The sequence below is a fragment of the Orbicella faveolata genome, unplaced genomic scaffold (genome assembly GCF_042242905.1).
Source record: "Orbicella faveolata isolate gen_17 unplaced genomic scaffold, um_ofav_v1 contig_4, whole genome shotgun sequence".
Taxonomy (NCBI): domain Eukaryota; kingdom Metazoa; phylum Cnidaria; class Anthozoa; order Scleractinia; family Merulinidae; genus Orbicella; species Orbicella faveolata.
Window position 1 is genome coordinate 6,837,423 of NW_028301569.1, and position 69,625 is coordinate 6,907,047.

The 69,625-nt window shown below is 38.9% G+C and overlaps 8 protein-coding genes, 1 long non-coding RNA gene and 3 pseudogenes across 11 annotated transcripts; 3 read left to right on the forward strand and 9 right to left on the reverse strand.

The window, feature by feature from the left end:
- Positions 1–547: 547 nt before the first annotated feature.
- On the reverse strand, positions 548–4,907 carry LOC149101272 (uncharacterized). The gene is made up of 2 exons (XM_089276239.1): positions 4,043–4,907; positions 548–3,937 (listed from the first exon to the last, which is right to left on the reverse strand). The coding sequence occupies exon 2, from the start codon at positions 3,899–3,901 to the stop codon at positions 2,120–2,122; it is 1,782 nt and encodes a 593-aa protein (XP_089132365.1). The 5' UTR covers positions 3,902–3,937; positions 4,043–4,907; the 3' UTR covers positions 548–2,119.
- A 269-nt stretch (positions 4,908–5,176) lies between these two features.
- LOC149101273 (uncharacterized) lies at positions 5,177–8,834 on the reverse strand. Its single transcript, XM_089275804.1, has 2 exons — positions 8,644–8,834; positions 5,177–8,538 (listed from the first exon to the last, which is right to left on the reverse strand). The coding sequence occupies exon 2, from the start codon at positions 8,500–8,502 to the stop codon at positions 6,727–6,729; it is 1,776 nt and encodes a 591-aa protein (XP_089131930.1). The 5' UTR covers positions 8,503–8,538; positions 8,644–8,834; the 3' UTR covers positions 5,177–6,726.
- Positions 8,835–8,913: 79 nt separating this feature from the next.
- Positions 8,914–16,568, forward strand: LOC110045534 (pre-mRNA-splicing factor 18-like). Its single transcript, XM_089275805.1, has 15 exons — positions 8,914–9,178; positions 10,139–10,207; positions 10,375–10,395; positions 12,023–12,124; positions 12,230–12,309; positions 12,602–12,635; positions 12,969–13,043; positions 13,292–13,369; positions 13,632–13,700; positions 14,273–14,338; positions 14,457–14,531; positions 15,007–15,078; positions 15,206–15,323; positions 15,640–15,677; positions 15,990–16,568. Exons 1-15 carry the CDS (start codon positions 9,113–9,115, stop codon positions 16,071–16,073), a joined length of 1,047 nt encoding a protein of 348 aa, XP_089131931.1. The 5' UTR covers positions 8,914–9,112; the 3' UTR covers positions 16,074–16,568.
- On the reverse strand, positions 16,275–21,267 carry LOC110045530 (uncharacterized). 2 transcript variants are annotated; one of them, XM_020751133.2, is made up of 3 exons: positions 21,047–21,267; positions 18,132–18,743; positions 16,275–17,739 (listed from the first exon to the last, which is right to left on the reverse strand). In XM_020751133.2, exons 1-3 carry the CDS (start codon positions 21,140–21,142, stop codon positions 17,128–17,130), a joined length of 1,320 nt encoding a protein of 439 aa, XP_020606792.2. In that variant the 5' UTR covers positions 21,143–21,267; the 3' UTR covers positions 16,275–17,127. The 2 variants fall into 2 exon arrangements, with proteins under 2 accessions (XP_020606792.2, XP_020606791.2); XM_020751132.2 differs by lacking the exon at positions 21,047–21,267 and adding an exon at positions 19,871–21,039.
- Positions 21,268–21,908: 641 nt separating this feature from the next.
- Positions 21,909–39,689, forward strand: LOC110045535 (THO complex subunit 7 homolog). Its single transcript, XM_020751137.2, has 8 exons — positions 21,909–21,968; positions 22,045–22,165; positions 25,542–25,669; positions 26,185–26,271; positions 27,374–27,431; positions 28,193–28,259; positions 38,364–38,433; positions 39,553–39,689. The coding sequence occupies exons 1-8, from the start codon at positions 21,956–21,958 to the stop codon at positions 39,615–39,617; spliced, it is 609 nt and encodes a 202-aa protein (XP_020606796.1). The 5' UTR covers positions 21,909–21,955; the 3' UTR covers positions 39,618–39,689.
- LOC149101274 (uncharacterized) lies at positions 23,422–24,513 on the reverse strand (annotated as a pseudogene).
- LOC110045531 (uncharacterized) lies at positions 28,031–29,711 on the reverse strand. Its single transcript, XM_020751134.2, has one exon. The coding sequence runs from the start codon at positions 29,709–29,711 to the stop codon at positions 28,524–28,526; it is 1,188 nt and encodes a 395-aa protein (XP_020606793.2). The 3' UTR covers positions 28,031–28,523.
- On the reverse strand, positions 29,995–31,218 carry LOC149101275 (uncharacterized; annotated as a pseudogene).
- LOC149101276 (uncharacterized) lies at positions 31,776–34,090 on the reverse strand (annotated as a pseudogene).
- LOC110045533 (uncharacterized) lies at positions 34,587–36,793 on the reverse strand. The gene has a single exon (XM_020751135.2). The coding sequence runs from the start codon at positions 36,599–36,601 to the stop codon at positions 35,414–35,416; it is 1,188 nt and encodes a 395-aa protein (XP_020606794.2). The 5' UTR covers positions 36,602–36,793; the 3' UTR covers positions 34,587–35,413.
- Positions 39,690–45,949: 6,260 nt separating the features above from the next.
- Positions 45,950–55,137, reverse strand: LOC110045476 (uncharacterized). Its single transcript, XR_016203025.1, has 8 exons — positions 54,857–55,137; positions 54,579–54,640; positions 54,025–54,088; positions 51,491–51,555; positions 50,552–50,730; positions 49,649–49,732; positions 48,411–48,505; positions 45,950–46,736 (listed from the first exon to the last, which is right to left on the reverse strand). It is a non-coding gene; the product is annotated as an uncharacterized LOC110045476 (long non-coding RNA).
- Positions 55,138–58,940: 3,803 nt separating this feature from the next.
- On the forward strand, positions 58,941–68,805 carry LOC110045518 (putative skeletal organic matrix protein 3). Of its 2 annotated transcripts, none has more exons than XM_089275945.1 (9): positions 58,941–60,212; positions 62,798–63,006; positions 63,373–63,502; positions 63,603–63,718; positions 64,792–64,964; positions 65,292–65,323; positions 66,276–66,313; positions 66,907–66,973; positions 67,209–68,805. In XM_089275945.1, exons 1-9 carry the CDS (start codon positions 59,927–59,929, stop codon positions 67,412–67,414), a joined length of 1,257 nt encoding a protein of 418 aa, XP_089132071.1. In that variant the 5' UTR covers positions 58,941–59,926; the 3' UTR covers positions 67,415–68,805. The 2 variants fall into 2 exon arrangements, with proteins under 2 accessions (XP_089132071.1, XP_089132072.1); XM_089275946.1 differs by having other exon boundaries at positions 59,247–60,212; positions 66,300–66,313.
- The last annotated feature ends 820 nt before the right edge of the window (positions 68,806–69,625 follow it).

Below are 69,625 nucleotides of genomic sequence, written 5' to 3' on the forward strand. Positions count from 1 at the left end.
AAATTAGCGCCAATGTTTTTTTCCAGAGCCTGTCACGCAATGAACTCGACCCGAGAAGAGAAACAAACAAAGGACCATAAATTAAACAGATCATTTTGATGGGACTAAAGCTACAAAAATGTTATTTTATCAGGCTATCGGATATGTTACGTTAATGTTCACAGGAAACACCCCCTTGATGCTATGAAAAGAAAGTACCATTAGTCTTATGTGCCACGCCCTTATGATTAAGTGCAAAACGATCTGTCAATAGTTTCCCAAACCAATCCGTTTGATTAAACACAAGAAGATAATTGTAATGCAAAGGGATTAGGGGTGGCGGGAGGGGGGGGGGGGGGGGAGGAGAGTGATGCAGGAGAATTAAATGGAGTTGAAAATGCAATTACTTCATATTCATACATTTACACCTCCTCCCCCCCCAAAAAAATCCTCCACCCACCCCCGCCTTGGTTCCTTCAACAGCCCATGTGTGTGTCAAATTATATATCTAAGAGTTACCATTCTAGTTTTCGCATTTCAGTTAAAGCAAACACTTACAAGCTACAAATTTAATGAAAGCTCTCTTTAATGCATACCTGAATAGCCACTATCATAAACTATTTCAAAATACGAATTTGAAGCGTAGTATTAAAATTTCTTTATGAATGTCTATCGTAAATGCATTTTATGAGAATTTACTAGAATCAAGGCTACAAATTTCCTGCACACAAAAGGTGTGGGGGTGGAAAAGGCAGCCTGGCCTCACCCAAAACCTGCTATTAGTTTAACTACAGTTGAACAAAGAATGAAAGACGTAATGTATAAAGCTTTCTGTAGAGCCGTACACACACTCAAGAAAAAAATGCTATACTTGATGTTGTGCTTAAGACATCTTGCAAATTTATATTTAATTACACTGGCTGCTTATGATTTGCATTCAGCCCCTTCAAAATATAAATACAAGCCTGCGCAAGTTTGAAATCTAGCAATTAAATTTGTGGCTGACAACCACACAAGATTGCTGATAAACATACTGGTCACTGTTAATTCCATTAAGCTTATGCAATTGATCCTGAAAATTTCCACAGGTTATAGGAATTCACTCTCTCAGTTATGCACTCCCTTGCAACAGCAGCAGGTAGATTTTAACTTACCGGTAATCCCCCCAGGGGGGGGGGGGATCCCATATAAAAAGGACAAAGGTGCTCATTGGAAATTGTGAAATGAACCCCTAAGAGATACTAAGATCCTGTTTTGTGGCCGTGGCTTGAAATTTTTCACCCCCAAAGAGGTACCAGTTCTAATCCAAAACATTATCTCCTGTCATATGTCTTCTGCTCAATACCCTAAAAGTACCCCAAAAGCTCCAACTGTGGACCTTTTGAGGCTGAAACGTACGATGAGCACCTCCATCCATTTTATGGGAGTCCCGCCGCCCCCCCCCCCCCCCCTGAGTAATTCCCTTACTGAAAACTAACAAATATTTTGCTATGCAACAATTTTCCTAATTTACTGTTTCAGGTCTCTTTGAGTAAAGGTTTTAAGCCCCAAAAGAGCATCAATTAGAGTCGTCACTGCCTCGCCCCAACCTTTGCATCCCACATAATTTAATTCATGAAATGCAAAAATGTTGCTCTTAAAGTTTTCAAGACTTAAAGTGAAAACTTAATTAAGTGAGATTTGGAGAACTTGGAAATTTTCAAGAATCCAAACCCTTATTGGAAGTTCGCAACAGGTGGGCAAAATGAAGATATACCAATTCTTGAGCACGTGACAGAAGGAAAATGACAGCCACCACCAGCTCAGGTTATTGAAACTCTCCCAAACTCGCTGCTTTAAAATCAGGTTATTTAAATCACACAACATTTTGTTATAGTAAAATGTAATAAAAGTATTTTGAAAGCACCAGCTTAAATGACTACCTACATTGCAGTCTTTAGTTTTGGTTAAAGAATGCAATTTAAGGCTGTTAAAAGCTTTGCTTTTTATTCATTATTATTATTATTATTATTATTGTTGTTGTTGTTGTTGTTATTACTATCATTATTTTGCCACAGAACATTTTAAAATTTTACCACAATTCATCCTAACTGCAGCCCCTCTATATATATATTTTCATTTTATCATAGCAGTCATGCTGTTACTGTTGATCGTGATGTTGCCATTGATTGCAGCTGCGGGAAATCAAAGGCTCTCTCTCCTCATAAGTTTCCTCCCTGGGTTCTGCATCAATGTGATAATAATTGCGTTCTGTGGAAGATTCTGAACAGTGTTGAGAATTTTGAGAATTTTGTGTTTGCCTGTGCCTCCAGTTATACTGGAACTGAGCCAGCCTTCTGTTCATGATGAAAAAGTGAAGGAACATGTGTAGGCTGAAACCAAGGTGGATAGGTCCGGCTGCCTGAAGAAATGTTGACATGGCATTGCTGATGTTTGCGTGATCCAGGAGTTCCTCCACTGGACCATTGTATTCATCCACAACAAATGAAATGACCAGTGATGACAATGCCATCATGGTTGTGCACACATAAAACTGCTTTGCACTTAGTCTGCTTCTCTCCTGGTCACAGCCAAAGTGCGGACCCATTTTGACAAAGAAGTAGAGCTGAAAGATGACCGTGATAGCATAGCTAAAGGTCTTCAGAGCTGTCCAAACAAGGTATTCAGATAATTCAGTGTTGCTGGATGCTGCAAATTTAAAGGCCCACAGACAACAATATGAAGCTTTCATAAACCAGAAGACAAAACCAATTGTACCCATGAAGCAAACCATGATATCAATTGCTTTGGATTCTGTTTCACGCCAGTTCTTTCTGTTAAACTCACGGTCACTGTCACAGGCGCTACCATTAACAGAAAGTAACAGGAAGCCAAACACTACCACAACGACACAGGCGACAATTGGGAAAATATTTGACCAGTTACCCACATATCCAAGGTACTGGAGCCCTGCAATGAGCTGAGTCGACATCAACAAGGAGCCAATTGCATAACCATAACCTGCAGAATGTGAAATCTCCACATTCACAACTGCACTGTAACAATCTTGCATCAGTGCCTCGTTAGCTTCAGGGTCTACCAAATCATGGACGTGTCGATCTGTGTGTACTTCCATCAATTCTAGAGAGTGCTCCAGAAACAGAAGACCACACATAAGTCTGTAGTCGATGAGAAGGGCGTTGTACGCAGCCTTCACGATGGAAAATCCATTGCCAAAGAGATGGTCTACAAAGTCATTATCCGATTGTGATGTTGCTATCCAATCGATCCAGAAAGCAAAATTGAAGACGGAAATTATCTTCAGGAGCCAAGAGCATCCCATACGCATATCACGTTTGGCAACTTTGTGACGCAAACTAAAGTGGTATACTTTGGCCTGGATGACCTTTTGCACCAGCGCTATGTACATAAAAGGGGCATATGCTGCGAATGGTCCATGTTTCGCTGCACACACAGCGAACAGCAGTTCCAAGAGACATAACGGAGCAGTCACAACCCATATGATTAATCCTACACTGCCATGCTTATGACCAACTGGAAGTCGTTCATGGCTGTAGTCGCCTGATCCATCGGGAGAAGCGTTCTCGAATAACACAGCGCTTCCTGCAAGAAGCACCACCATTCCAACGAAGATCAGCAAAAAGAAAAGATACACTGTATAAACTGATTTCTCTGTATAGGAACTTAGCGTCGTAATAACAGTGAGCAAGGCTCCAAGGAAGAAGATGACAATACCGATCCGTGTTTCGACAATGTGGCGGCACAGACGCCATTTGTAATAAACAGTCAACGTGATGGAAGACAAGATGAAGAGAAAAGATGTCAAGGATACAAGAATTACGGCTGTAATGAAGGAAACATCGAGGCAGACTTCACTGGTGCCGTTTTCTGAGCGTGAACCATTACCAAGCGATGCTTGCATTATGATCTCGTGATCTCTCTCACTCCACAACTGGATCTGCAAAATTTGATCAGTAAAAAAGAGCTCTGAGAGTTTATAATAGGGTCTTATAAACAAAATCTATTGTAGGAGAAAAACAGAATGAAACGACATCCAAAATACCTTTCAGATGACTTCTGCTAAACGATGCTTTGAGGTACGTGGTCAGAAAACAAGTGCTGTGTCTGATCATGTACACAGCGTGATACATGATATTGAGTTTTCACGGCTTCAATTTCCGGCGGAGCTCACGAGAGAGACACGCGCTCGGATTTACGCAAGATTGTACAGCAAATCCAAAAGATAAACATGTAAATCACATTGTAAAATAAAAGAAACATTGTTTATACGAGACTTAAACCCAACACTTAATGGCAATGCTAGCAGTGAAAAGCTGTCACTTTATTAGCTATCACCTTTTGTTTTCGTTATTGTTTAGTTAGTTACCAGTACCTCGCTTTGTATTTTTAAGTTTTAAATCTTTCGGTTTTTTGTAACCGCCACTTCTGAAGATGCGTGCTGTAGCATGCGAAACTTCAAGAAAATTTTAGATTGTTGTTCCAAACCATGCGTAGTTCATGTGTTATGTTTGTTGCTGCTGTTTGCATTTTATTTCTTGTTAAATTGAAATGGCCAAAGAACAAGAGTGTTTATGAAGAAACAGATCGTCGTATTTTAGTAGCAGATTGGATAGTGAAGTCAGAAGACAGAAAAGTCAAATTAGCGCCAATGTTTTTTTTTTCAAAGCCTGTCACGCAATGAACTCAACCCGAGAAGAGAAACAAACAAAGGACCATAAATTAAACAGATCATTTTGATGGGACTAAAACTACAAAAATGTTATTTTATCAGGCTATCAGAATGTTACGTTAATGTTCACGGGAAACACCCCCTTAATGCTATGAAGAGAAAGTACCAGTAGTCTTATGTGCCATGCCCCTATGATTAAGTGCAAAGCGATCTGTCAATAGTATCCCAAACCAACCTGTTTGATTAAACACAAGAAGATAATTGTAATGCAAAGGGATTGGGGGGGGGGGGGGGGAGGGAGGGGGGTGATGCAGGGGAATTAAATGGAGTTGAAAATGCAATTACTTCATATTCATACATTTACACCTCCCCCCCCCCCCCCAAATCCTCCACCCACCCCCATGTTGGTTCCTTCAACAGCCCATGTGTGTGTCAAATTATGTATCTAAGGGTTATACCATTCTAGTTTTCGCATTTCAGTTAAAGCAAACACTTACAAGCTACAAATTTAATGAAAGCTCTCTTTAATGTATACCTGAATAGCCACTATCATAAACTATTTCAAAATATGAAGCGCAGTATTAAAATTTCTTTATGAATGTCTATCGTAAATGCATTGTATGAGAATTTACTAGAATCAAGACTGCAAATTTCATCCACACAAAAGGTGTGGGGGTGGAAAAGGCAGCCTGGCCCCACCCAAAACCTGCTACTAGTTTAACTACAGTTGAACAAAGAATGAAAGACATAATGTATAGAGCTTTCTGTAGAGCCGTACACACACTCAAGAAAAAAAGGCTACTCTTGATGTTGTGCTTTAAGACATCTTGCAAATTTATATTCAATGACACTGGCTGTTTATGATTTGCATTCAGCCCCTTCAAAATATAAATACAAGCCTGCTCAAATTTGAAATCTAGTTATTAAATTTGTGGCTGACAACCACACAAGATCGCTGATAAACATACTGGTCACTGTTAATTCCATTAAGCTTATGCAATTGATCCTGAAAATTTCCACAGGTTATAGGAATTCACTCTCTCAGTTATGCACTCCCTTGCAACAGCAGCAGGTAGATTTTAACTTACTGGTAATCCCCCCCCCAGGGGGGGGAATCCCATATAAAAAGGACAGAGGTGCTCATTGGAAATTGTGAAATGAATCCCTAAGAGATACTAAGATCCTGTTTTGTGGGCATGGCTTGAAATTTTTCACCCCCAAAGAGGTACCAGTTCTAATCCAAAACATTATCTCCTGTCATATGTTCTCTGCTCAATACCCTAAAAGTACCCCAAAAGCTCCAACTGTGGACCTTTTGAGGCTAAAACGTACGATGAACATCTCCATCCGTTTAATGGGAGTCCCCCTGGAGTAATTCCCTTAGAAAACTAACAAAATTATTTTGCTATGCAACAATTTTCCTAATTTACTGCTTCAGGTCTCTTTGAGTAAAGGTTTTAAACCCCAAAAGAGCATCAATTAGAGTTGTCACTGCCTTGCCCCAACCCCTACACCCCACATAATTTAATTCATGAAATGCAAAAATGTTGCTCTTAAAGTTTTCAAGACTTAAAGTAAAAACTTCATTAAGTGAGATTAGGAGAACTTGGAGGTTTTCAAGAATCCAAACCCTTGTTGGAAGTTCACTATAGGTGAGCAAAATGAAGATAAGCCAATTCTTGAGCACTCGCCAAAAGGAAAATGACAGCCACCACCAGCTCAGGTTATTGAAACTCTCCCAAACTCACTGATTTAAAATCAGGTTATTTAAATCATACAACATTTTGTTATAGTAAAATGAAATAAAAGTATTTTGAAAGCACAAGCTTTTGACTACCTAAATCGCAGTCTTCAACTACAGTTTTGGTTAAAGAATGCATTTGTAGGCTGTGGCAGCTTTGTTTTTTATTTATTGTTGTTATTATTATTATTATTATTATTATTGTTATTATTATTATATTTATTGTTTTGCCAGAGAACATCTTAAAATTTGACATTGATTCACCCTGACTGCAGCCCCTCGATATATATATTTACACTTCATAGCAGTCATGCTGTCACTGTTGATAATGATGTTGCCATTGATTGCAACTGCGAGAAATCAAAGGCTCTCTCTCACCATTTGTTTCATCCCTGGGTTCTGCATTGATGTGATAATAATTGCGTTCTGTGGAAGATTCTGAACAGTGTTGAGAATTTTGAGAATTTTGTGTTTGCCTGTGCCTCCAGTTATACTGGAACTGAGCCAGCCTTCTGTTCATGATGAAAAAGTGAAGGAACATGTGTAGGCTGAAACCAAGGTGGATAGGTCCGGCTGCCTGAAGAAATGTTGACATGGGATTGCTGATGTTTGCGCGATCCAGGAGTTCCTCCACTTGACCGTTGTATTCATCCACAACAAATGAAATGACCAGCGATAGCAATGCCATCATGATTGTGCACACATAAAACTGCTTTGCACTTAGTCTGCTTCTCTCCTGGTCACAGCCAAAGTGCGGACCCATTTTGACAAAGAAGTAGAGCTGAAAGATGACCATGATAGCGTAGCTGAAGTCCTTCAGGGTTGTCCAAACAAGGTATTCAGATAATTCAGTGTTGCTGGATGCTGCAAATTTAAAGGCCCACAGACAACAATATGAAGCTTTCATAAACCAGAAGACAAAACCAATTGTACCCATGAAGCAAACCATGATATCAATTGCTTTGGATTCTGTTTCACGCCAGTTCTTTCTGTTAAACTCACGGTCACTGTCACAGGCGCTACCATTAACAGAAAGTAACAGGAAGCCAAACACTACCACGACGACACAGGCCACAATTGGGAAAATATTTGACCATTTACCCACATATCCAAGGTACTGGAGCCCTGCAATGAGCTGGGTCGACATCAACAGGGAGCCAATTGCATAACCATAACCTGCAGAATGTGAAATCTCCACATTCACAACTGCATTGTAACAATCTTGCATCAGTGCCTCGTTAGCTTCAGGGTCTACCAAATCATGTCGATCTGTGTGTACTTCCATCAATTCTAGAGAGTGCTCCAAAAACAGAAGACCACACATAAGTCTGTAGTCGATGAGAAGGGCGTTGTACGCAGCCTTCACGATGGAAAATCCATTGCCAAAGAGATGGTCTACAAAGTTATTATCCGATTGTGATGTTGCTATCCAATCGATCCAGAAAGCAAAATTGAAGACGGAAATTATCTTCAGGAGCCAAGAGCATCCCATACGCATATCACGTTTGGCAACTTTGTGACGCAAACTAAAGTGGTATACTTTGGCCTGGATGACCTTTTGCACCAACGCTATGTACATAAAAGGGGCATATGCAGGGAATGGTCCATGTTTCGCTGCACACACAGCGAACAGCAGTTCCAAGATACATAATGGAGCAGTCACAACCCATATGATTATTCCTATACTGCCATGCTTATGACCAACTGGAAGTCGTTCATGGCTGTAGTCGCCTGATCCATCGGGAGAAGCGTTCTCGAATAACACAGCGCTTCCTGCAAGAAGCACCACCATTCCAACGAAGATCAGCAAAAAGAAAAGATACACTGTATAAACTGATTTCTCTGTATAGGAACTTAGCGTCGTAATAACAGTGAGCAAGGCTCCAAGGAAGAAGATGACAATACCGATCCGTGTTTCGACAATGTGGCGGCACAGACGCCATTTGTAATAAACAGTCAACGTGATGCAAGCCAAGATGAAGAGGGAAGATGTCAGGGATACAAGAATTACGGCTGTAACGAAGGAAACATCGAGGCAGACTTCACTGGTGCCGTTTTCTGAGCGTGAACAATTACCAGGCGATGCTTGCATTATGATCTCGTGATCTCTCTCACTCCACAACTGGATCTGCAAAATTTCATCAGTAAAAAAGAGCTCTGAGAGTTTATAACGGGGTCTTATAAACAAGGTCTATTGTAGGAAAAAAACAGAATGAAACGACGTCCAAAATACCTTTCAGATGACTTCTGCTAAACGATGCTTTGAGGTACGTGGTCAGAAAACAAGTGCTGTGTCTGATTATGTACACAGCATGATACATGATATTGAGTTTCACGGCTTCAATTTCCGGCGGAGCTCACGAGAGAGACACGTGCTCGGATTTACGTAAGATTGTACACCAAATCCAAAAGATAAACATTAAAAAAAGTAAAAAAAATAATTAAGATGTTCAATACTAAAATTGATCCCGCTCGTTGCTCTTCCGGCATCTTCTTCAAATCCAGGATTTAATGTTTTTGGAGAAATTTCATTTATATTAAAACCCCAGGAGACCTTTGCTGTGTCCAGGCCACGTGTGTCCGTCACGCAACCGAGTCGTTTCCAGGATCCTTTTGAGTGACACGAAAGAGAGACTGTTTGAGGACATTATACGTTAGTTACATGACATAGTAGTTTGGAAAAGTTGGAGTTGCCGAGTTCAATGGACTTTCTTCTTGCTGAAATCGAGAGGAAAAAGAAACAGATCGATCAAAATGAAGTTACATCAGTGAGTTTGTAGTCTTAAGTCTTAAAGGACTGCACATGACGAAATTTTTGCCTTCAAAACAATTGATAATACTTCGTGCAAACTAACTGTACTTGTGGTGGAGGAGGTGTTGTTATGTTTTTAACGCATAAAGCACAATGATTCGCAATTCGAGAAAAATACGCTGTAAATGACTTAGGCTTCACAGTAATTCTTATTAAGTCCTGCTTTTTGTTTTCCTATAGTCGTTTTTGCTGCCCTTGGTAACCGTATTGACGTAAAATCATAATAACATTTAAGTCCAGTGAAGCCCAAAGGGGGGACCCCATAGGCAGATGTGGGGCATTTGACTTTTCGGAAGAATATTTAGTCAAGCCTGAAAAATGGGTTCAAATCAGATTAAAATTCCCTATTATGGACAAGGCAACAATACTGTTGTGCATTGTCATGCCACTCTTGGTTCATTGTAAGAGAGGCTTTGTTTTCTTACAACAAGTTGAACTAATCTTATGTGAAGAACCCACTCAATACCCACAAACTGAGGTGTTCCGTCAATTTATATTGGAAATTAGTCACTAGAAGTGGCTGTTTTATTTGTTCAAAACTAGTGCTTACCATCATAACAGCAGTTTTTGCTTAAGATGGCTACTGCAGGATAGCCTGCGGAACAGGCGTAATTTTTGCATAGTTTAGGCGAACAGAGGCGAAAGTGAAGCTTCGCACTCCCCTCGCTTTTGCCTCTAGTTGCCTAAAATACGCAAAAAATTACGGCTGTTCTGCAGGCTAACCACAGGAATGTGTTTAGGTTTCTCAGGTGTCTGTCTGGCACAAAATCAAAATTGGGGTTGGTAAGAGAGGTCAAATAACACATCGCTACTTTCAGAGGGTGGCTACTCTTGGGGGTTAACATTTTCAGAGTTCCATAATATTTATGAGTTTTATCAGATGTGTTCATTTTAATCCTTGCATCATTTGCAACAGAATAAAAAATACTTCAGACGAGGTGACCTAGCAGCCAAACAAGCTGAGGAGTATAAAAAGAAACAAGAGGTAAATTTTTTTTTTTTTTGCAATCTCAAACTATCAATTCTCATCATTGTTTGCCTTACATTTTTCTAATGTTGTTCTGAGAATTTAGTTATTCATCAAGAAAATATCTTTGAGGGTAGTCACTCAGTTATTTGTTTTTGTTTGGTTTCTTTTGATCATATATGTAGGAAAAACTGAAGGAAAAAGAGGTATGCTTGCTTACTGACTAAACTACGTGTAAAAGCTAATGCATTATTTGGCCAGGTTTCATTAAGATGATATGAAGGAACCACTTATGTTACATGGTGGCATGAATTTTATTTTTAAGTGGTTACAACAATATTTATGAATGAGGAGCAAGAAGGCTTTTAGCCAAATGGGTGTCCAGGGGTCCTGTAGATGGCCACTTTTTGAGGAAAATTGTTTGATTTTTCATTTGAGCAGGTCCTATAGCACATTTTGGATTCCCACTTTTCAATTCCTGGCTAAAAGCCTGGCAGTGATTGTGTAAAATATTTATATACAGTAAAATGCATATCTTCAAGCCACCGTGTAATTTTCTTGTTTTTATACTGACGAACTGACAGTTTATACAAACGGTGGTGAAAAGTGACAAATGATGTCATTGATATCCCACTAGCGAGAATATGGAGAATATATAACCACTCAGGTTGTGGACATACTTTCATATGAATTTTACGAACGATGTAGAGGTGGATCTAGGTGTAGGGTGTAGGGGTGTATACCCCCCCCCCCCCCGAGATGGCATGTGGCTTTCTAATATAACTGGTATTCTGAAAAAACAACAACAACAACAACTCAGTCACGCCATTCCTTAGTGGTACACCCCCTCCTAAGAAAAATCCTGGGTCCACCCCAGCCTGTGATGTATATTCCAGTGAAACACTCATGTCTCATTAGAGCACTCTTTGTTTATGTTTGATCAACACGTAGACACAGATTCATAGACACTGATTGAAAGAATTGATAGCAACTGCAATTACCGTGTATTAGTTATTTGTAACCTTCAACAGATGGAACATGGATACAGCTAGTTTGAGAAAGGTTATGTCCTACAAAGCATAAAAGTATAGACAAAACTCTGGAAAAGTATGAGGGGGAGCATTAGTTTACCTAGTTTGGTCAAAGTTCACAGTTTTTAAGAGGATAGAAGGAAAAATCATGAATGTGCATTTCTAATTTCTCCTTCCTTCACTATGAAACATCAAAGAGTTTGATTAAGCAATGCTGAACTACCACTACCCATAACATGATAACTACTGTAGTACCGTTTGGCAATAATTACCCATACCCTCGTAAAGTCTGGAAATGTTAGAAACTTGTTTGCTTTTCCAGTGAATAAGCTCTAAAAAAATCAACCTTGAAGTGACAGCGACATATGACTTCATGCAGAAAAACGACAGTGACATTTTGCTGAGTTAGGCAACATTGATACACGAAAGGATGAAACATGGTGACACAGCTACCCCTATTGGACGGCCTTATAATTTGGAACACGCATTCTGCAACTTGTGATTTGGTTTCCATGTTAAACAAAGATCTCAAACAGCGAGATGTCAGCCAAACAGCACTGACTGTAAAGTAATGTGTTCCTTGATAAACTTTCAAACTTTGAATGAAAGAATCGAAACTGTTGTGCATGACTGAACTCAAAATACCTATCATATTTTATGTGGGACACTATTATGTAAAACAACTGCACATTCCCATCCCTGTGGCCTTTTTCTGGACAGTGTGTGACTGTGTAAAATTATTAATTGATTAATCTCACTTCTGAATTAGAACATATTTATATCATCTTGTTTTGATCCTTAGGAGAAAGCAGGAAAAAGAACTGCAGATGATGACATATTTTTTGCATTTAAAAGAAAGAAGGATGAGGGTGAAGCTAAGTCAGCAATGATACCAAGAGAAGAGGTTTTTATTATTTTTTTTTGTAATTCCATCCAGTCCTCGCTTATGGTACATGTATTTTTGAATAAATGACAATTAACAGACTTCAATCTTGTTTCTGATTCAAAGGTCATTCGAAGACTAAGGGAAAGAGGAGAACCAATCCGATTGTTTGGTGAAAGTGACGACGAGGCTTGTCAAAGACTAAGGTTAACAGAAGGTGTAGTTTTTGTAGCCGGTAAAGAGAAGGCCCACCTCACCTCCCCTCCAAAAAAAAAAAAATTCAGTACTGGTCACCCCCATCTCAAGGAACCAGAAATATAAACTGAATGTTAAGAGAGTTGTTATTTTCAGTGGACAACGGTGAAGCTCTATCAGGTCTTTGTGTTGTGAGACTTGCATCAGGTTCATTTCTTATAGATCTTTTCTTCTCTTTAAGTTCTTGCCGTGTTTACTTCAAATTTGTAATATGCCCTGATGTAATGCTGTTGTTATCTACAGGAGAATTGAGATGCTTGCTCCAGAAATTAACAAGGTACATTGCAATGTGTGTCCATAACTCAAGAGCATTGAGAACATGAAAGAAACAAAGAAAATGCCTGCCAAGTTAAAAGTATAGAAAATAGTTTTTAGTAAAAAGAAAAAAAAAATTGAATGGCCTACTGAAGGCAGGATTTTCCCAATGGTGAGAGAATAATATACAGTCAAGAGTTTATTTTTCTTCTTGAGGAAGTATTTTTTGATTTCATTATGATAAAACAGGCGGCACATTTGAGCACAATAATTAGTAGGGTTCATGGGAAACTTCGGCCCTTTTGGTATCTGTAAATTGAAGCCTAAGCAATGTTAGTAATCTGTTGTGTATCAGGGTCTGAGGAATGACTTCAAAGCAGCCATGGAAAAGATTGATCAAGAATACTTAGCAGAGTTAATCAAACAACAGGTATGTCCCAAATGAATGTCCATAGTCTGTAATTATTAAACTCAAGAAGCCATTAGAGGGTGGGGTTTGAGTTTCCCACATCCCAATAATTTTTGACCTAGATATCCCTCAATACTGGACGAGACAAAAAATTGATTACTGTGTATCTGTTTTGAACTTTTAGATCAGTGTGTTTCAAGTATAATTTTTCAATATAGTTAACTTAAAATTTCATTTTTGTCAACGTACATCCAAATGACTTTACATAGGGTGGTGAACAACAAGGTTCAGAAAGCGAAGAGTCATCACAAATTGAAGATGATGGAACGACACTGGAGGATATCAAGGTAAAAAGATTCTGAGGGTTCTGATTGATTAGAAAAGCATGTGCCATTTTCTTGACCAATCAAAACTGAATTAAACCAAATTCAGTTATGACTGACCCACACATAGTTTTCCTTCATGTTTCACCCATTATGTGAGTTGTGCTTTCTGATTGGTTAGTGCAATGACTTTCATTTTTTATTTACAACTCTCAGTTGAAAACCATTTCAATCCACTCTGTGAACTTGTAACCAGGTTCTGACTACTAATACTTTGTACTTATAGGATTTGGCCAAAAATATGGGTCAGGGAGATGAAAACCTGGACCAAGATGTTATCTTGAAGTTTATACAGGTAATTACTTGTAGTACTTCCAGTCAGAGCTTTTTACAGATTATATCACTGTTCAATCAAGCATTTTTAATCGTTGGTATTATAATTAAAAGTGTTTGTCATGAGGTCTTTCAAACTGAATTAGATCTTGAGTTAACTTGAGATGACCAGTATTAACTTACTGGTGGTCATTGTCACAAACTTTTGCAGGCAGCTTTATATTAATTTGTTGAAGTTGGTGGCTGTTTACACCATCTTTTTATAGTGAACCAGAGGAATAGCTCAGCAGGAGCTACAGTAGCCAGCTGAGATGATAAAGTAGATGGTGATTTTCCATGGCAGCCAGCTATGAGCAGTTCAAAGGATATATGTATCTCACTCATCCCCCCTCTCACCACTCCCCCTCACCACCCCCTCCCACTCTTCCCTTTGGAAGATCATTTATAAATTGGAAATTCCAGGCGGCTTAGGGGTCTCAAATTCCAAAATCTTTAAGGAAAGTTAAGACTTTTGGTATGGATATTTTCTTGAATAACAGATTGGGTAGCAGATTAGCAACAATCTAATTTCTGCTTATTTTTGTTTATCCTTAGTTTCTTCTTGGTCTTTGGGCAAAGGATTACAAAACCAGATCTGATGACAGTAAAAGAAGTTTAGAGGTAAATACAGGGCAAAAGTGTTAATCTATTAACTGTAAATACATGACTGTGTATTAAAAATTGCTTGTTGCTCTTTTTCACGTTACAGTTTATGATTATCTATATTTCATCTGAATAGGCAAAATTGGCAGGTGCCACTCAAAGGCAGACAGAATCATACCTGAAGCCGTTATTAAGAAAACTGAAACTTAAGGTAATTAAAAGATGGTAAAGTACAATATATTTGTTTCTATAACGTTGCCAAATGTTCTTGCTGTCAATCATAGAGCTGGTACTTGTGAATGTTGTTGGCTTCTAATTGCTTAACTCTAGTAAAAACACTGTCTACCTCTTGAAATAACTCAGACAGGCTAGTCAGCTGGGAAGATAACAACTTGAAACAAACTATCTGCACACACAGTCAGTATGATTTAATGGGCCATTTCCAAGTTTCAAATGAGTCATCCTGCAAATTTCCCTAATGAAAATGAGGTTGGCTTAATGTACATGAAAATGAATGAACATGTGAAACACATTTTCATGTTGATGGTTTCATATGAAGACTTGTTTTGACTCAGAGGCTAGAAAAAATGGATTAGAAGGTGATATCTTTAATTTGCAGACATGATTTACCCTTACATAATTATTATAGCAATGTTAATTTTCAAATAGTAATTCTTTGTCAACAGAAAACACCTCGGGATATTCTTGGTGCCTTGACTACCATCATTATGAGTCTTCTAGAAAGAGAGTATGTTAAGGTGCGAGGTTACATGCTTTTAATATGTAGTTCAAAATTATTATGGGGACTTTATGACTGAAACAACATTGTTTTTTAACATTTAAATGTTTTCAGTTTTGATGCAGCCTTTATTTATTGTTCTCCAGGCAAATGATTCATATCTTCAGATGGCAATAGGAAATGCTCCTTGGCCAATTGGAGTGACCATGGTGGGGATTCACGCTCGAACAGGAAGAGAGAAGATCTTTGCACAGAATGTTGCTCGTATCCTTTTTGAAAGTCACTGGTTTGACTTTTGACTTTTCAAAACAAGTGTCCAAGAGACAATTTTGATTTATAAAGAAAACTTTCAGGGCGCAACTAGTTTTCACAGGCGAGAGGAACATTTTGAACTGAACTTTCTTAAATATAAGAGAATCTTTTCTCTAGATGGTCAAACCAGGCAGGCATAATTATCCTCAAACCAGAATCACCCCCACAGTACACATAAACAACAACAGCAACAAATCACTGCTACACTTACAATGCTTTGTGCTTGAAGCTGCTGCAATTGAATAAAATTCTTTAACTTCCGTGTCAGACGTTCTCAATGATGAAACTCAAAGAAAATATATCCAGGTATTAATAGCTCTTATTATTATAACAGTAAAAATAATTTAATACAGCTTGAAAGAATTTATTACCATTCAGAAGCCACACAAAGAACTGACAATTTAGAAGTTTAAATAATTTGAGTGATATCAAAATATTTAATATTTAGTTAATTTACTGAGTCCATGTCCATGTTCCTCTGAACCATGCCGTAGGGGAAAAGAAAAGGAAAAGCCCCAAACACAACAAGGAAATACAAAATAACCAGTCTATCAGGAAGGACTTCCTTAACATACATGTACACTAGTGCTGTTATTAACCATTTCTGTTCTGTTTTAGGGACTGAAGCGACTGATGACTTTTTGCCAAAAGAAGTTTCCAGCTGACCCGTCAAAGTCTGTAGAATACAATGCTGTTAAGTGATTGTTAGAAACCTGAGAAGTACATGGTACATGTAATACATGGAATCTATGAGGCATGAACATCAACACCAACAACTCTAATGTGGAGAGAGAAGCCCTTGCTTGTGAAGTGTTTGGTTTGCAACAGAACTTCTTTGTGTGGACTGAAACAGTAAAATTGTCTAAGTGTTGCATGGTGCCACTTGATGCAAACAACTGTCCATTGAAGTCTCCACAAAAACATGTACCTTTATTGCAAGATATCAAATATTTATGCACAAGATGTGAAACCAGTACATGAAGAAACCAGTATTTTCAAACCACATTTCTAACATTTACTTCTGCAACAATAATATTAGAAACAGCTGGAAGATATGTCAGTTTTTCATAATATTAATTTCCACAGGTTCCAAATAAATAATGTTGAAGGGAATATAAATTCGCGTCAACTTCAAATAACACCCATTGTACAAATATCACTTTTACTGCAGAATAAAAATGACATAGTTTTATAACATTTATAGGGCGTAAGGGTATCCATTCTGATTCAGTTGACAGAACAAGTATTCCAAGTCATAATATCTTCTCACATTCTGGCAATTGTGTTAAGAAACTAGATGTGTCCATGGTAACAAGGAAACAACTGTTAAGGCTCTAGTATAACTCTGGGATCATGTGTACCTAAGGCCTCCATGGATGAGTGTCGATCGATACCCTTGTTTGACCCTCAGTCGACACTCCATTGACATCTCAATCAACACTCAATTGACATCTTCATCGATACTCAGTCAACACTCAATCAACTGTCATTCGAGAGTCAATAAATTTTCACACACACACCATCGGGTGTCGTTTGATAAATATGAGTTGGTTGCCAACTATCAACCAACTGTTAATTGAGTGTCGATCGAGTGTCCATTGAGTATTCATTGTGATGTCGATAGAGTGTTGGAGTGTCGATTGAGTGTCAATCAAGGGCATCGACTGACACTTGACTGCAAATGCTTTTAGTACACATGATCCAAACTCTGAAACTTCTATGGCTTTCCGCCACTTGCCTGTCAACTGAGTTTGTCTCATCTATAAGTAAATTTTAACTTTGTAACCACCATCATATGATCGGAAGGAAACATCTCTTCTGCAATTCTTCCATTTACAGTTTCCAAAGTGTCTCCAAGGGACGACATGGTAATGAAATAAAGAGCGATCATTAGAGAGATCACAGATAATCCCAACATTCTGTTTGAACACAAAAATAGCACCCTACTGTTCAATCGTCTTGTCCTACTAAAACACTTTTTTAGAAGTACTTTGAGAAGTATGTACAAGATAAACACCACCGAAGTCGCATATAAAACACCAATCAATACAAAGCTGTTGTAATGTTCAGCATCGCATTCCTGGCAAAATGGTAATTCACAGTTATTTTGATCTCCTCCTTTGACGCAAACACCACATCGACAAGATCCATGAGGGCCGCAGTCTTGGTGGCATGTGTACTTGAAATGTGGACCATATGCAGTCTCTTTTGCCATCTGAAATGTCATCTTGAGTCGTTGCCATTTATTTTGCAAACTGTACTTTTGTTGATAGGTTTTTCCGTCTCCGTGAATCTCAGCTGATATGACCTGAAGACCAGTTGATGAAACAAGTATTCTGTCTGGTCGACTCACTGGTCCTGGTTCTGGCTGCAAAGAAAATAAGTTTAGTTTAAAAAATGTCTTAAAAATTCCAATATAGGCTACTGTATATATACACCCATAGGCCCTTGATGGAAATGCTATTGACTATTGTTACGTTATCCTGTCACATAATTCAGTCTTTAAGCTATTTGTCTCAGGTTTTCTTGCAACTTTTGTTACAGACGATTCTACAGGTGGCTGTGTCATGCACAATTCAACAGTTTAAATTGTGAGTGATAACAGAGAGTTAACTCAATTCTACTATGTTCTCCAACTTTTGCTACAACTTTTATCAACAATTTAACCCATGGTGTGGGCAATTCTACACTAATTTGGACAAAAAATGTAATGTTTTGTCCAAATGTTGTGCAGTGCTTTGTAACACAAGTTCCACGTACCATGTTACTGAAAGTATATCCTCTATGATCTCCATTTGCTGTTACCCAGGCATCCACAAAGCTGTAGCCTTGGTTAGAACCTTGAGGATTAAAATAAGGTGGAGTATCACATGACCCCTGCTTGTCAAAAGATCCTTTTAAGATGCCATCCACTGGCCAAGGAAAATCATTGTACACATTGAAATCTCCCACGAGCACCGAACGTTCACTTCCTATGGATGCAATATAATTGATGACATCAATGGCATTTTGACATTGTTGAGTTTTGTCGTAAGAAAAGTGAACCACTGTGATGTCCAGTTCATCTCCGTCAATGTCAACTTGAGCATGAAGGACAACTCGTTTGTTTCGATCGACACTCCCTTTACCAACAGTAAGGTTCACAATGTGACTCATTATTATGGGATGTTTACTGAGCAGTCCCAGACCTTCCATTTCCCACCCTGGTGGCACTTGTTGACCTAGTGGAGGTGTAACCATGGCAACTGGGTGATAAACAAGGTGTTTATATTGTGGAATTAACTCTTGCAGCTCTGTTAGCTGGTTTCTTTGGTCCTTTGCATCGGTTCGCACCTCTTGGAAACCGATCACATCTGGATTGACTTGATTTATCTGAAATATATCAAGACAATACAGTATCAGACATGTTTTGAAGATGATCTTATGAAGAATTCTCTGATCCCCCTTTACATGAGACTCTGGAACACTCTTTGCCAAATTAAAATGTTACATGTGATAGTTACAGGATCTATACTTTGAAAGATCTTCCCACCCCTAGGGAAATTACCCAGTATGTTCACCTGAGGTATAGACACATTTTATTCTAATTCTTGACTATGGGAGGGGCGGTAAAGTAGCCTCATCTTGCTCACTTGGACAGCCAATCACAGCACAAGATTTGCTTCATCTTGCCTGTACGCAGAGCTAGCCATACATTAAGATGACACCCTAGTCTCTAGGTGTTCTCCGCTCAGGGGAGAGTTGGGGGTCTATCATGAACAGTGATGTCACTGAAGAGCACTCAGCCATTCTTTACGTGACTTTGTGCATAGTGAGGCAAGAGAGACCACCTACATGTAGGGACTAAGTTGACAAGATGAGTTAATGACAGTTCCATTCAGTAGCGTTGGGTAAAACTATCAATTTACTACTGGGACTTGTTTTAAGCTTTTACCGAAGAACAATCAGGCAGTGTTTTAAAACAGGCCATCCACTCCTGACCAGTAGATAACTCTTCAGTGACAAAAACATTTATTTACAACAATAACAAAAAAATTCAAAATAAAATTACGAGCTTATTCCGAGTGTTCTCTCACTCAAAATAACTTCAAATACTAATTAAGAATTTCATTTTAAATTCTTTTATCGGCTGTTGTCAGCTTCCCATTACAGACTGCTTGCATGACTTAGCACGAAATTTACAAACTATTTACCGTTCAGAACTCGACCAGATTAAAACATCGGAAGATAAAATTCTAAAAGTAAATTCAAGACAACTTAAAATTCCTTTGCAGCAGGTCCCAAATATTTCATATTTTTTTCCAGTGGAGCGATTACCAAACGGTACTTAAATTAGATCTACTTTATACACAAATTTTGCAACATAACTTAGAAAATCAACGTTCTAAGTCGAACAAATGTATAACACAAACAGCTCAGCAGGACGTGAAGGAATATTAAAAACTCTAAATTATTCACATCAACGAAAAATTTTACAGAAAGCTTCAAGACTGAATTACCATTTCTGCGATGAACTGTTTTCTTGTTTCCCACTGAAACATTACATTCCATATGTTGTAGTCGGCGACTGTTACAATTCTGTGTCCAGACACTTGGCGATCGTTGGAGAAAACGCCGGTAAAAAAGATTAAAAACATGTAAATTCGGGCAGCCATGATCCCATACTGAGAGGATTACAGCTTTGAAAAGAGTAATCGTTCGTGTATGCCTACATATAACGTCTCTGTTGTCATTGCGTCCGGTTGTCAAGTGGAATCTGGGTAACAAATTGCCGAAAAATGCCTGCGATGTTTGAGGCCAGCGACTTCAATTAGGCGTCGTAACGTTTGACACGAAGTGCAAAGACAACGCTTTATCACACTTGTCAGAAAATAGAAAAAATTGATATCAAGCGACAGATATTGCTACTGTTCAAACTTGGGTTTATTTTCGTACAAAGAAAATTCAAGACATGACTATGATGTGACCGATATGATATAAAAAACTGGCTTGAAATTGATCAGAATTGTGTCATCTCTATGTCATCTCTCAGAATTATGCACTAAATGAGATGCGGTGTTTAATACATTTTCAAAGGAGACTTCAGCATACCTACCAACCCCCAGAGTACAAAAACCTGGAGACGGCTAGAAATCTTTGCATTGTAAGAATATAATTTTCGACAATGTCTGAATACTCTCCGACAATCACCCGAAGGCCTTCCGAACGTTCCCGACGTCTCGAAAATAACGAAATTAATAAAAAAAAATTAACAAGAGCCACAGCAGGTAGTTCCCGGGAGATTTGGTGCTCCAACCGGGAGACCGGGAGATTTGATGAAAAACTTGGAGACTCCTGGGAAAACTGGGAGAGTTGGGAGGTCTGCTTCAGTGGGGGAATCCAGATCCTCTTCTGAGAAAGGTACTTTATAAAGAACCCCTCCATTTGTAGTTCTTTCCTAAGAGTCTGTATACAAATATGTTGTTACAGCTAGAAAACATCCATACGGTTTGATAACCCTCCCACAGAAAGTAGATTGAACCTCCAACCCACCCTTCTAAAAATTCCAGTTTAGCTTCATAATTTCCTTTTAAAATTTTGGCTTTTGAAACCCCTCCCCTTTGGAATATCTGTTAACTTTCCTTAGGGTGGCTGGTGGGTAGGGATGTTTTCTGGAACTGCATCATGTAACATACAAGATCAGTGTTTCCATCCTGCAGCATGACCATCCTCCATTTGAGGCTCCAGAAAACCACGGAAGACTTTTCCATCATAACTCCATCTTGCTCCATAACCCTCGGCACATCTTACCTCAATAACCTTCAGGTCATGCGGCAACATATGAATATTAATCCATGAGGCGTCACCCAGTATACGCATTACAACTGCATTAGCATGTTCATTCTTCGCCTGCTCACTGCCAGCACAGGCACCCCACCATTCACTGGTCAGATCCCTGTGGCAATGCTTTGACAAAGCTCGAGCCCCGACAGTTAAGTTTGCAGTCGGTTTGTGTTTCTCATTGAATGATTCTAGAAGAGTTGCAATGGAAGGTGGAAGAATATCAACACTCCCTTGGGTGCGACGGATATTCAACAAATCAAGCAGTCCTCTGGGACCAAGAATTCTAATAATTGACATTAATTGGAGAGATTTTTCCGTATCAGTAATCTCTCTCCAGGTCTTCTTGAGAGCTGCCAAGATCGGAGAAACTTTTTCAGCAATTTCTTTTCTTTTTGCAACAAAATCTCCTTCGGTAAGTAAGCCACAAGCTTCACTTTTAACTGGAAAATCATCATTTTCCATCCATTCATATAACTTTTTGGAAATTTCCATATAAAGGGGGTACCTGGGATATTTTCCTGTCTCTGTAGACAAGAAAGATGAAGAATTTTCGGAGAGCAGCAAGATCTTGCAATGTTCTACTGGCAGCATGTCAGATTCATGAGCAAGTTCCTCTTCTAAAATATTCCTCAAGACTACGTTTAGGGAGGTCATTGAAGCCATTGATGACGTGAATGTCTGGGGACTCATCGCTGTCGCATATATAAAGTGAAATCAGAAAATCGGACCCAGTTCTTTTGTGTCATTCATTTAGTTTCAAAATGGCGACTGATGGTAAGTGAATTGGAACTTAACAACTTTGTATTTTACGCTATCGAGAATAGATTGATTGTGTGTTTTCTGTTTTAAGATGAGATAATACGAAAGAGGTTGTTGATTGACGGTGAAGGCGCAGGCGATGATCGCAGAATAACAGCCCTTCTTAGGACCTTTTTGAAATGGTGTAATGCCACGAGCGCTGAGGAAGATAGGTAAGCTTGAGCGTTTCTCAAAGGGTAACCCGAAAACACTGACCCCCGGTCCGCGACCCCCACCACGGACCGGATCCGCGGACTACCTATGGACGGGTCGACGGACTACCCCTACGGACCCCATCTACAGACCCCCAAAATGGAATGAAAATATTAAATAAATATTTCAGTTGCGGGATGTTACTCGTGTTGGCGAAATCACAATTTACTCAGCGGAACTACAGATATAAACAAGCTTAAACAACCTAAAAACACATCTTCCATAGCCAGATTGAGCCACGAATGAAAGGTAAGAACTTTCCTTCTTTTTGCTTTCGGCATCTCCTTACGCTGGAAACAGCTTTTATGCATTTTTTTTGGGGGGGGGGGGAGGGGGGGGGGTGTTAAAATCCCAAGTCCATTTGTACAGTGTAACACTGGAAATTTCCCCGACATGAGTAATCTATTAGACAACCCATAAGCAAAATCTTTATCTATTATTTTTACTCTATTTTGGGGTGGTCCATAGAGGGGGTCTGTAGGGTAGTCCACGGACCCGGTCCATAGTGGGGGTCCGCGGACTGGGGTCAGTTTTTTTCAGGTTACCCTTTCTCAAATGATGAAAAATATATATTTCTATCCATCTTTATTCGCTGAATTCGTAACACGAATCGGCAAAACTATAGAATACAGGGCAACTTTTAACCTTTATCCAAACGAGCTGGCTCATTAGCTCCTTTGCCCCAGGCATACATGTAGTCAGTTGAACCCAGTTGAAATGAATTTCATTCGAACTCAATCCATGGATTGAGTTTGATTGAGTTTGGTAATCGAACTTACACAAGAAAAATTCGACAATCGAACTCAATCAAACGTTTGATTTCTGAACTCTTGATTTTTGTCAAATTGGTTTCGAGGCTTGGGTTAAGTATACTTTGGTATAACACTTGCTTTTCATGCTTTTGAGACCACACAACATGATCTTTGTTAGTAGTTCGTATAGTTTGATCGTCCGGGTGAGGGTAGTTCTGAAAAGAACTGTTGTTGGTGACTGACATTTCGACAACCTGAGTGGAAGTCATCTTCAGAGTCAAGTGAATAATGTTTGTCAGTCGATAATGTTGTAAGTCTGGTCAGTTGAACGTGATTGGTCAGTTTAGCCATGATTGTATTGGCCGACAGACTCGTGTTAAGTTTGTCATCAGTCATTGGTCAGTTTTGATCCATCTATTGTTAGTCAAATTGGTTGGTTTTTGGTCCGTCCATTGTTAGTCAAATTAAGTTGGTCTGTTAGAAGTCTGTTTGTCGGTTTCGTTTCCATCATGGATAAGTCATTTGTAAGGTGCTGGTAGTTGTTGACATCTGTTAAGAGGCGTTTGTTCTAGGTTAGTGTACCAGCTTTCCATAGTCAGTCGTTGAAAATAGTTTGTTCTGTAGGTTAAGCACTGAGCAGAGTCCCAGTCAATGTTGTGGTTGGTCAGTTGATGATGTACAGCAATGCGATTTTTGGCATCACCATTTTTCGTGGCTCATTGTGTTCAGTCAGTCTTGTATTAAGGTTTCTGCCAGTCTCACCAATGTAGGAAGCTTGGCAGTCAGAGCATTTGATCTTGTAAACTGCTCCCTGTCTGTTGTTATGTTCATCCCTGTCTTTAAAGTTGGTCGGTAAGTGTCGTAACATGGTTGAAAGTTGGTGGGCTACACGGATGTTGTAGGGCTGTAGGATCTGTGAGATGGGCTCAGAAGTGCCCTTAATGTAAGGTATAGTCACTGTAGTAACAGGTGCTGGGTTCCTGTTCACTGCATCAGCTTCAGTAGGTTGGTAAACGTTTCATCTAATAAAGTCAGTATTGTAGTTGTTTTTGTGAAAAACACGTTCAAGGTATCTGTTTTCATCATGTAAGCTGTCCAGTGTGTCACAAACTAGTTGGTCTCGTCAAAGTCTTAATAGTCGTGGCTTTGGGTGAAGTCGGGTTGTAGGATGATTCGTCAAGTAATCTGTCGGTAGGCGTTGGTTTTCTGTACACTGTCGTTTGCAGTTCATTGTTGTCTAGAAAAGGGAGTTTTCCATTTTCTTCTATCTCTTTAGTAAACTGGATGTCATCATTCTGTTCGTTAAGGTGGTTGTGAAAATCATCAATTTCGTCTCTGTGAACAGCGGTAAAGGTGTTGTCAACGTAGCGTAACCAAAGCGGTATCGTTTGTTGGCAAGTTGCAAGGGCGTGTTCCTCTGCATGTTGCATTACAATTTCTGCAACAACAACAGAAACAGGCGACCCCATGGCTGTTCCATGCAACTGTTTGTAGTGTTTACCGTTATACTGAAAGTAAGTCGACGTAAGGCAAAGGTTCAGTAAGTCCATGATGTCTTCTGTTGGTAACAGTAGTTTAACAGTAGATTGTTGTATAGCAGTCTCGGTACACTGTAATGCTAATTGAAGTGGAATACTGGTGAACAGAGATTTCGCATCAAAAGACACAAGTCTTTGTTCATGCGAATTATTTACCGAACACAATCGAACACAGTCTATTGGAATGTGTTCAACTGAGTTTGGTTGCTGAACTCTAATGGACTGAGTTTGATTGGGTTTGATTGTTTGATTTGTCTAATTGAATTTGATTGGTTGGGAAATTGAACTTACACAAAGTTCAGTGTCCGATTTGGTTCAATTGCTGAACTAAATCAAACTCAGTCCACAGATTGATATTGAATAGTTATGCTAGGCAGACCACATGACATGATCTTTGTTCAAGCAAATTTATTCACTGAACAAAATCAAATGCAGTCCACTGTTTTGTGTTTGAATGTATCTGGTTGACAATCTCAGTCAAACCCAGTCTAATAGATTGAGTTTGATCAGGGGTTTCATTGACATTTTTAGCAGGAGGGTAACTGGTTTACATGTAGGCAAATTGTTTTGAACTGAACTTCTTTATAAGAAGAACTTTCTTCCAGATAGTCATACCAGGAGGGAAAAGTAATTCTCACACAGCCAGTCAATTTTCCTGGTGCCCAGCCATTAATGGAACCCCTGGTTCAATTGGGTTTGATTTGTTTGAATCCAATTCCCCACAAAGTTCTAAGGGGTTCAATTTTCTTTGATTGCTGAAACATAAAATGGCAAAATGACAAAACGGCACCATAGTCAGCCTAATTTGCTCTCAGGTTAGCCAAATTATCATGATTGAATTAACAGTGAAAAGCTTTTAATAATATTGTAAGGGTTAACTGTTACTCACATTGTGTTACACATTGACTCTTATCTGTAATGCCATTTTGTCTGCCATTTCATGTTTTAAACATGCCTATTACTCTCTTTACCCAAGCCACATTTTTTGTACTAGTCTCAATGATTTTCAGACACTGTGTTAAGTTTTCTTTTGTAAATTTTTTCAGTGATGCCACATATCAGAAAATGCTAGTGCAGCTTGCTCAGTGTGAATTTGCGATTGGAAAAACCCAGACTGTTTTTGAGATGAATGAACTAGAAACACAAAACTATGAGAAGATTTACAGTGAAATTGGTAAGTGCAAGTAAGATGAAATTGTCACGGAAGACACATTTTAGGAAGTTGGCTCATCAAGATTGAGTCTTGTCAAATTTATTAGATCACGTATGAAGCCCTGTAAAAATAAATTCTGACATGTAACACAACATTGAAACAGTGACATGGACACAGATAAAATGACAGTAAAAAACATAACTTGCATTGAAATCATAACAGAATGTGAGGACTGTCTGAAACAACAACACAAAATCTTTGAAATTCAGACAAGGGACATGCATAATCGTCCCTCTCAAAATCAAGAGACAAACAAGTGACTGTCGAAGTAATGTCAAACACTGCTTGTGTTTCAAAAGGAATTAGAAGGCAAATTGGAAGGAGAATCTAGCAATAATTTATCAAGTCACTTAGGGCTTTTTTTCCAGGCACCCCTTCAATTGGAAATTTGATCTAGTCAACATTCAAAACAACAACTTGATATGGTTTCATATGTTGTTTTACAGTAGGTAATGTGATATTCCCTTTTGTTTCAGAGCAGAGTATTTCACACGCCTACGAAGAAATTGCATCTTGCAAGACTGAACTACAGCAGGCAAAAAGGATAAGGAGAAATAGACAAGGTATTACTAATAGTAGCAAAACTAGGTGACACTAAATCATTATGAAACAAATGGGTTTAAAATTACATTTGCTGCTGTATTGTACAACTGGTGAACAATTTATAATGCTCTCAATGTGATTACTCTGCTCAGTCGCTACCAGTCGCTACCAGTTCTGTTACAAAATAAGAGGCCTCCTTTTTGTAAACAGTACAAATGTATAAGTATGTTGGAGTAAAATTTCAGTTTTTCGAGCCTGACCGAGGGAAACAAAAATCTGTTTGAAAAATCTGGAAAGTCAAGATGTTGTGGACAAAATTCATGTTCGACTGAGGGGAGGGAAACAACTTTTGGTTCAACTTATTTATATTGAGAGGTTCAAAACATCAAGGGTTTGAAGTCAAGATTCTGCTCTATGTTATTATGTCCTATTGAAAGGACACCTTGAATAGGTGGCTTGTGAAGGAAGAATAGTACAGTGAAACCTGTATTAAGCGGACACTCTTGGGACCCTCACTAGTTTCCGCTTAATACAGGGTGTCCGCTCAAAACAGGTTCTAGTATGTTGTGCAATAATAGTTAATTATTAACCCTTTTGTAACACAGTGTAACACAGTGTGAGGTCAAAGACTAGCCAAGACTGCTCATAGTACAAAGTCCAGTCAATCAATGCATCAATCTGGAATAATCATTTAGCTTTAAAATGATATCGCTGGACAATGTTAAGGAGTCTCAGCTGAACCTTTAGAAGTAAAATGAGCCTTAAAGTGTCCGCTTATTGCAGGTTTTGTGCAACAAAATGGTTTAATATTGGTGACTGTCTGTGTCCATTTAATAGAGGTGTCCGCTGAATGCAGGCTTATTTTACAGTAAATGTGGGAAGAAAATTTTGGCCCTTAAGCTGGTGTGCACTTAATAGAGGGTGTCCGCTTAATATGGGGTCTGCTTAATACAGGTTTCACTGTATAGAATTGTTTGATAACGCAACAAGGAACAGTTTGGACAGAGGAAGATTGAGACAAATACTGGCAATGCAAAAATATTATTCCAGTTGCATCATGTATGCAATTAAGTTTCTGTTAATTATTAATACATGTACAAATTCATTTGATTTCTTGTTTAGAATATGATGCTCTTGCTAAAGTCATAAGCCAACATCCAGAAAGGCAGGAAACTTTAAAGTGAGTGAGTTGTTGTGTTTTTGAAGTATTTCACATCTGTTATGAATAACAGACTAGTAATAACACGATCATGAAGGCACTGGAAAAATGGCAGCTGAAAGGTCTTCTTACTTTGTGGCACAATGTTCTCTAGTTTGTACCGATGATCTGACATGCAGTGCAGTACTGTTGTTTAATGGCTAACACTTTGAACTCAAGCCTAAGAAGTCTGTATTTGAGCCTTGTCCAGAGTCAGTTTTTGTGTTCTTGTGCGAGATCCTGTCTCTCTCATACTGTCTCTCTCCGCCCAGGTGTATAAATGCTGGGCAAGGGGGGGGGGGGGGGGGGGCTACATTGTACATTGGTCTAGCATCCCGTCCAGGGGGGAGTGGAATTACTCCTGTTTAGTCTCTCCCCTGTAGAGGAAGAGTGAAAAGGTTGGAGCCCTTCTTTTCTCCTTCCCATTCCCAGCATTTTCCATGCGCTTCCTTTGTTCTCTCTCCCTGGCCTCTAAACTGCCAGCCTATAATTATGGTGGCCTCTGCAGAGGAGAGCTCTGGCCATGCTATGCCATTAGTGCTGATGTTTTTGTCTATTATCTATGAGTGACCACAAAGGCATAACCACACATATTTATTTAATACTCAATCACTTTACTACTTAGGAAAACATGTATTTATGCAGTCTGTCTACACATGTAGCTCTTTTTAAGGAGATCATAATAACTACAGACATTTCTGTGTTATAAAGTTTTTCAGCAAATACGGTTTTTAAATTTGCAGGCAAATTGAAGAGCTTGATAAAGAACTTAATTCCCTCACCAACACAAAAGAAAGTCTTTTATCAAAGGTAAATGTTAACCAGTATAATACTGGAATATAGTTATTGATTCATAGATTGGCAATTTTCTTCTTCAACTGGGGTTAAATGTGATTGGCTACTAGCCTGTTAACACAGATGTATTTCCAGCTATTCCTTGTCTCAGGAGACAACTAGCAACAGCCGGAGATACGTCACTCTGTGTTCTCAGGCTAATTGGCTAGCCAATCACAGCACAACATTTCACTTATCTTGTCTGCTCACGGAGCTAGCCATATTATAAAAATCACTTATTTACTTATTCAACTTGGGAATAACAAAAGCTACAAATGATATCGCAGCTGTGCTAATGGTCATAAGGATTTTCATTGCTAGTTCCACAGTGATGCGAATTCCAAGAATCTTTAGTCCCATGTCTGACTCACGCCAAGCCATGTACTGAAATAGTTGCATATCTTCAAAAGGAAGATCGGTCGTTAAGGGGGCTAACTGCGACTGACATCTTTTAGAGGCTTGTGCCACTAAGCGATGTGATGCTGCTGCAACTATGGCCGGTGGATACAGTTTAAATATAATGCTGATAAGATCAAAAAGTACAGCACCAATGTAGTGCCATATCGGATAATCTTTGCCAAAGGCTGAACTAAAATAAGCAAAGCTAAAAATGATCAAATCTAGGGCGTGGTATGCTAGAGCTAGTGAAATAATGAGATTAAAATCCTTCTGTGTTCGTTCCAGGGAAGTTTGTAAGTGGAAGTGTTTTTGTAGAATGGTTGTTGGTTTGCATTCTCTTGACTTCATTTCTTCTACAACAGTGTCAATTTGTAGTCTGTGAACATGGCAAACAAATCCATATAAGCTTAACCATGTGCTCCACCAACCTGAAATATAAACAACAACGGGAACGTATAGACCATAATGCCACCATTTGGAGAAGAACGGAAACCAGTGAAACATGAGAAACGTGACGCAAGGTCCCCACAGACAAACTGAAGCAAGGGTGTACCATCGTGAAATTCGGTTCAGCTTTTCTTTCCACTCTTGCGAAACATTTTGCACGCTGAAAACGAGTTCGACATAGCTTCCGTGTTTGAAATAATACAAAGTAAACACGAACGGGCACAAGAAATTCAGGCTTGTGCAAACACTGTTAAAAATCTCTCTTTCATGAATCTTTTCTTTATCAAAGCCGTAGTGCACAAAATCCAGACACATGATAGCTGCAAGACATACCAGCCACAAGATACACACAAAACTACGATAAACACGCCAGGTGAATCCAAATTTTCCGTTTTGAGGTTTCCACATGCCCAGGATCTGCAACAAGTAGTAGCAAGGTCTTATCACTTCCGGTGAGCCAGATTCTCGATCACGTGCAGCAAGGAGAGGGTTTCTTTCATCGTAAGAGGAGTATGAAGAGGTCACTTCGCTCTTGAACCTGGAGTTGATGGTGGAACTTCCACTAGCTTCAAATCCTGCCATTTTGTTCCTCTTTCTTTCGTCTCTAAATGGCGCGACAGGACACAGGCAGCCCAAACTCCAGATGCGAGATCATCTTGCGTAATAGCAGCGCTATTACGCAACAATAAGATGATCATCTCACAGCTTGGGCCACCTGTGGACGGGACAAAATCTGTCACGAAATTTCAGTTTCCATCACAAAGTGACAGTTTCCGTCACGACCGTCACGAAAGATACAGTCGAAACTTTGTACAGCGGCCGCACTGGATTTAGAGAGGTGACCATTATTGGGAGGTTAAAATATTTACTTATTCAACTTGGGTGTAACAAAAGCTACAAATGATATCGCAGCTGTGCTGATGGCCATAAAAATTTTCATTGCTAGTTCCACAGTGATGCGAATTCCGAGAATCTTTAGTCCCATGTCCGACTCGCGCAAAGCCATGTACTGAAATAGTTGCATATCTTCAATAGGGAGCTCTGTCGTAAAGGGGGTCAACTGTGACTGACATCTTTTAGAGGCCTGTATCACTAAGCGATGTGATGCTGCTGCAACTATGGCTGGTGGATACAGCTTAAATATAATGCTGATGAGATCAAAAAGTACTGTACCGATGTATTGCCATATGGGATAATCTTTGCCAAAGGCTGAACTAAAATAAGCAAAACTAAAAATGATCAAATCCATGGCGTGATATGCTAGAGCTAATGAAATAATGAGAAAAAAATCCTTTTGTGTTCGTTCCAGGGAAGTTTGTAATTGGAAGTGTTTTTGTAGAATGGTCGTTGGTTTGCATTCTCTTGACCTCATTTCTTCTACAACAGTGTCAATTTGTAGACTGTGAACATGGCAAACAAATCCATATAAGCTTAACCATGTGCTCCACCAACCTGAAATATAAACAACAGCGGGTACGTACAGACCATAGTGCTACCATTTAGAGAAGAACGGAAACCAGTGAACCATTTGAAATGCGGCGCAAAGACCCCATAAAATGACAGACATGAAGGTATACCGACGCGAAATTCGGCTCAACTTCTGTTTCCACTCATGCGAAACATTTTGCACGCTGAAAACAAGTTCGACGTACTGCCCGCGTTTAAAATAATAAAGAGTGAACATAAAAGGACACAGGAAAACTAGGCATGTACCAACACTGTTTATAATCTCTCTGAAGTGAATCTTACTCTTGTCAAAGCCATAGTGTACAAAATCCAGACACATGATAGCTGCAAGACAACCCAGCCAAAAGATGTAGACAAACAGGCGATAAACACGCCAGGTGAATCCAAATTTTCCATCTTTGGGTTTCCACATGCCCAGAATTTGTAATAAGTAGTAACAAGGTCTTATCACTTCCGGGGTGTCAGATTCTCGATCAAGTCCTGTAAGGAGAGGGTTTCTCTCGTCGAAAGAATCGTAAGAAGCGGTCACTTCGCTCATGTACCTGGAGTTAACTGTAGTGCTTTCACCAACTTCAAATCCGGCCATTTTGTTCCTCTTTCTTCGGTTTAAATGTGGCGCGACGGGGCAAAATTTTAATTTCTGTTTCGATGTCTCCTCTACTAACTATGACTACAACTACCAGAATTATCCCTTTCGTTTTGTCTTTGTTATTTAAATTTTGAATTCCCGTACAGTTGCCCTGATTAGTATAAGAAACCGAAACAGTGAAGGACTCCGTTCGTTGTAGTCAAAAGACGCCATCATGCAAATTGCCTATAAACTATGACTATGTACATTGAATACGACTTTTTACATTTGATATATCATATTGGCTAGGTCAGATCAAGTTCTTTTTACGCAACAGTGCTGCCGGTTTGGAGTTTTGTTTATTTTTTTGGTTATATGAGCTAGCGTGAGGTCCCCTTATTCCAAAATGGCGGCCAATTTATTTGTTGAGGAGGTAAAGAGGGCTAATTACCATATAGACAAAAGAATAATAAACTGGCTACCATTTTGGAATAAGGTGTATTAAGTTCTCTTTTGCGTGTTTATGGACCGAGACGGAATTGAGGTCAATAAACACGCAAAAAAGAACGAGGCCAATATCCAGCCATCTTGACCGAAAAAGACGAAGAAGCTTGGTCAATAAAGGATTTATTATATGGCTTTCGGGGAAATTTTTGTTGCGGAACACAGCGGGTAGTTCCCAGTAGACAAGACAGCGCTATCATCTTGTATTTTTTTCGACAGTTTTTTTTTGTGCTAATCATGTTACGAAATGGAGAACCGGTAATGCTAGTTCTCATGCTGAAGAAGCAGAATTTCTATAATTTGAATAGTGCGACAGGAAGCTGGGTCACTGTAAACGTTTACACGCTGCGGATTTCAGCATGTTGTGTTATTGTGAGCTCTTCAAGTATACCAACGAGGAACTGAAAACGAGGCATGTGCAAACACTGTTAATAATCTCTCTTTCATGAATCTTTTCTTTACCAAAGCCGTAGTGTACAAAATCCAGACACATGATAGCTGCAAGACATCCCAGCTACAAGATACACACAAAACTACGATAAACACGCCAGGTGAATCCAAATTTTCCGTTTTGAGGTTTCCACATGCCCAGGATCTGCAACAAGTAGTAGCAAGGTCTTATCACTTCCGGTGAGCCAGGTTCTCGATCACGTGCAGCAAGGAGAGGGTTTCTTTCATCGTAAGAGGAGTATGAAGAGGTCACTTCGCTCTTGAACCTGGAGTTGATGGTGGAACTTCCACTAGCTTCAAATCCTGCCATTTTGTTCCTCTTTCTTTCGTCTCTAAATGGCGCGACAGGACACAGGCAGCCCAAACTCCAGATGCGAGATCATCTTGCGTAATAGCAGCGCTATTACGCAACAATAAGATGATCATCTCACAGCTTGGGCCACCTGTGGACGGGACAAAATCTGTCACGAAATTTCAGTTTCCATCACAAAGTGACAGTTTCCGTCACGACCGTCACGAAAGATACAGTCGAAACTTTGTACAGCGGCCGCACTGGATTTAGAGAGGTGACCATTATTGGGAGGTTAAAATATTTACTTATTCAACTTGGGTGTAACAAAAGCTACAAATGATATCGCAGCTGTGCTGATGGCCATAAAAATTTTCATTGCTAGTTCCACAGTGATGCGAATTCCGAGAATCTTTAGTCCCATGTCCGACTCGCGCAAAGCCATGTACTGAAATAGTTGCATATCTTCAATAGGGAGCTCTGTCGTAAACGGGGTCAACTGTGACTGACATCTTTTAGAGGCCTGTATCACTAAGCGATGTGATGCTGCTGCAACTATGGCTGGTGGATACAGCTTAAATATAATGCTGATGAGATCAAAAAGTACTGTACCGATGTATTGCCATATGGGATAATCTTTGCCAAAGGCTGAACTAAAATAAGCAAAACTAAAAATGATCAAATCCATGGCGTGATATGCTAGAGCTAATGAAATAATGAGAAAAAAATCCTTTTGTGTTCGTTCCAGGGAAGTTTGTAATTGGAAGTGTTTTTGTAGAATGGTCGTTGGTTTGCATTCTCTTGACCTCATTTCTTCTACAACAGTGTCAATTTGTAGACTGTGAACATGGCAAACAAATCCATATAAGCTTAACCATGTGCTCCACCAACCTGAAATATAAACAACAGCGGGTACGTACAGACCATAGTGCTACCATTTAGAGAAGAACGGAAACCAGTGAACCATTTGAAATGCGGCGCAAAGACCCCATAAAATGACAGACATGAAGGTATACCGACGCGAAATTCGGCTCAACTTCTGTTTCCACTCATGCGAAACATTTTGCACGCTGAAAACAAGTTCGACGTACTGCCCGCGTTTAAAATAATAAAGAGTGAACATAAAAGGACACAGGAAAACTAGGCATGTACCAACACTGTTTATAATCTCTCTGAAGTGAATCTTACTCTTGTCAAAGCCATAGTGTACAAAATCCAGACACATGATAGCTGCAAGACAACCCAGCCAAAAGATGTAGACAAACAGGCGATAAACACGCCAGGTGAATCCAAATTTTCCATCTTTGGGTTTCCACATGCCCAGAATTTGTAATAAGTAGTAACAAGGTCTTATCACTTCCGGGGTGTCAGATTCTCGATCAAGTCCTGTAAGGAGAGGGTTTCTCTCGTCGAAAGAATCGTAAGAAGCGGTCACTTCGCTCATGTACCTGGAGTTAACTGTAGTGCTTTCACCAACTTCAAATCCGGCCATTTTGTTCCTCTTTCTTCGGTTTAAATGTGGCGCGACGGGGCAAAATTTTAATTTCTGTTTCGATGTCTCCTCTACTAACTATGACTACAACTACCAGAATTATCCCTTTCGTTTTGTCTTTGTTATTTAAATTTTGAATTCCCGTACAGTTGCCCTGATTAGTATAAGAAACCGAAACAGTGAAGGACTCCGTTCGTTGTAGTCAAAAGACGCCATCATGCAAATTGCCTATAAACTATGACTATGTACATTGAATACGACTTTTTACATTTGATATATCATATTGGCTAGGTCAGATCAAGTTCTTTTTACGCAACAGTGCTGCCGGTTTGGAGTTTTGTTTATTTTTTTGGTTATATGAGCTAGCGTGAGGTCCCCTTATTCCAAAATGGCGGCCAATTTATTTGTTGAGGAGGTAAAGAGGGCTAATTACCATATAGACAAAAGAATAATAAACTGGCTACCATTTTGGAATAAGGTGTATTAAGTTCTCTTTTGCGTGTTTATGGACCGAGACGGAATTGAGGTCAATAAACACGCAAAAAAGAACGAGGCCAATATCCAGCCATCTTGACCGAAAAAGACGAAGAAGCTTGGTCAATAAAGGATTTATTATATGGCTTTCGGGGAAATTTTTGTTGCGGAACACAGCGGGTAGTTCCCAGTAGACAAGACAGCGCTATCATCTTGTATTTTTTTCGACAGTTTTTTTTTGTGCTAATCATGTTACGAAATGGAGAACCGGTAATGCTAGTTCTCATGCTGAAGAAGCAGAATTTCTATAATTTGAATAGTGCGACAGGAAGCTGGGTCACTGTAAACGTTTACACGCTGCGGATTTCAGCATGTTGTGTTATTGTGAGCTCTTCAAGTATACCAACGAGGAACTGAAAACGAGGCATGTGCAAACACTGTTAATAATCTCTCTTTCATGAATCTTTTCTTTACCAAAGCCGTAGTGTACAAAATCCAGACACATGATAGCTGCAAGACATCCCAGCTACAAGATACACACAAAACTACGATAAACACGCCAGGTGAATCCAAATTTTCCGTTTTGAGGTTTCCACATGCCCAGGATCTGCAACAAGTAGTAGCAAGGTCTTATCACTTCCGGTGAGCCAGGTTCTCGATCACGTGCTGCAAGGAGAGGGTTTCGTAAGAGGAGTATGAAGAATTCACTTCGCTCTTGAACCTGGAGTTGATGGTGGAACTTCCACTAGCTTCAAATCCTGCCATTTTGTTCCTCTTTCTTTCCTCTCTAAATGGCGCGACAGGACACAGGCAGCCCAAACTCCAGATGCGAGATGATCATCTTGCGTAATAGCAGCACTGTTACGCAACAATAAGATGATCACCTAGAACTTGGGTCGCCTGTGGATGGGACACGAAATTTCAGTTTCCGTCACAAAGTGACAGTTTCCGTCAAGACCGTTACGAAAGATACAGTCGAAACTTTGTACAGCGGCCGCACTGGAGGTAGAGAGGCGACCATTATTGGGAGGTTAAAATATTTACTTATTCAACTTGGGAATAACAAAAGCTACAAATGATATCGCAGCTGTGCAAATGGTCATAAGGATTTTCATCGCTAGTTCCACAGTGATGCGAATTCCAAGAATCTTTAGTCCCATGTCCGACTCGCGCCAAGCCATGTACTGAAATAGTTGCATATCTTCAATAGGGAGCTCTGTCGTAAAGGGGGTCAACTGTGACTGACATCTTTTAGAGGCCTGTGCCACTAAGCGATGTGATGCTGCTGCAACTATGGCTGGTGGATACAGCTTAAATATAATGCTGATGAGATCAAAAAGTACTGTACCGATGTATTGCCATATGGGATAATCTTTGCCAAAGGCTGAACTGAAATAAGCAAAGCTAAAAATGATTAAATCCAGAGCGTGATAAGCTAAAGCTAATGAAATAATGAGAAAAAAATCCTTTTGTGTTCGTTCCAGGGAAGTTTGTAATTGGAAGTGTTTTTGTAGAATGGTCGTTGGTTTGCATTCCCTTGACTTCATTTCTTCTACAACAGTGTCAATTTGTAGACTGTGAACGTGGCAAACAAATCCATATAAGCTTAACCATGTGCTCCACCAACCTGAGATATAAACGACAGCGGGAACGTAAATCCCATAATGCCACCATTTGGAGAAGAACGGAAACCAGTGAACCATGAAAAATGCGGCACAAAGACCCCATAAAATAACAGACATGAAGGTGTACCAACGGGAAATTCGGCTCAACTTCTGTTTCCACTCATGCGAAACGTTTTGCACGCTGAAAACAAGTTCGACGTACCGCCCCCGTTTAAAATAATAAAGAGTGAATATAAACGGGCACAAGAAAACAAGGCACGTACCGACGCTGTTTATAATCTCTCTGAAGTGAATCTTACTCTTGTCAAAGCCATAGTGTACAAAATCCAGACACATGATAGCTGCAAGACATCCCAGCCAAAAGATGTAGACAAACAGGCGATAAACGCGCCAAGTGAATCCAAATTTTCCATCGTTGGGTTTCCACATGCCCAGAATTTGTAATAAGTAGTAACAAGGTCTTATGACTTCCGGTGAGCCAGATTCTCGATCAAGTCCTGTAAGGAGAGGGTTTGTCTCGTCGAAAGAATTGTAAGAAGCGGTCACTTCGCTCATGTACCTGGAGTTAATTGTAGTACTTTCACCAAGTTCAAATCCGGCCATTTTGTTCGTCTTTCTCCGATTTCAATATGGCGCGACGGGACAAAATATTTCAATTTCTGTCACGAAGTTTCAGTTTCCGTCACGAAAGATATTTTGTCTCTCTCCGGGCGAAGTTAACGTAGCACAAATTGACAACCAAAAGGATGTGCTTGAACTTACTTCTTGTTTATTTTTGCTTCCGTTTTCCTGCGATAATCAGGAAGCGCAGATTTGCAGGTTGTCGTCATTTAACGACAACTACCAGAATTCCTTTCGTTTTTTCTTTATTATTTAAATTTTGAATTCCATTGGGGTTTAAATAACAGTTGCCCTGATTAGCATAAGAAACAGACAAGGTGAAGGATTCTGGTAGCTGTTAGACTACGAGTTAGTAGTCCCTCTTTCGCTTGGTCCGTCGTGCGTGACGCGAAAGGAAACCGCGAGAAAAAAATGGCCGCGCGAACTCCTGGGGGCGAGAAGCACGCGGCCATATTTTTCTCGAGGTTTTCTTCGCGTCACGGACGACGGACCAAGCGAAAGAGGGACTACTGGAAGTCTAGGTAGTTGTAGTCAAATGACGCCATCGTGCAAATATTAAGCTTGAATGCGACTTATGACAATGTACATTGCATACGACTTTTACATTTGATATATCACATTGGTTAGGTCAGATCAAGTTCTTTTAATGCAACAGTGCTGTCCCTACTCAGTTTGGAGTTTTGTTTATTTGTTTGGTTACATGACCTAGCGTGAGGTCAGGATGGCTGGATATTGGCCAAGTTCTTTTTTTGCGTGTTTATGGACCGAGACGGAATTGAGGCCCATAAACACGCAAAAAAGAACTCGGTCAATGTCCAGCCATCTTGACCGAACAAGCTTGGTAAATAAAGCATTTATTTTATGGCTTTCGGGAAAATTTTTCTTGCGGGACACAGCGGGTAATCCCGAGCAGACAAAATAGCGCCGTCATCTTGTATTTCTTCAACATTTTTTTTTGTGCCAATCATGTTACGAAATGGCGCGGCGGTTATGCTAGTTCTCATGCTGGCAGAAGCAGAATTCCTGTAATTTGAATAGTACGACAGGAAGTTGGGCCACTGTAAACGTTTATGCGCTGCGGATCTCAGCATGTTGTGTGTTTATGGCCCTCTTGAAGTATACGAACGAGCAACAAGAGGAGTTGAGACACATTTATTAATATGGCACTTTACAATACTTAACTTCTTATTCTATTTCATATTCTTCTAGTGGTAATCCACTGACTGCACCCCTTCTCACCAATTCAAAAAGTTGTGAAGATACTGTGGTTTGCGCAGTCTTTTAGCCGGGTAGATTTAACAAATTGACGTCAGTTTTTCATGCGTCTGTCCTGTTATTGACAGTGAATTTCGTCATAACATTGTCAAAGTAGCTGTGGATCCACGAGGTGGGGGGACGGCGGAAAAATGTCTGACAAGACTCTAGAAAGCGTCTTAGCACTTCTATCGCTCAATATACAGTACACACTCTATAGCATCGACGTAGATTGAAGCTGCCGGTAAACTTACAGAGGAGTTCTTCCTCCGTTCACTCATATATATTAGCTCATGCTATTTCGATTCTTTTTTTGCCAAAATGCCAGCTTGCTCATGTACGTATATATTTATGTGTTTCTCACTGCACTTCAACCGCAAGCTATAGGCTTATTGTTTTAGTTCAAGCCGAATATTTCTCCGGTGTGCCAGAGATAGGGACAAAGCGAAATGATTGGCCTTTGTTGATGATGTTTTTCTTTTCATTTTAGCTGGAACTTCGACAGAAACAGTTTCATCTCCTAATCAGCACAATTCATGAATTACAACGAATGCTGGAGGGTAAGTACTGTTGTTTTAGATATAACATGCCGATATGACCGGCAGTTGAATCACAGATCAGCCAGTCAGCTCCTACAAGCATTAGCCTTTAATTCTTAAGCCTGAATGCCCGAATTCAACTAAAATCCATATATTTCGACCTGTTTGTGTCTCGCCAGCACAGTGTAGCTACAATGGGCGACAGAAGTGCTGAGTTACTTCACTCTAAAATAATGTTTTCGAGCGTCTTGGAAAAAGTTTTCTCCCATTTGTTGGAAGAGGCTGCAAATTGTTAACTTTGATTTTGACTTCTGTTAGATACTCGGGAACACTTCAGTCAATAGTTTTGTTCGTTTAACAACCCGTATAACACGACCGTGCTGTTTTAATACAGCTCACTAGATTTAAATGGCCCGTCGGCCGTTTCGGCCCAGTCTCCAGCGGTAGGTTTTTGAATGCGCGCGCCATTCTATAAGAACATGAGCGAGTTGTTGGTCGAATTAGCATGTACAGGGTTCCACTGCATTTCTCTTGTATGGTTATGGGAGTTTTTTAAAGGGAAAGGCCAATCAACAGTAGAATACTAACTGTCTTTTGAGGCTGATAAATATTTTTAGTCTTAACCAAGAGACCATGATCTCATTTTCTCTTGTCTTAACTGTTTGGTCTTTCGATTGCTCAAAAAGTGTGATATTTTCAACTTAATGATTGATCTATGGAAATGCGAAAATCTTCAGCTTTTAGCGTCTTAGAGTAAGAAGGCTTGTTACAGGGTTTGGGTGGGGTTTTAACTAATACCCGAGAATTTGGTTAAAATTTTAAACTATAAGCTGTGAAATGACACTTTTTTTAACTCATAGCTGCCGACCATGAGTTAAAAAATGTGTCAAAATTTACTGATAACTTTGAAATGGGCTGCAACTTTATCTGATAGTTGAGAAATCGCAGAAAATTGAACTGACAATTGAGATTCCAGCTTCAATCCAGATCCTCTTGCTGTAAGCTCAAGTTAACAGGCAACAAACTCGCTTGTTTCAGGGGCAGGCTTCTACTCCAGAGCCAACGAACCTGGATAGCCTTGTGTTGTTTTATCTGATGCAACAAAACTGACTGTTTTTGCTTTTCTTTTATCTTTAACAGAAGACAAGACAGACTCAGATGAACCGTCCTCTAGCGCAGAAGGTTCTGCTATGGACACAAGCTAGTTTTTTTCTTGTTTCATATTGCTTTTTGTACATAATGTTTGATTAATAAATAAAGAACTGTTCATATCAGTGTTCACGCCTTTTGTGATTTTGCGAGATACGACGTTGCGTGACCATCCCTATTTCTTCTTAGCCACTTGTCACGTGCTATCTAAAGTGGCGTGACTTTGGTCAGGTGATAGTTAATAAAGAAACTTTAATTTCGGGCGCTTTTTGGAAGGAGAGCTGCGGTGTGTACGAAAGAAGATCAGAGACTTGCATCTTTATTGTAGAATTAGCCTGAGATGCCTCTGTGACAAACTGAAATTGTTTTGTTTTTTTAATATTTTTTTTGTCCAAGGACTTTGCCGCTTTTTGTCAACTTCAAGATTTTGCTTCCTTCTTTTTGATGGTCCGTTCTTGTCTAAAGCTAACCAGCTTTGAATTGTTTACATAAACACATCGACTGAGGCGTCATTTCGCGGACTTTAAGGGTGCATTTTTCGAGGGCACCACAAGCGATGGCTAGCCCCCAGGGCAAAAATTGCAGGCGAGTACCTCTACTTGATCACGAGATACACGGGGCTTTAGCTCCCCGCAGCCCAGCACTTATGCCAAACATCGCCCGTACCATTCAGAATGTAGTTGTAGTCGAGCATCTTCCTATAGGTTCATGAATTTGCAACGCTTGTGGGAAGACAAAATTGCACGCATGCGCACAGAGTCAGGTAGCTTGCTACGCGGATGGTCTTTGGGCTCATGCTAATTTCTCGAGTAAAACTCTGATTTTCAAGGAAACTTTAATTTCGTTTGATGGTATTATATCCACTTATATCCACTTGATACACAGGGTTACCCGGGGGAATTTATTTTGTTTTGTAAGACGGAGACTCGGGTTTATGCGGTGTGAGTAATGGTAGGGGCGGGCCGGGTTTTTCTGGGTGAAAGATATTCATTTTTGGTGATAGGGGCTCGATTTATTTTTGTCTCTGAAAACTTGGATTTAACTTAGGTATTTAGATCTGAGGAGTGACCTTTCAGGTTAAAGCGTTTCAGATATTTTTTAAAAAATGCATCTCATTATCAACATAGCTCGAAGTCCTTGTTTCAAAAGTGATGAGCTTGATATTCTTTCAATAGTTTTTTCTTTCTTCTGTTTTCAAACACATTTTTCACCTACTGGAGTTTCTGTTTTCTCCTTTTATTCTCATTTTATTTGCGAACTTTTCCAAATACCAAAATCTTTAATTAACCCTTTGAATACCAAACTTTTGCCAAAAAATACCGTTTTTAACCGTTTAGTCAGGTTTTTTAGCTGCCATGACGCTAAATAAGCCTAAGTTGTGCTAAAAAAAGCTTTTTTTTGCTAAAAGGAGAGCTTTTTCGAGGATTAGGTACAAAATTGAGCAAAACTTCAATTACGGGCATGCGCATAAGCCAAAATTTGAATTTTTTTTTTTTTTTTTTTTTTTTGCCATTAACCGTTCTCAATTTCGTTTGTTGGCCCTTTCCTTTCTGTTTTTCCCTGCCCTTTTACATTGGTTACCTTTTGCATTGTATGTTCTTTCTGGCTGCAGTGAAAAGTTGGATGTTTACGGGCGAAGCCTAGAAATGGACCTTGATCAATCATAGGCGTTGTGGACCATTTTACCACCGTTTTTGCACCAAAACTCATAACCTTGTTTTTCGATTTGCGATGTCGGAATGTCGTCGATATCTAAACCTGACCATTGTACGGAAAGGGCTAGCCTAGCATGCACTACTATCAGCTTATCAAGAATATCTGATGACATTTAAATTGATGACGTCACAAGTGGTACAAAGAGCACGACCATTAATTACGCATATATGCGTAGTTGGTATTCAAAGGGTTAACCAAAAATGTATGAAATCCTTCATCGAGCCAAATTTTGCTCGTTAGAGACTAAGAATGGTCAATTGGACCGATCTATGGCGAAAAAGAGAGTTTTAGAGAAAATTTGTGCTTTTCTTTAAACTAAAGAAAATGTATTTAGTGCGTGCAATAGTTTTCTTTTTCTTCATGATTGGCTGACTAGAAAGCGTGCCTACAAATTCCACGCTTATTCTTTCCAGTGTGTTTGTCAGTGATTGGTTTGAGTTTCTAATCCATATTCATTACAAATTGTAGAATCTTCGTCAAATCATGTTGTCCGTGTGTGTGAAGACGTGTCGTCCTTGTGAAGGCGAGTTGGAACTCTTGAGGCAAGAAGATACTTGAAGAAGAGCTGGAAGCCTGGAAAAATTCTTTTAGCTCGTCTAACTGAAGGTAAGCATTGCTTATGGAGAATATTACTTTTATTTTGCCCAGAAAAGACTGGCATTATGTCGCTAAAGCGTCAACACGTGCGCTAACTGTTCGCTTCACTTTTGTTTCAAGTCGAAATTCGACTGAAGAGCGGTTCGTTTTGTTTCGTTCACGGTATTTCAACCTCTCTAAACAACATTTGAGAGACGTTACTAAATTCAGAATTTGAAAGTTCCTTGGAAAACTTTTAAAAGACTTTCGAAGAGGAACGTATTTGATTACAAGTTGAAATAAAGGCGACCGGGCGCGCTAAATTTTCAGTTCTGAACGTGGAGAGGCCTTTTCATGACAACACAATTACAAACAGAAAAGTTTATCATTCCTTACTGAGAAACTTTATTTTGGAATCCTGTCAACTTCACCTTCTAAACGTATCTGGCCTCAGGGGCGTTTATTTGCTAGTTTAACTTTTACCATGGCGAGTTGAGATCGTATTTAAGAGTGTTAAATCATTTAATTGTAAATTTTTGAGCATTTGCTAATGATAGACTTGATAATTTATTTTTCAGAAAAATTGGAGGAAAGGATATGGACAAGACGAACCGGAATAACTGAATCGGAAGGAAATACTGCAAAGATAAGAATTTTAAAATGTCAAATAATTTAAGTGAAATGGTGGCTGATTAGTTGTTTAAGTTTGTAAGGGAAGTGAACTCCTCGGCTGTATTACTGATTGTCTTGCTGCAAGTCCAGAAAGATGACATCACAAGGAAACAAGGACGGCGTATTTCAAAACTGAGTTGAGTTGTGTTAGACATCAGCCATCATTTACAACTTCAGTCGATGTAACAGAGGTGGGGTATTTTTAAGGTGGCACTGCATGTTAGGCGAACGAGAATTTGAAGAAAACCCAGAGAAAGACAAATCAACTACATATACGAGTAAAGTCGAGTTTCCAATTGTTGAATATCTTTTCTAAAAATAAAACTAAACTCGGCTAGAATGTTAACAGAATTTAGCGTGCCAAACAATTAAATTGTGATATTCTGCGGCTAAAACAACAGTTGAATTTGCTCCAGACAGTTTTGAAACCTTGCTTTGAATTAAGTTGGGCAATTAAAAAATCAAATTGATTTTCCTTTGCCTTCTCGTTCGATTTTGGAGCTTGACAAAAGTGTAGCGAAGCAATTAAATTGGTATACTCTGTAACGTTTTTCAATTAAACAATTGTGCTCGTTCAGTCGTAGATGATTTTCACTTTTGTCAAGTAGAACACATATTGTCATTACTTTGGAAGCCGGAGACAAATAAAAAAAAATATTTATGTTTTCTACAACTTTGACGGAGTAAATCATTACTAATCAGTTTTCAAAACGACGCAGTTACTGTCTTTGAAATTTACGAGCATTTAGTTTGTGAAAACTAAAACCTTGATCGTGCCACCTCGAAAATATCCATCTGTTTGTTTCATCAACCGATAAGTTACAATTGACAAGAGAATAAAAGCTTTTCAAATGTAAAGCGACGCAAATTTACCAAGCAAATCATTACGCATGAATTGTTAAAATATCGTGATGTCGCTTTAAACTTTGTAAATGTTTGCACATTCATTTCTTTTATTTTTCACCAATTGGCTAATGTTGTCTTAAAAAGCGTACGGAAAACCCATAAGCAAATGTTCTCTTGTCATTTTGTAAGCTAAGTATATAATACAAAACACTTATGTCTGGTTCATGGGATGTTACGATGTAGTTTCGATTCAGAATTAGCTTTTATACAGACCACAAAATCAAACGTTTTTTGAAATCATGTTTTTTGTCTCTCAGTTGTAAAGATATTAATGAGAATTTATTGAATCGGCAATGATTTAATCCGACGACGTTTTTTTCGCTGCAATTATCTCGCTCATCCAAATCTTGTATGAATATTGATTTTTTTTCAATTCGTTTTCGCAAATGTTAAATCTACTAGAAGAAAAACATGGGATGAGTCATCGCTCAATTTTTTTTTTTTTTTTTGTCCATTAACAGTCCTATGGAAATCTTTATTTAGTTTTCGTATTTTCTCCTCCAATTATCTTCCTTGCATATCCTTCTAAAAGACTTAAAGAAGAAGAACTTGGAGCTAAGCAATTAAATTGTTGTATTCTGTGGCTAAAACAACAGTCGAAAGTGCTCCAGAAAATGCAAAACTCGAAGCAAAGAATTATTATTTTTGTCTAACTTGTTTAAAATGTTGTTTGCAGTTAATATTTCTTCCTCTCGGTTCAATTGCCTTGCTTGTCCAAAGCCATCTGGTCTTTTTAATTTTATTGAATTGTTATTTACTTCTGTTCTGTACACAAGTCAAGGCAAACAACTTATTAACAGTGTCGCGAAAATCTGTTTTAAACAAAACATTTTATCTACAAAAAGCACTTGCAGGAGAACTGATTCGAACTGATTTAACTTTTAGTTGCACCAAAAGGTCTTTGGAGAATATTTTTTCCATTACGTTTTGAGGCAAAAAATAAACGAAAGAGGAAGTAGATTATTTGCTATTGGTTTCTTTATCTTTACTGTGGTCTGTATAAGTCTAATTCGGTTAATTTTGCATGTCAATTCATTAGCAAAGGTTCGTGTGAAGGGGAGGAGTTGAACTCAGAATAACGTTTTTCCTTGGACCAGACACTGGGTGTTGTTTAATATTTACATCTACATTAAATAAAGATCTTTTTCTGCCGGCATTCGATGAAGCACAGGACAAAGGATTATTGCGAAGAAATACAAATTAAATCAAGTAAAGCCAAGTTTTCAATCGTTGAATATCTTGTCTAAAAATAAAGCTAAACTCGGCTGGAATGTTAACAAAGGAATTTAGCAACATGGAGCCAAGCAATTAAATTGTGATATTCTGCGGCTAAAACAACAGTTGAATTTGCTCCAGAGAGATTTGAAACCTTGCTTTAGGCAATTTAAAAACCGGATTGATTTTCCTTATTTTTCTCGTTCGATTTCAACGCTTGAAGAATATGAAGCGAAGCAATTAAATTGTTACACTCTGTGTCTAAATTAACCGAAGAATTTGCTCGTAAAAAGTTTAGAGTTTTAGGTCAAGCATTCTATAACGTTTTCTTGTTTATCTAATCACAAGATTTAATGAAGAACTTGGAACCAAGCAATTAAATTATTATATTCTGTGGCTAAAACAACAGTTGAAATTGCTCCAGAAAATTTTGCAACATTTCGTGTGTTTAGTTTTCTAGTCAAACGTTTAGGCGAGTATGTCATAAGAATTAATAAAAAAAACTTGGAGCCAAATGATTGTTACATTCGCTGGCTAAATTAAGTCTAGTTTGCTCCCGAAATTTTTAAAGTTGACTTTGCTTAAATCTTCTTTTTTCACTTTGTCCTGTGCTACAAACGATTATTGACGGCTGAAAAAGTCTTTTATCCGAGGCAACATGGCAAGTTATAGAAATTTGTAGACTCGACGGTTGATTGGAAATATAGCCTGATTAAACAGGAGTTTTGCGGCATCACTACTGATTTCACCATGGTGGAACCGGTTGTGGCGCCGTGAAACTTCGTTTGTTTCTTCAGGTTATTGGTAAAGAGGAAATTAAAAGGCGGGTCGGTTTTTTCGCGGAGTAGATTAGTTTCTCTCGCCATGTTGCTTCACTGTACGTTTAGTTAACATGTGAACACTATCTCGTGCAAAAAAGTTGAAAGATCAAAACGTCTCGAAGAGGAAATTCAGTTCAAACTTTGATTTGGAAAGGACAGCTTTAAACTAAAATATCGTATCGGTTTTTTAAAAGTCGAGGACGAAATTGGCGTTTTATTTTCAATTTTTTTTGCACGAGACTTCGCTTACATGTTTTTGGCGGGAAAATTTTGAGGGAAGCCATTTTAAATTTTTTGCCCAAAATGTTGCCAGGGGAAACGCTGTGCAAATTTTTTCCAATTTTCCCGCCAAAAGTCTTAGTATATAGAGGGGACATTTTTTTGTCACACCTTTTTTATTAGTTAATTGATTTTTCATTAACTAATTAACTTATAATTAAAGAGTATTTGAAGTGAATAAAGTTAATTGAAATACAAAACAATTGTTTGTATTTTTTGAAACGTTTTATTGAAGATAATAAAAGAGATTACAAAGAAATGTCACTACTTTATTGACTCTTATTCATTACGATATTAATGCCACAAAGAGAACAGACACATGAATTGAACACAATTTATTGAAAATATATTTAAACTTTATTTTTTAAAAAAATTGGCGCATGCGTATTTTAGGCGCGCGTATTTTTTCTAAGTCTTTTGGCGGGAAAATTAAACATTTTCAAACAGATGTCAACAAGAAGTAATATTTAAAAAATAAAAAAAAAATTGGCGCATGCGTATTTTGGCGCCCGTATTTTTTCTAAGTCTTTTGGCGGGAAAATTAAAAATTTTCAAACAAATGTTAACAAGAAGTAATATTTAAAAAATAAAAATTGGCGCGTGCGTATTTTGAGCGCCGTATTTTTCCTAAGTCTTTTGGCGGGAAAATTAAAAATTTCCAAACAGATGTTAACCAGAAATAATATTGGCGGGAAAATTAAATTTGTTTAAACCGATCTGAATAAGCCAAGCAAAATCATACACAAAAAAATAAAATTACAGTTTAGCAAATTTGATCTTCCAATTGAAGCTCTGCCTTATTAAAAAAAAAATCGCTGTACTAGGCGAGTAGTTTCTTGTAAGAAAAAAAACTTAGCAGCGAATCTTCCGGAAATATCTTGAACTAAACGTTCGCTTACATTGCTTTCTACCTCTTAATGAACTTGTCTCTTATTTGGATGAGAATATTCCTGGCTTGCAATATTCGATTCATCATAAGTGCCAACGAACCTGCAGGAAAAGAACACAAATATTTGTCTTTAAGTACTATCACACTGACGATCGTTATCATAAATATATATTTCAGCTTGTTGAGCCGTCGACCTCGCTTAAGGTAACATTTTATTCATCGCGTCCAGCGAACCAAGAGTGGAACGCATGTACAAACATAAACACTACGCTTAATTGTATACAGTCAGACTCGCTGTGTTGATGTTTGAAAATAACAATATAATCCTAAATTAGCAATCATTGCAACCGGTCTCCGAGGAACTGATCGTATTTTTAGCCGATAGTATTAATGATTTTATCATCAAACTTATGATGTTATTGCTTGGGTTCGCTTCACTGTGTAACAAAGTGGGGAGTCAGACGCAAGATTAATATTCAACGTTTAGCCTAATTATATGCGATCTCAAAGTTATAACATTAACACGGAGTTTCGCCCGATGCAATAACCGCCAGCAAAAACAAAAGAAATATATAAAAGAAGATCAAGTATATTTGTAACGATCACGAGGAATCAGATTTTCAAAAACTAGGCTTAACTGAAAACGTGAAAACGTGAAAACTAGCAAAGCATAGAAACGAAATAATTACGCCGCGAGGGCGAGGCTTAAATCGATCGGCCGAATTTTAACAAATACATGCATCTTTGCAAGAACATAAACGCTTTCAGCTACAAAAATTTTGAAAAAACTTTTCCTTGTTATTTTGAAAGCTTTTTTTTTCTTCAAGAAAACAGAGAGAGTACTGATAATTATTGCCTGCTTGTTTCACACCAAAGAAAATTCCCTCATGCACTGACAACACGAGATTAAGAAACAATACCACGAAAATGTTTTAAATCAGCTTTTTAGAAATCTTCCCTTAACCGGGTCGATGTGAGAGTTACACCAATTGTTGCTGTTAAACTAAGGCTTTTGGTACACATTATTTGAATATTTTAGCGTTGCACTTTGGTTGGTTCAGCTGAACTCCTCCTTCATGATTAAATTCAAGATGCTCCATTGAATCAATGCCAATCAAATGCTGGAGTAAAATTGTTTTTATTGTTATCAAACGCTGCGTAGTGAACGTTTTAAATCTGTCGAACCGTTTTCAAGATGTTAGAATAATAGCTTAAAATCGAAAATAACGTCCACGTTGCACCGTGTACGATGTTAAAATCGCAAAAGACAATCGAAAAAAAACTTTCATGGTGTCAAAAAATTACTTCAAGACAAATTTGGCAAGATAATGACCTAATTACATCAGAGTAGTGTTAAACTCTCAGTCGATTTATTGTCATTATGAAAAAAATAATTTGAAAATACTTTAAAAAAAATAAAATTTGGACCACGAGTGTTGTTGCCATGGCAACATCCATTTTTTTTTCTTAAAAATACAGTTCACCAAACTTCAATGTAAAGTTTATAACTCGTGCAATTTTCACATCGATTCTATTAAGGGAAGCCTGCCAAAAATCTAATAGGAATGTTAGGTATGAAAACTGTTTCGAGACACCCCAAATTGCTAGGAATTTCGGTTAAACCTTTCATAGTTTTGGACTCGAAAGCAACTGAGTTAAACTGCAGAAATTTTGGCCAATCCTCAACTTCTAGTACCAGATTTGCGTTAATGCATCGGCTTTCGAACAGCTTGGACCAAATTTAGAGCTTATTATTTTTAAACTAATCAACCAACCGTGACTGTTATGAAAGCCATAATCCTGCACTTGTCCTTCTGTCCTAAGAAGCTTTTGATTTTTTCATCTTTTCAAATCTGTTCTTGACATTTTCCTGAAGAGAGATACATGTAAGTATTATGTGAATACATTGTAGGTAGCGCGCGTTTTGTGAGGATGTACACATCAATACAGCTATAAAGTGAGTAACTGGAAGAAAGAAATTTCAGGGACAACTTACAAATAACTTGAAGAGGCTATATCAATACACTTTTAAAGGAGCTCAGTCACGGTGTTTTGAGTTATTTTGGCCACGTACAAACTACTTTTAAATTGAAGAAAACCTGAAAATAATAGTTTACTAAAACTGATAGAAAAACACCAAAGAGATAGTAATAAACCATAAAGAAACAAGGATGGTTGAGGATGGAGATGATTGACACGGATTACACACGACGAACTTGACAAATTTAAGCTTAAAACTTTTCAAGATGTGCAAACCCGGCTTAACCGTGACGAAACTCCCTCAACGTGTCTGGCAGTTTCCAGCACTTTCTAGCAGTTTTAGTTATACTTTGACAGATCAATGCTACCACTCCAACGTATCAAGTGATGTTACACTATTGGTAGCCCACAAATGTCCAAACATTATTAAATAAGTTGTGGCCATCTTCATGGCACCATGGCAACAATACAACTTGTTAAAAGCAACCTTAGTTTTAGCTTTAACTGCTTATGATTCAAACACAGCACCTTAAATTTAACACCCACGTCAAGACATGACTAAATTTTTCGCATAATTCAAAAAAAGATTTTTTTCTTTCTTTAGAATCTTTTTATTCAATTTATTTCAATACTGGAAAGCATTTGGTGACATAGAATTAGGAAATCGCAATTGTTCCTTTAATTGGCAGTAGGGAAGGTGGGGGGGGGGGGGTGGTGGTTGTGTGGTGCGCCGATGGATGGCAACAGTTTTACTGGTCAAATGGACAGAAATATGTATAAAGAGACTATCCGTGCCAGAACTGATCCACCCCGCCTTCCTAAACTGGACGCTACGAACAATAAAATTGGTCTTAATCTACTAATTCCCCCAGCCAACCACAACCGTGAAACTTCTTGTACAAACTAGTATTCTGTGGGCAGCCTCAAGGCGATTTTCCTTTCCTGTTCAGCCAAGGCAGGCAAGGCTTACATTGATATCTACAGCTTGATCTCAAAATGGCAGGAAATATTGATAACATGTAAAAACACTGACCTGAAGTCTGAAGAACACCATGATGATACTGTTGTCTGCCTGTCTGTCTGTCCATGCCAATCATGACACTGTGACAAGTTTTACCTTTGAACGAAAAATGATGCGATGATCAGACAAGGCTGACATAACAAATTAGTGTTTAGAACAGACAGTTAGTATGAAGTACAGAAGCCCATTTTTATTAATTGTATCTTTAGTTTTTAAATTTTAACCAAGAAAAATGCCCAAAAAGACAAGCAGAACGTTGCTGTTGCGTTATCCAAAGGAAAAAAATAACTTTGGGACAGGAAAGAGGAACTTAGACCCACCCAAGTGGACTGAAAGGGTCTGAAGTTCGATACTACACACACCCGACGTTGTTTGGCAGTGCAGCTCAATACGATCTCAAAACACTAGAAAACCGGACGCTCTTACTTTATAGTGGAACAAAATCGCAAGTTTCCAAGCATAAATTAAAACAAGAAAAGACAGAGAGGACTGATTTGGGTCTTTTAACTTGCAACATTTGACCACATCAAATCTCTAAACATTATTGAGGGCCTTAACCAGAAACAAATTATGACTGAGGCAATGTCCATGAAAAAATTACGACTGAGGCAATGCCTATGGCACGCTTTAATCCTCTTCCAAGGTATTACGGGTGTTAATGATGACCAAAAACAACAAAAATGAAAAACAATGACTGAGGCAAGTGCTTCAGTTTGCCCGTTACTAGATACGGCTATGAAATAAGCTCAATACCATTGAAGTATTTTTCCACAGTCCAGAGAAAGTTGGCAATTGTCTGTTACTTGTATCTTATCAGTAGGGAAAATACGTCCCAATTGATGATGAAGTGCCTAACCCTATGATGTGTTCTAGAATTACTTGTACCTTCTGATAGGATGCACTCTATGAGCTTACCTGTTATCTTTTCCAGAGTGGGCCTGGGTTATTACTCCACTCGAAAACGTTTAGCAAATAGTATAAATGCGTTCATTGGCCTATTGGTAAACTGATGTGTGTTGTTTCTTTTCACTGGGCTTGAAGGACAATGAGACTGAGTGAAGCTTGGTTCGGTGGTGGCTGTGTTCTTATTTATCCTGTCACAAAAAATAAAATAAATCAATAAAATGTTTTCTAGGTTCAAAATAGATTTTCTTGTTGTCAAGGACTACATCTGTTAGATGAAGCTTTTACATCACGACAACAGCATCTCGCGATTACTTAGATTCAGATTCATAGATTCATTTAGCTGAACATGTACTTATTTTGCTGATAAAACATGAAATTTGGCCATTGGCATTGTGTCAGGCTATACGATTTATAGAGCATGTAACAGGACATTCAAAGAGAAACCTTATTGGTATCACAAAATGGAAATTAGCGTTTTTTACACCCATTTTCAATTCTGGCAGGTAATTTGAGCTTTGATTTCGTTTTTTTTTTCAACGACCTTTTCCTCAAACTCCCTCATCACTGGTGTCGAATAGGATAGCTCTAGAAGTCTGTAGAAGCCTAACACACCCCCTGTTGATAAAAACTGGATCACTGCATAATGCAATTCAAGAACTTTCATTGGCTTAGCCACCATAGTATATGAGCCATTATACCATGCTTTACAAATATGGTAAGCACGTATGTAACTATTGGGGGCATTTTATTTCTACTTTATTTTAGTTTTCTATATTTTGGGCCATTTTTAATGAAACAGTCATTCAACTCATGCTTGTTGGATATGAAATGATTATAGCTAACATGGCACTACACAATCGTTGGCTATCTCTCAAAAATATCTCATATCCAACGCGTGCTAGTGGAATAATTGTTAAATGTAGGTCGGATATCTGTTAGAATACTGACCTTAGCCATGCTGTGAAGTGTAAGAACGGCTGTTGAATCCATAGCAGAGAATTCAGAAGTCAGACCTGAAAATAAGACGAAAAAAAAAAGTTTAAAATATGTGGCACAAAGAACAAAGGTCAGCTTGTCTGTGTCAACTAACAGCAATATTCACAGTCGTTCCCACACTATCCAAGATTCAGCAGGGCTTGAATCAAATTACACCCACAGTTAAAGCAACGGCCAAACGATCACAACATTTCAACACAACATTGTTGGCCTAGCACTTGCAAGCTTCGGCCAAATGATTGCAACCGTAACATTGTAATGCAATACATTGATTGTTGGGTGCAACATGTTGCGTGCATTTGGCCACCATGTTGCGACATATTGGGTATTGACAGGAGCCCAATTACCCAGAGCCTCCATATGAATTGTAACCCTGAATCAACCCTGCCCCGTATATTTTTATTTTTAAAATTGTGATACATGTATCTGCAGGAGTTCTTTAACTTTCGGGGAAAATAATCTTGTTTTCGCAGATGTCCACTTAACAGCCTAAAAGAGAAATGGCCACCAAAGGGGAAGGCTGATCTCTATTCCTTCTCCCATTTTCCTTTCTATTTTGATCTCTTTTCCAATGTTACAACTGAGGGAAACTGGGTATCAGCTAACCAGAAGTTAAGAACGTAGTAGAACACTTGAAACTGGCATTCATACATCTGGAATCACCTTGTATTTTCTTAGTCTGGTTTGTTAATGTTGTGGATTTTTGTGCTTTGTTTGGTGGTTTTTCGTTCTTGTTGCTGGTAACTTCTTGTAAGATGAAGTGTTCTGTAGGGAATTTGGACTTGGCTGGAGGAGAGGGCCTAACAAAAGTAAGGAACCCTTTGGATTTTGGTCGTGAAGATCTAGGCGATGCTGGGTGACGTTGACAGCATGAGTAGTCTTGACAGTGAAAAAGACGATCACGAAACGTCAAATTTGAAGGATGTCCTGCAAAGAAAAAACTCCAGGAGATGCAGCAGAATAAAGCCAAAAAATTCTGAAGACTTGGATCAACTGGAAAGTAGGCACAAGAAACTTTCAGCCACTGGTTTTCGTGTTGGCATTTTACATCTCACTTCCAAGCCTTGTCCACTTGAAGACTCTGAACCAGCTACTCAGTTTCCCGATAGTATGCTTGTGGTGTGATCACTCCTTCAGATAAACAAAACTACAATCACCAAGCAGGACAGTTCCATCCCGTTCGCTTAGTCGTCCATGTTAATGGTGACTGGAGTTTGCAATCCTCAATCTCAGAACACATTGTTGTAAAATGGGGTTGACAAGAGCTGTACATGACTCCTGCCATTCTCTGTTCGGTCTCTTGACCTTTCTTGTTGCTTCACTTGTGTTTATGAGGAGCAATTTATGTTGTGTTATAGGGAGGAATTTTAAGTAGAGTTGAGCTGTAAGACTGTGCTATATATAGCAGAGATTTTTAGAGGTCATGGGTGTGCATGATTTCCGCTGTTATCAGCATGCCGCTTTGCCGAGTTTGACACCTGTAATTTGCCATGTGTTTATGCATTGTTCAGGCTCATTTCTATTGTAAGATATGTTTTTAAGTCTCTAAGTATTTGCCTTCGCCGGAAAAAAGATGAAACTTTTTGGGAACATGTTGCTTATTTGCATTCTATATTGTGACGCCAGGCCCGGCTTTTTGATTAGAGCTGTTTACAAGAACAGTATATTGATTCTTATCACGGATAACACATTTGTCCTTGTACGTTTTTCTTTGGTGACGCTGTACTGTGCATGTGGCTTTACTCCAAGAAAGCTATACATTTGTCTAGTGAAGTTATGTTTCTTGCAGCTATCTAATAGAGCTATTGTTTCTCGAGAAAGGTTTATTCCTCCTTTTGGTCGTTCTGACACCACATGATTCAAATGTACCAGTTCACACCCAAGTCTGTTGACTGTTTTGCATGTTGTATATGCCACTGTTCGGCTTTCGGAAGACATGCTGTATTCTGGGGAGGTTGTCTCATAGATATCAGAACTTTCGCCAGATTACTTTCCTTGCTTTCCGCCATTGTTGAAATACTTTCGTGTGCTGCATGTGACTTATAACAATAGAGGACCACATGCAGCTCTCTTATGATTGGCTACTATAAAAATACCCGCGAAAACCCCCGTGGAAGGTGCCTCTAAAAATAAAAAGATATGGGACAGAGTTGACTCAGAGGGTCAGTATGGAAGATGGAAGCTCCAGGTAATGGCCTCCTGGTATTGAAAATCAAACTAGTCCACATGACCGTATGCAACATTGTTGCACAAACCAGCCCAAACGACTGCAACATCATGCAACATCCACAAATGTTGCACACGAAATTTGACAATTTTCAAATTTGAGCCAACAACACCCAACATGTCGCAACACGTCACAACAGGGTGGCCAAATGCATGCAACATGCTGCACCTAACCATGTTGTGATATGTTACGTTGAAATGTTGCAGTCGTTTGACCGGGGCTTCAAAGAGACTACAAAATCGCCATTTACAAGACTCACCACTGCTGTCAACTCGAGTAAGACATTTTTAATTCATCAGAAGCGTTGTCACTGCAATGCCAATCTACAAAGAGATTAATGAAACAACATTATGAGTAATTAATGAATAAGCTGTTAGAAAAACAAACAAACAAATAACAAACATTACTAAGTTGCCACAGTCTGAACCATAAGCCTTCCTGATCTTATATCAGAGATCCCTACTCCTATATGCCACGACTCCTTCACAGCCGTTTTTAGACCGTCGCGCAAAGCTTCGCTCCCCGTTGCGTGACAATTCAGGACAAAGGTCACATCAGGTGCATAACCAAACTGGTCACGCAAACTGCTCGTTCTAGCTCCTATCAGTGTTGTGCGAGGCTAAAATGTAATCTTTCACCATTCCATGTCAACACACTGTTAAGCTGACGGGTGATGAAAATAAAGAAACTCATCAACAAGGAGATATTGTCTAGTTGAACCTTTAAATTCTCATAACCGTCATTAAAAGAAAAGTATGAAAAATAATCGGAAGAATGAAATTTTTGAGATTGCGACTGAAAAAGTTAACTTACCAGAAATGATTGTGTAATGGTCTAACCAATCTGAGCTTTATCGTCACAGTCTTTTTTTTCCTCTAGAAGAAAAATGATCGGAAAGTATTAACAAAAGTAATCAAATGAATTATTTAAACTTGTTTTGGCATTAATTATGTATGAAGTTCGCGGTTGTGCCCGACGTCAGTTAGGAACAAGAACGATTCCCAACAGATTTTGTACAATGCTTTCAGAGATGAAAAACTAAGCTAACTCTACAAAAAAAATAACATCTCACTATCGTGTACAGTTTGTACCTTGAATACGACTCAGACGCCATTTGCTGAGTAATCGCACCGCGACATCTTTGGTTTACTCGAAGCACGTGCATTCAAAGTTTGCTTGACGGTGTACAGTTCTTAGCTTGTTACAGCTATTTGCTTTTCACAACAGCTCCAAACGTAGGGAAAATCCCAACCTGAAGCTTATATTTCTTCAAAGCCATAAGCGAGGAATAAAGTGCATTTTCCGTAGATTGAATTTTAAACATGGATCACATTGAAGGAAGTCCACAACGCATGAATAATTTAAAATTCAGTACTGCATTGCGCATCCCTACTGCGCACGATTTTCTCGCGGCATTAGCGCGCGCACATGAGGGGCGTGCGCGTACAAAACGTAAGAGATTTCCCTCAAACTACGCTCGATAGCGAATCCCCGAATTTTTTCAGGTATTTGCTTAGAACAGTGTAATAAAGAACGTATTTGAAGAAGAAAAAAAGTTTGATAATAGAACATAAGTTTGTTTGGAAGATTTCGTACTGGGTGTAATTTGACCAAGGCGAGGACTTCAAGCTAACAACGGAACTGTCCCAAAAAGTGCAATATTCCCACAACCAGGCAGTCCAGGCAATCAAAAACGGCTTAAATGAAGCAATACTGCTTAAGTGAGTAAAAGAAGCTTTACTCTCAAGATAAAATTTTGTGTCTCTCAACCAAGACTTAATTCTGTATGAAGGTGATTCGAATTTTTAACACGCAACCAGTAAAAGTACCCCATTTTAAGAGCCTGCTGGCGCGTAAACAAGGACGGTGACCCCATTTTTTTATTGCATTTTTTTAATGTTCATATCATGAATGCTAATTATGCCAAGTTTCAAAAAAGGTTTGATAGTAGAACAATTTCAAGGGAATTAATTTTCAAGCTTGTGCGTCCACGCACGGAACTGTAGATAACATTTGTTACAGTGCGATTATCTCATTGGTCTGTCTTCTCGTTGAAATAAGCGCGGAATAATTAACATTTGTTCTCGGGGACCTCTTTGGCCGTGAACTTAAACATGATGTTTGGTGACTACAAAATTAAAGCTAACTTTTGAACACAACTTCGTAGAGTTGGAGGGCATCAATTGTTGCAAACTTGTACGTAATGTAATGTAACAGTACATTAGCGTCGCAAAAAAAGTATTCGATGCACCGCACACTAATTCCTTGGGACATTTATTCGTACTTTCAATATATATGGGTTATTGACCAAGCATGAGGTTAAGTGGCCAAGTTCTTAAAACAAAAACAAAACAAGAAAAGGATCTATTATATGGCGTCTGGTTCGGCATCGGGGACTGAAAATCTTTCTAGCGGGGACACAGCGCGTAAAGATAGCGCCATCTCGCCTGCTCGGGTAGGGAATCACAGCGCAGGAAGTTGGGTCATCTTGCCCGCTCACGGAGCTTTAATAATGTATTGCAATAATTGTTGCTAACCATCAAGAAAACATTTCTAAAGAGAACTTGAAACAATTTTAACTGATCATTGAAAGACTGATCCAACAAAAACCCCACAAGTTACCCTTCAACTGCAGAAAACAATTCTCACAGACTCAAACCTGCTGCTTAAAATAGATTCCCCAACTTTTTCAGACAAGAAATTTAAAATTCTCGCGACCACATACAGTAAGTTCAATGGCGTTTCCTTGATCGGAAAAAATCCCTATTTTTTCTAACCTGTTACAGTCATAATTTGGTTCAATAATTTTAAATACCTGTTAACTGCAAGCAAAAAGTTCTGTTCATAAAAAGAATATATAAGGGTAGGCTGAGTGTATAAAATAACCTCTAACACCAAATGGAATTTGTTGTAAAGAAGATACCTGAATTATTTCCAACATAATCGTATAACAAACTTCTCGATCATAACTGGGGCCCCATCCATACCACACCGGAGGAATTTGAAAGCGCAGCTTTATTTTCACGGTTGGCCTGCCGTCCACACTATTTTGTCACGAAAATGGAGCCTTTCGAAAACGCTCTTCAAACTGGAGGAATTTGAAAATGCCAGTGAGGACGGAAAACATTTTTAAAACGGAGCTTTTCGAAAACCATGACATTACGATAATCCGAAATAACAGGTTATCGTAGCGTTTTTAAATAGCTGGTATTGCAGTTATCAGCGGCTTGACACACAAACGAGGCGAAAGGGTCAATTCTTCATTGTATGGACCCTTCCACCTCGTTTGCATGCCTCTTAAAACAAAAGAATATTTGACCGCAGACTCAGCTGCAATAGGCTGATTTAGCAAGAGAACGGGAACGTCACTTGACGACGGCGCGCGCAGTACAAATACCCAAATATGGTCAAATTAGAACAGAATCCAGGTTATTCCGCGCGCCCTGCAGTCGTCATCTGACCATTTTTGGGTATTTGTACTGCGCGCGCCGTCGTCAAGTGACGTTCCCGTTCTCTTGCTAAATCAGCCTAATAACAACTATTCCACCGACGTTCTATTTGTCACGTAATCGGCGCGCGATCACGATCTTCGTTCAAAACACAAATTTCACGATACTTGGTCATACTTCTATAGACCTTCACTTTTGTTGCTTTTCTTTTTTTCCTGTCTCTGTTTTTTATTCTTTGCTGAATTTCTTTCTATAATAACGCAATCGTTTGCAGCTTATTTTGTATATCTCGGGCTTAAAAGGAAAGAATGGCTGGCTATGCTTACAGGATCCAACAGGAAAAACAATTTTCATCCGTTGTAGAACTTACGAAAAACGTATCACAAGTTGATTAATTAAATTCGGCGATCTATTTTCACTCACAAAAGTAGTCTATCAAAACATTCAATTTAAAGGAGTTACGTCACTGTTTGCGCGTCTTGAAAAGTAAATTTTTCAATTTCTTCGTTAGTAATCCGTAATCTCTTTGGAGTTTTCTGTCTCAGTAAACTATTAATAATAACTCAAAATACAGTGGCTGAGCTCCTTAATTTAACCAAGCCGATAGAGCTTGAAAGGTTCGCGATCCATACGCTCAGTCAAATGAATTCCAAAATAGATAACCTTTCTTGCATAATGTATGATTTAAACATACTCCTGATATACGCGTTTACCTGTTACCTCACTCTTTTGTGACTACGTTTCACGTGATATTCAACAATTAGATTACGAGCTCAAGATTTCTATCGCGTGATACGCCGTAGTTGACGAGGGCCCAGCCCCAGTCAGCTATCACGCATAGAGACCTCGAGCTCATAACCTAATTGTTTTAGAATCAATCTACTTGTTGCTATAAACTTAAGCTAGATCCCCTTCACATGCAGTCACTTCGAAAACGCAAAGAGGCCAACAGTTTGTTAACAGGCGCATACTGCTGGGTTACTCACTATCTACAAAAGACTACACTGGAGGTAGCGAGTAGTAGAGCTTGGCCAATAAGACAACGGCATTCATGATAGAATGCTAGTACATTTATATTAAAAAATAATAAAACCGTTTCGTTATTCAACCTGCTGTAGTGTAGTTGGACTATAATTTGCGTTGATTAAATTTGTAAATTTGGCCTGCTTTGCCATGTAATATTTATTCCGGCTACGAAATCATATTTGATCATATTTCCCATGAAATCATATTTCATGGGAATTGGCTGGCGAGCTAAGATAAGACAAATATAATTACGCCTTTACGGTTTTTGTTTTGTTTTATATACAGTTGTATACGTTTAAAGAGTTAGAAGTATTTTTCGATCTTGTTTTCAACTGACTCAAAGATTTTTATCATTGTTTTCACGATTTCATAAAGTACATGAACTGATGGTTAGCCGCACGATAGTCGGGGAATATGACGTGAAAAACATTGGCAAATTTAATATAGTACAGGAGCGAAGCTTGGAATGAGCTAAAACTAGATATTGAAAATGAATTAGTCTTTCTAGGATAATTATAAAAAATGGCACGCTATTGCAAATTGAATTTTTATTACTGAGGGCACGACCTCCAGTATGACTTCGAAAAATGAAAACTAAAAAGTATTTTTAAAACGCTTCTTTCATTTTTATTTGTTACTTTTTATTTTCATGATTATTAAGACTTATTAAGGGTGTCATGAAGCTTTAAGGGCTGCAGTCATGGTTTATACATGCGTGCATGGGATTGTGTTGTCAAATTGAAAATGTCTGCAGACAAATTCTGTAGTCCTTTCTTGGCAAAATCGCTGAAAACTAATTGCAATGTGTTCTACCTTCAGATAATTCACTTAAAATTTTCGTCGCGCTGTTTCTTGTAGGGACTCACAGAGGTACTTGGTCACAATTTGAGCAATGTGAATCCGGCTTTTAACTCTTCACAGTGCTATTTTGCAGTGCTATTTTGTACTAGTTCCGTGACAGTCTTATTTTACACTATTATTACCCTTATAAGATGCGATATGTTTGCTTTGAGATGTTATCAATGTTTCTTTCACGTGTTGCCAGGGAATACTTCCGTTGAAATTGCACACGCTTAATATCAGAACAAAATAGACGAAATTCCTGATCTATACCTATGTTGCTTCGGTCGAGTTGTCTGGGAACTAAGCCAGAACAAAAATAGAAGATTAGAACATTCTCTCGCTTAAAACTCAGTGCTTAAGAGTAAGGTATCTCTTTTCTTGCTTTCAAAAGTAGACGTAACTCAAAACGAGGGAAGTCTTTCTGCTTGCACACGAAACTAGCACAATATACAGTCACGAATATCGCTTTAAGATTTTCTTTTCGTGTCTATACAATTTTAAAAACAACATTAGGCAAATCAAAATGTGCGCGATATTGCTAGTTCTCTAAAGAAAACCTTGGGTTTCCATTAAAATAAACATTCGATTCTGTGCTATGTATATTACACTCTACACTGAATGAAAAAGAAAGAAAAACAAACAATGGCTTGTCTGCAGGTGGCGAGAACAAAAGCTACTTCACTCAAGCATTGAAAGGCGTCAATCAGTTTCGGTGTTTTTAAAAAATCAACAAGCTCGCGGAAGAAAACACTTATTAATACTGCACAAATATTTCGACAAGATTGATTCTCGATTCGCCTTTTACGAAAGCAACTCCTTTGGTTCAAGAACAACGCGTGCAAAATGATGACTTGTATGTTTTGGAAAAGAGCCTTCGTCATTCGCTTCCTGGTGGTTTTGGTATTGATGAGTGTCTTTGGTGGAACCAACGCGCTCTATGTTATACGGAGTGATGTTGATGCCTTCTCTAATCCTGATGCCGCGTCTTGCAGCCGCGTCGGTTGCAGACGAGTCCGCGGAGCGAATGGCTGCAAACGTGGAAACTGTTGCATGTGCCAGTGTAGCCGCAGTAGGCCGAATTACCTCAGCCACCGTAACGCATGTGTACCAAATGATGAACTAATAGGAGGTAGGGACAGTTAACTCAAGCTTGCTCTTCGTCTAGCTAGAGAATGAGAGCTAGTGTCTTCGTTTGGCCTTGTAACTTAGAGGCCAGATCAATGCCGAGGGTTTTGTCCGGGTTCTCGGGTTTTCCTCCCTCCGCAGACACCAACACTCCAAATCTCAATTCAACAAAGATAGAGGACCTGCACGAAAACCAACTGAGGCTGATGTAGCTTCCTCTCTAAATATTGTACTATTTTTTCAATGCGTTAGGTCACTTTAAGGTTTGATCATCACTGACCATTCTCGTCCAATTTAGACCTTGCTTAAATTCTCATGAGTGCGTGTAGGCTGGGGAACGTTTGTTAAGCGCAATAGTTGTTGGGTGTTGAAGAAACCTGTGAGTCATCTAGCTTCCATTGTCGGGTCTTGTCGACTGTCATCTCGTTTGAAAAAACTTTTAAAGTGCTATGGGCTACATTGTCTCGCAAATTTGTTCCAATTCAAGGTGCCAGAGAAATTCCCTGTGTGGTATACAGTATCAGTATCCCAAATTACGGCGTTAAAACTGTATGATACAAGAACATGATGCCGTAAAGCGCTAATCTGTTTATACCAAGCTATTAGCTTCAGCTAATGTCAAGCATGACAAGTAAAGCATACAAAACTATGTAAATATAAGTTCAGAGAGAGTTAATACAAAAAAAGAGATCTTCCTTTTGAATTCTCAAAATCTGTTTTTTGACTTGCTTTCCTTGCTTATAGCAAATTTTAAGTGGCTAAACTATAGAACTGGAATGACACAAAGTTGAGCAATGTTTTGCGAGCAATCCGTTGGCAAAACAAGCAGGACAATCATAAATTTCAAATTAAGTGAATCGCATCAAGCGTGTAACTGTAAACTGTATGAATTGATTATTATTTTTACCATGTTGCAGCCCCTTAAAACGAGAAAAATGTTACGTTTATGTTACAGGCATGTCATAAACTAAAACAATTTGCTTTCATACCACGTTTTAGTGGCGATAACTCCTTTTTCAACGAGACTTAAACGGCAAAACACATTCCTGATAAACGGCTATAGTTGTACAGTATTTGAGCACGGTTTTCAATTTTTCTTGAGAAACTTTAGCTCTCTACTGCCCTGGCTCATGTTACGACAACTCCATTTCGCCACCTCGACAATTTTCGAACTGATGATATGTCTGTCTTCTAACATCCGATAAATTTGGCGGAAACTAGCGCGCACGACAGTTTTTCCGCCTGAAGTGCGCATATATTTTTGAGTCGCAATGAGGACGTCGTCGAATGAGGTAACCAACTTTTACTTACATAACTTCCCACTAGAGAGGTCCTTCTGAAGTCTTCTAAGTGATTTTGTTTTCGATTTATGACAAACTAAAATCAAATTAGGTTCGTAAATGACTTCAGCGACGGAAAGACTGAGAAATATTCAGCTGAAATGCATTTCCAAACTAATTAACTAATTAATTAATTGATCAATTAATTAATCGTTTAATTTGTTAGTAATAAAATTGTTTTGTGATATTTACGAAACTGATGTTGATCATATTGCAATTTTCAGTCGTCAGTTTGAAACAATGATTTGGGCTTTCCACCGAGGTAAACTATTTAGTTCCCAAAGCAACCCAATTTACCATGGGGAACTAAAATAGGCAAACGAACAAAAAACCAAGAAAATTCCAAACCACGTTTTCAGACGTAGTGTAGCAATACTCGTTGTAATCTTAGTTCAAGCAACGTGCCGCCCTTGGAAAGCTTGATGCCGTACGCATTTCCGAATTGTGAAGGACTAGACATGAATTGCAACGTAAAACAATGGTCTCATTTTAATTCTTAAAATTTAATGTGAGTTTATCTCGCGGCTAAAGCAGGCAAGAAACGCAACACGCTAAACACTTTGTTGCAATAGTTCAACCTCTCATCACAAGACACAGCTAGTGCAGGCGCTTGTGATATTCGCTATAGGCTGAATAACCAGCCGACAATGATCAAAAGGGCAATATATATATAAAATTTGTCATGTCCCAACTTTCGTAGACAGAGTCGGAACACTATATTTTCCTCGTCAGTGCTAAACGCAGGACTAACTCAATTCAATTCAATAGAAGTTTATTGTTTACTACACTTAGCTTTTCAAAGCTAAGTTCCTGTAAGTAACCAAGGTTGCCCAGGAAATAGGAAACCTAATCGGCCTAAAACCACTCAGTGCTGAATTATCAGGGCTGAGCGCGAGCTCACGAAAGTGAGGTAAAACTGACATGGGTGAGCACAGCATGCTGCGCAAAGTAAAGCTAGAATGGAGAGAGATTGTTGTTGCCATTTGTCCCGCAAGGGCCGAAGGAAATTAACTAAGTTAGTACACGCATGACCCACTCGCGTGAATCTCTCGCGGGCTTTTCTACCTCCTGCGAGGGGGACTTCAGAGATTCTAGCTGAAAAATTCTAAACCGATGGCGTAACTCAACAGAAATCCGTTCCTGACATTGTTTGTTGCTCGGTTACGAACTACCAACGAACGTGCAGGTTACAAATTACAGGAACTGAACCGATTTGTTGACTAATTTCTTTTCTTGTTAAACTGTTTAGATTGCGATTTTTTGCCCACGTCCTCACAGATCGCAATTGTAGACTTCAGCAAGGCGGGGATTGTTCTGTTTGAGGGTGACGCTAATAGATGCTACAATAGATTACGGGTCGCGCAATGGTCTTATCCGTTGGATACACTGCAAGTGATTAAAGAACAACCGAACAACTTCATAGTCAAAGCTGTATTGTCCAACAGATGGTATCTACAGGTACGGAAAAAATAGTAATTTGAAAAAATGTTTCATCAGGTACTTTATACAGCATTATAAACAGTACCACATGAAAGGACCGCGCAATGGTCACGAACTAGGGTTTTATTCACAGACTGATAAGTTGAGACCACTTTGTACAGCATAATAAACAGTAATTATTGCCAAATAGCTTTCGTTTGAACGGTCACGCACTAGGGTTTTATCCACAGACTCATACAAGTTAAAGCCACCTTGTACAGCATAATAAACAGTATTACATGAAAATACTGCTAAATAGCTTGGGTAAAGGTGCGACCTGTAATCGTAAACAGCCAAAATACGCGTAGGCATATTTTCACGTTGTTTTTTTTTTTTTTTTTTCAGTGGAATACGGGTCTGGACGCAAAATATTCTGGATTGATTTTGAAGATTGATTTTGCATGTGTCGGTAATAGGGCTTATTCAAGATCTCAATGTCTGTTGGTCAAATCGAAAGGAAATTATACTCTCTCAGGTATATATGTCTTCTTTATGTATGTCTTCTTCAGAAACTCTTAAAAAATTAGCTTTGGTGGTTTTCTATTCACATTCTTTCTGTGAACTCTTTTCACCAGAGGCAACTAGAAGCCCACCGCTACAAGTAGTTCCCAGTGATGTTGCAGTAGATGTAAATGTAACAGAAAGAAAAGTTGAGCCGACTGCGCGGATTGAGAGAAATGACACAAAACCTGTAAGCTAGTAATGTCACACAACTAAGAAAAGTTTTCAGAACATTTTTAGAATGTAGATGGTCTTACTGCTAGTTAGTTTTACTTGCTTAGTTTTGTCCTTTTCACTAAGCTCTGTTTCTTGGGGGGGTTTTGAATAACCCGTAGATTAATAACGTTTCTGGCTAAATAGACAGCCTGGCTGATTGTCAAATATTTCTCCATTTCAATGACCTTTATGCGGGCACATCTTGTAACATTGTACACAACAGTTTCTATCCACGTGGCAACGTTGTGCAAGAATTCGCGTAACATTGCTGACGTAGAAAGCAAGTTCTTATGTTTTCAATTCGGTAGCCAATCTTAAGAAGGATAAACAACGACTCTGTATTCCTTTCGTTCACAGAGAAAGAAATAAAACAAAGTTCGTTGCGTTCGAGTGAGAGAATCGATGGCCAAAAGACAGGAAATGACTGACACCTGTGCAACACCTTTTTTAGGCAATGTTACAGATAATGGACAAACGTACTGTTGAAGTTTTTGCGCGCAATAATATAAAGGATGAGTTGAAAGGGAGACTAATTCTGTGGCATTACGCACGATGTTGCGCGCAATTCAGAAAATGCTTGTAATATTGCGCGCTGCTTTGCATCGTGCCTGCACTTGATTAACTTGCGATACAAAGACGGTATGTCTCTAAGTGATAATTTCCTTTATTCTCAACACCTGACTGCTTTTCTTTGTACCATAATTATGAGGAGAAATTTGATTCTGATCATCTAAAGGAGATCAGTCAGGGCATCTGGAGTGATTTTAACCAGGTACAAAATTACCTTGAAATCGAAGGAGACCTAAAAGTATTAGTTTAGTAAAGCAGAAAAACTTCAAAGAGATAATAACAAACCTTAAAGGAACAAGGATGGTTAAGGATGGAGAAGTTTGGCACGGATTACAAACGACAACTTGAAAAATTTAGGTCAAACTTTTCAAGATGTGCAAACAATGATGTACCTCTTTTAAGGAAATATAACATGGATGCCACTCGTATTACAAACTCTACATTTTTTTATCGCATGCTTTATTATTGTTTTTCAAGGGTAATATCGACAATTTTCATCCTGGAGAAACCCCTGCAGATACCGAGAAGAAAAGAAAAACCGAGGAACTTGAAAAGAACAACAATGTTGTAGTGATCAGTGTGTGCCTGTCCTTAGTGGCGGGAATCGCTCTCGTTTGTGTTCTGGTGTTGAGAAGAAGTGGGTGTATGAGGTAAGGATTATTCACAAAAACATACAATGAAAAAATTATTTAAATAACGAGGCAAAACGCCTTCTGGATCTGTCCGTCCGTCAGTCCGTGGTCCGTCAGTCCGTCAGTCCGTCCGTTCGTCCGAAAGTCAGTCAGTCAGTCAGTCAGTCAGTCAGTCAGTCAGTCAGTCAGTCAGTAGGCTTGTCGGTTGGTCGGTCTGTCAGTCAATCAATCGTTTATTTACTCCGTAACGTCTTAAAGCTGCGTGACTCTTAGTTACATAGCTCCTATCTATTCATTTCAGTGATAACTGTTCTTAATGAGTATGTAACTATTCTTTAATTTTAGACCAAAAGGCCGATATAAAGCTGGAGATCGAGGTGAGCAAAAAATGACAACTTTACATCAATTTACCCCCAAAAGATTCCTTTTTATAATATCGTGAACATAACATTGCTCATTCATTTATAACACTTGATGCCTGTCTATAAAAATCTAATTGATTAGCTCTTATTAACCGAGCAGGAGGTCTGTATGGGAGAATCTTGACCGAGGTCGTGAATACTGACCGAACGCAGTGAGGTCTGTACACACGGCTCGGTTAGCCAACCACAGCGCAGGATTTGGTTCATTTTGTCCGTTTGCGGAGCTAGCCATGTAATAAATGCGCTTTCTTTTTATCCACTTGATTACGAGCTCGAGAGAGTTCAATAGCGTGACCGAGCGTGATAGTTGACAAGGGGGCAACCCGAGAACACTGTCACGCATTGAAATCGATCGAGGGCGAATAATCTAATTGTTTTATCATAAATCTACTACTCGTTCAAAACTTAACTACTAAATTATCTAAATCTTCTTGATACAGACACTTCGAAAACGCAGAGAAGTGCCTGCCAGCTTGTTAATAACCACACACTGCTAGGCTACTCACTATCCACAACAAAATAAATCGTGAGTAGCGTAGCCAATAAGTGAACGGCATTCGTGAAAGAACACTTGTCTAGTAGATTTATATTAGCAGCGTAAGGTAGATGATCAGCCTATCTTAATAACCTTCCCCCCCCCCCCCGCCCCCCTCCCCTTCCCCGGGCGTTTAAAAGCTTTTTCGCTGGTTAACCTCGGCTTTCTGTATTTTTTGTTCCATATTGAGGTTTGTTTTATTGAAAGGTTTCCTAATTTAAACGTAGGCGAAAGCTCGTTTACCTTAAACTTGGATTATAATTATGAACCTTTCTAATTAGCGTGAACAAACCTGTCTGATTCTTACGAATTTTTCTATGGATGTTTTTAACTTTTTCTTTTAAATTAACTGTCATTATTTCATGATAAAAGGCATTTTTTTTCTTGTCTTTGTAGATGCACCATACGAGGTAAGACAATTCATTTGTTGACTTTGTTGAAAAGTTAAGCACCATTGCTTTTTTGTTTACTTGCTACTTTTGAACGAAGAAAAATATTCTTGAACGTTGTTCGTCTTGTTTAGTTTAAAGGTTGTTATTTAACAAGGCTAGCACAAAATAGCATGAAATGCTGATAAACCAAAATAACATTTAATAAACCTTCTCTATTAATTTTGAGAACACGCACAGAAATAGCTCGAGGGAGCTGGAAACAGGAAGTGTACGACTACGCGCTTCTAAGTTCCTCTCCGTCTTTTCAACAACAACAACAACAACAGTAATCTTCATTTTCCTTTATTTTAAAATGTCATGTTATTTGGCCCGCGGATAGCAAGTGCTAATGAAGTCTGGCTTCGTACGTTGATAGAAAACATAGGGCCGCTTGAAAGCAATGCATTTTTCTCAAGGATCCAAGGCAGAATCGTCGTTGTTCTTAACCAAGCCCTATGCATCCTGGCTCTTAAGAAGCACTTCAGGGGTCTAACGAACTTCCCCACCCCCAGGCACTCCTCCCCATTTTTATTCTGCTCATAGATGACTTTTTCCCTTGCTATTTGCAACAGGAACCCGCTGGCCTGGCCACCCGCTATGGGGACGTAGAAGAAAACTTTTACAGCAGCCAATCCTTTCGTAAGTCTTCCGGCATTATTTAGTTAAAGAACAGTGCTTTTCCTTCTGTACGTCATGCCTATACGTTTTCTATAAATGCAAGTCAACAAAGTGTTTAACTTAGTAGACTTCCTCAACGGTGAATTGAACACCAAACAACGTGCACTTGTTTAACGAGCTACATAAAAGGGGATAAAAAGTTAAATAAGTCTTGCAGTCTTCAAGTGGTTTAGACGGGTCTCATTTGTGGTTTCAGGCTCATCTGAATTCACAAGTCACGTGGTTCCTTGCATAAGGGGTAGGCATGGTGGCCAGGTGACTGTGATCATGTTAATGGTTAATTTCAAAGTCCAGAGCTTACGCCAGGCCGTGTTCTTGGATGTAACGCCAGAAGTAGTGTCTCTAGCACGTTTCTCCCTTCCCCATCCCCCTTTAACCCGCCTCCCTGACACTCCGAGATAAAAATGTACGAGAGAAAATATTTGTGCCATCAATTTCTGCAAACTCGACATTTACGTTGCGTTATCTATGAATGAGTGTAAAGGGGTAGCGGGTTTCTCTTTCTATCATCTTACAGCAAACGCAAGCTTAAGATAAATTAATCCAGTGGTTTACAATTATTCATCAGCAGACTTGTTTCGTCCATCCGGGCGAGTTAGTAACATATGTTGACACAGCTGACCACGAGATCCTTTTATCGAAATTAAGCAATTACGGTATATATGGTAACGCACACTAATGGTTTAAGTCATATTTAGAGAATCGTACTCAAATGTGCTCCATCAACGGGTCGCTCTCTAAAAGCTGTTCATTAAGTTGTGGTGTTGCCAAGGGGACGATTTTAGGGCCACTACTGTTTCTGTTATACATCAACGATCTTCCAAACTGTCTATCAAATTGTGAGCCGAGGATGTACGCTGATGACACCCACCTTACATACGCAGGTGATAATGCAGAAATTATTCAGTTGCGTCTAAATCAAGATTTAGAAAATGTTCACAATTGGCTGAGAGTAAACAAACTCACTCTAAATATGACTAAAACCGAATTCATGCTTATCAGATGTAGGCAGAGGCTAAGTAGTCTCACAGAATCCCCGACATTTGCAATTATTAATGACTTTCAAGTTAGCCAGGTCACAACCGCAAAATCACTTGGAGTGACCGTCGATGACAGACTCGATTGGAGTGGCCATATCGAGAAAGTAACTAAGAAAGTCGCTTCTGGTATTGCGGTCATAAAACGAATAAGGCACTTCGTCCCTCAGGCGACCTTACATCTAATATATCAAGCTTTGATACAGCCACACTTTGACTATTGCAACATTGTTTGGGGAAACTGTGGCATAACTTTACGGAATAAGGTACAAACGCTACAAAATAGAGCAGCCCGTGTTTTGACCTACTCAAACTATGACGTAGATGCTGGTCACCTGTTCAAACTTCTAGGGTGGAAAAATCTAGCTTGCCAGCAGCAAATTCAAAGAGCTACGATGGTTTGCAGGTCTCTGCACGGGTCGGCTCCAAACTATCTTAGTTCTAAATTTGAAAGGCGAGAAATCGCATATAACCTAAGGGACTCTGAGAATAAACTCAATGTTCCAATACCGCACACAAACTATTACAAAGATAGCTTCAGCTTTTGTGGCGCCATTCTCTGGAACAGTCTTCCTTGTAACTTAAGGGAAGCAGAGTCCCTTGGGCAATTAAAACGACTACTCAAAGAAGAACTATAAGGCACGGCATTCGTGGAAAGCAGCTTTTTATTTAAATATTTCTCATTATATTAATATTAGGTATTTTAAAGCTGACGAATTTTGTACCGTGGATAAATAAAGATTATCTATCTATCTATCTGTCTGTCTGTCTGTCTGTCTGTCTGTCTGTCTGTCTGTCTGTCTATCTATCTATCTATCCCAGCTGCCCGCGGGCATCGTAGTCACATCAGTCTTCCAGAACAGCGTCCGTACCCGTTTTGAGAAAGTATTCCTCGAACAGCTTCAAAACACAGATTATAGATTCACGACGGCAAAACGGGGTTTTATCTCTGAGTCGTGAGTCGAGTTTATAATTCAAACCCCTGCCCTCAGACTGAGTCTCCGTGTTGCGAAGCCATGACCAGTACAAATCACAGAGATCGTCTCGTTGAACATCACTGGTAACTGAGCAAGTGCATCTCTCTAAAATGGTGTTCAGGTTTGCCTGAAGTACACTGGTCAGTCATTCTATGATCACAGAATAGGTTTTGATCGGCGATTGGCACTGATTCACTGACACGCGTGTACCGCGAACAGAAAGTTTGGGTACAGGCTGTACATTCCAGGACATCCGCTTTCAGTTCTTCGAATGCACTCGTGTCTCGATGTAGATTGTAGACTCAGGACGGAACTGTCCGTTACGAATGAACGTTAGGCCACGTTACATCCATTAAAGTAAAATCTACTGAAAAAATTAAAGGCCATTACAATAAAGGAAGTTTATTCCTGCTACAGGGACTTAGCGCTGCAGAATTCCGTTAGTCGCATGAATGCGCTCACGATTGCGTTTCACAATTTCCCTCTTTGGATCCCGCTATTAAACTTGAACATTTATCCCGTAACCGTACTTACCAAGGTCTACGTTTGCAATCAATTCGCAGTTACAAAACTGATACAACAGTGGTCGTCAATGATCA

Coding starts and splice junctions, on each gene's coding strand:
- LOC110045530 (XM_020751132.2), bottom strand. CDS start 20,026: ATGGCTGCCCGAATTTACATGTTTTTAATCTTTTTTACCGGCGTTTTC. Junction 18,744..19,870: donor AACAGTTCATCGCAGAAATG/GTAATTCAGTCT, acceptor GATATATTTCAG/ATAAATCAAGTCAATCCAGA. Junction 17,740..18,131: donor GATATACTTTCAGTAACATG/GTACGTGGAACT, acceptor TTTTCTTTGCAG/CCAGAACCAGGACCAGTGAG.
- LOC110045518 (XM_089275945.1), top strand. CDS start 59,927: ATGATGACTTGTATGTTTTGGAAAAGAGCCTTCGTCATTCGCTTCCTG. Junction 63,007..63,372: donor CCAACAGATGGTATCTACAG/GTACGGAAAAAA, acceptor TTTTTTTTTCAG/TGGAATACGGGTCTGGACGC. Junction 66,314..66,906: donor TTGTAGATGCACCATACGAG/GTAAGACAATTC, acceptor TATTTGCAACAG/GAACCCGCTGGCCTGGCCAC.
- LOC110045534 (XM_089275805.1), top strand. CDS start 9,113: ATGGACTTTCTTCTTGCTGAAATCGAGAGGAAAAAGAAACAGATCGAT. Junction 12,310..12,601: donor GAGGCTTGTCAAAGACTAAG/GTTAACAGAAGG, acceptor TGTTATCTACAG/GAGAATTGAGATGCTTGCTC. Junction 13,044..13,291: donor CAGAGTTAATCAAACAACAG/GTATGTCCCAAA, acceptor GACTTTACATAG/GGTGGTGAACAACAAGGTTC.
- LOC149101272 (XM_089276239.1), bottom strand. CDS start 3,901: ATGCAAGCATCGCTTGGTAATGGTTCACGCTCAGAAAACGGCACCAGT.
- LOC110045531 (XM_020751134.2), bottom strand. CDS start 29,711: ATGGCAGGATTTGAAGCTAGTGGAAGTTCCACCATCAACTCCAGGTTC.
- LOC110045533 (XM_020751135.2), bottom strand. CDS start 36,601: ATGGCCGGATTTGAACTTGGTGAAAGTACTACAATTAACTCCAGGTAC.
- LOC110045535 (XM_020751137.2), top strand. Junction 28,260..38,363: donor AAGAAAGTCTTTTATCAAAG/GTAAATGTTAAC, acceptor TTTTCATTTTAG/CTGGAACTTCGACAGAAACA. Junction 38,434..39,552: donor ATTACAACGAATGCTGGAGG/GTAAGTACTGTT, acceptor TATCTTTAACAG/AAGACAAGACAGACTCAGAT.
- LOC149101273 (XM_089275804.1), bottom strand. CDS start 8,502: ATGCAAGCATCGCCTGGTAATTGTTCACGCTCAGAAAACGGCACCAGT.